The sequence below is a fragment of the Rana temporaria genome, chromosome 1 (assembly GCF_905171775.1).
Source record: "Rana temporaria chromosome 1, aRanTem1.1, whole genome shotgun sequence".
Lineage (NCBI taxonomy): Eukaryota > Metazoa > Chordata > Amphibia > Anura > Ranidae > Rana > Rana temporaria.
Genome location: NC_053489.1, coordinates 84,353,479 through 84,414,426, shown reverse-complemented (window position 1 = coordinate 84,414,426; position 60,948 = coordinate 84,353,479). Strand labels below are relative to the sequence as shown.

The window sequence follows — 60,948 nt, the reverse complement described above, 5'->3', positions numbered from 1 at the left end:
TGCAAAACCCTTGCACAAACCAGGTAAGTAGATCATGTTTGTTATTTTAAGAAAAAAAAACCTTTACAATCACTTCAAGTATGGCCAAAGCTCGTTTGGCAATATTTCTCCTTTGCACGGGAGTGCATTTAGTTCTGCATTTAGCTGACAGCGGGTGACCGACAGCTAACGTCACTCACCCAACCCAGGCTCTGGAGAGATCACGACTTTAATGTTTGGATCCACCCAGATGCCTGACCAGCAGCTGGCTCAGCCTGTCAGCTGCTCCAATGCTTTTACCAACCCGATCCTACTAGGTGATTATGTATGTTTGAGAAGCAGCCAGGAGGCCCATGTTAACTCTGGAGGAGCTGCAGAGATCCACAGCTCAGGTGGGAAAATCTGTCCACAGGACAACTATTAGTCATGCACTCCACAAATATGCCCTTTATGGAAGAGTGGCAAGAAGAAAGCCATTGTTGAAAGAAAGCCTTTGTTTGCGAGAAACCATGGGGGGACACAGTAAACATGTGGAAGAAGGTGCTCTGATCAGATGAGAGCAAAATTAAACTTTTTGGCCTAAAAACAAAACGCTATGTGTAGTAGAAAACTAACACTGCACATTACCCTGAACACACCATGTGAAGCATGGTGGTGGCAGCATCATGCTCTGGGAATGCTTTATTTTTTAGGATGGACAGGGAAGCTGGTCAGAGTTGATGGAAAGATGGATGGAGCCAAATACAGGGCAATCTTAGAAGAAAAAAGATGGATGGAGCCAAATATAGGGCAATCTTAGAAGAAAACCTGTTAAAGTGGTTGTACACCCTGTACAACAGGGGTGCCCAACCAGTGGCCCGGGGGCCACATGTGGCCCGCGGAGCCCTTGGATGTGGCCCACGATCTCTTGCTCCTGGATGGAATAGAATAGAATACTGTTATTAAAGGTACGTTTATTACTAAAATCACAGTATATATATGGGCATATCTGTTCTGCAGTGTTTACTGGGCTGCTTTCAAACTGATCCACAGGTGCAGAGAAGCGCTCGCCATCCAATCTGACAGAGCTTGAGCTATTTTGCAAAGAAAAATGGGCAAATCCCCAAAAAGCAAAAAAAAAAAAACCAACATGTAAATAAAAACTGTGTAAAATATCTTAAATATAAACCATATAAATACCACACTAAGTGCATGAGTGTGAATATAAACCGTATAGTTTTATAGGAGTTTTTAGGAGTCCAATTGCCAACAACTGAATGGCAGCAAAAAGGAAAAAAGTCCTGATATGTGTCAAACAAAAGTGAGTCCACAATAGAAGAGACGTAAAAAGAAGCCTATGATGACACCAATATCATACGTGCCCCTTCACCAGAAGTACAAGCCTGCTTACCAGAACACAGGCTATGTGGGCCTGGAAATCAAACACACTCTAGGCTGGAATAGGTCGTTCGACAGGGAGATGAACATGGGTAATCCAAACGGATGCAGACCGATCACTTCAATCTCAGCGGCTGGAGGGTGGATGGAAGTAATCCGAACGAGTGGAAACGATCACCTCACTCACAACAGATGTCTCGTACAGTACCGAGGGAAGAAATATTTGCATAGCATAATATTGTATGCACAGAGTTTAATGTAAAAAGAATCAGATATACTTACAAAAGCATCTGAGTAAAATGATTAAAAACAAAGAGCCGGCCGGCAAGCGGACACCCGTCCTATGGGCGAAGACTTCCCGACGATCGTTTCGTCTCACAAAGACGTCATCACAGGGGATCAGGTGACGCACTGATGCATCGCATATAAAGGAAACGATGGGAACCACGCCTCGATATGACTTTGAGACGACGGAACCACGACAATACGATCGAACAGAATCTCCAAATGGAAATAACCATAATGGAGAGCTGTAAGACATAAAATATATATAAAATATATAAATCAATTAAATGAGGACTAGAGAATTTGAAGTTACTAACTAAAATATGGTTACTGAGGCTGGGAATACACCAGCCTATGATACTTATAGAGAGAAAAATATTGCACCTCTACTGGTTAAATAGAAGAATGCAATTAGATGTTACTACAAAGTCTTGTAAAAAGATAGCAGATTATATGTGTACACCTAAAGATTATTAAGATGATATAATAATCTATAAGATGTAAAATATAGAAAACATGAAATATAAAAATAAAAAATATTTTCTAGATGAATAGAAAATAAAAATATGTGTAACAATGCATAAAGTCTAAGTTCATGCATGATATGTATGAAACAATGGGTAGCGGAGTCTCAAAGTCACACCAAGTGTACATCGATAAGAGGAAAGATGTAAGAATAAACAATAATAATAATAATTATTACATTATCAATAGATAATAAATAAAAGAGTGAATGAATGAACGTAGGGAGGGGTGGTGGCGCTGCCTTACCTACAACTGGACACAGCAAGGATTGTGAACAGTGACCCAAATGGGTATGAGGTAACGTGTAGTAGTCTAGTGGTCAATACAGTAAGTGAAAGCAGACCTGTGTTCCGACAAAATAATATGGTGATAGTAAAAGAACAATATTAAATAGAATGCCCCACCACATATATATATTATGGGGTAAAGGTAGGTAAGAATATCACTTATAAGCTATAAAAATAGCCTGTGAGGGCTCCACTGTGCTATAAATACAAATAAATAATACTAGTAAAATACGTGTGACAAGAAAGGGAAAGAATACATGTGACAAAAAGGATAAGCATGTGAAAAAAAGAAAAATTGTGGTACTTGTAAATAAATATATATATTGTAATAATCCAATAGTATGTATATATAGTACAGAAAAATATAGTCCAGCAATATATATGCAGTGAAAAAAACTTATTGCAACAAAAATATGAAAAAGGCCATCCAGGGAGTGATAAAGTCCGTGCTGTTAAAGGTGCACCTGTGAAGGTGAGTGCTCAGGTATGCAGTAGTGGAACTTGCACGCAGTGGTCACGGTGCTCCCCCTTATGGGTCCCCACTTACCAGAGGCACTAACCCCTGCAGGGGTAAAGTGCAAGTAGTCAGCCTCGGACGGCTCAGTGGTCTCCCGTAGTTCCGCAGTTATACTTGGGACCTCCTAGATGTAATAGTGGTGTTTTATCCGGATCCAAGGTGAGTAGTTGTTTTAAAAACCAGCAGCCCTCCGGAGAAAAAAACACACTGACATAGCGTGGTATGTTGGAAATAAGTGCTTGGTTTATTAGCACTCACAAAAGCATGCAGGGTACATCAAAAATATAATAAAAGAGTGAGCATAAAAATAAGCTAGAGCGGGGGTGGTTGCTCTATGAAATAAAAGTTTTAAAAGCAAAAAGATGTATGTGGAGCAGCTAACAGCCTGTTAGCATAGCTCCGTCGCTGCACTGGGTAAGTCAGGAAGTATCGGCTATCGCCTGGGACCGGCGTGCGTTCCACTGATACTCAAGCTAGAAACCGGAAGTCTAAGGAAGTCTAAGGAAGTCTAAGGAAGTCCTCTGAGTACCCCTTATCTAGGAAACGCTTGAACAATACATTGGCCTGATCTCGAAATTCTAAATCATTAGAACAGTTCCTTTTTAGTCTAATGAACTAGCTTTTGGGTACAGACCTCAGCCAAGATGTATGGTGGCAACTTCCAATAGGGATAAAAGAGTTCCTATCGGTACTTTTGAAAAAAGTAGACGTGGTAACGGCATTATTATTGATCTTAATTTTTAAATCCAAGAAATTGATCTCAGTTTGACCGGCCTCAAAACTCAAAATGATACCTCTGTTGTTATTGTTTAGATCTGAAAAAAAAGATCTAGTGCATCACGGTCGCCATCCCATAGGGGGAGGATGTCGTCGATGTATCTGCCCCACAACACCACCTCTGGTCGTCGCTGGGCATAGACGACATCCTCCTCCTATAGAGCCAGAAAAAGGTTCGCCAGACTGGGGGCATATTTAGCCCCCATTGCGACTCCTCTCGCCTGTCTGTAAAACTGGTTATTGAACCAAAAATAGCTCAGTGAAGCCGCAAAGGAAAGCAGCTCCATAATAAACATAATCTGCTCATCATAGAGGGCTGAATCCCGCCTTAAAAAGTATTCTACCGCAAACAGGCCTAAAGCATGCAGGATCACTGTGTATAAAGATGTGACATCCGCTGTCACTAGCCACATCCCCGCTGTAGGGGTAAGGCCTGCCAGTATGTTGATAACATAGCGAGAATCTTTTATATATGATGGCATCTTATTGATTAGCAGTTGTAAATGGAAATCAATATATTTGCCCACCCACGACGTGATGGAATCTATACCACTAATGATAGGGTGTCCCGGGGGGAAAGTAGGATGTTTATGTATTTTTGGAAGGTAATAAATTACTGGAGTGCGTGGTGCTATAGGTACCAAAAAATCATTTTCTTTCCTATTGAGAATGCCCTGTTGGAAACCTCTATGTACTAAATTCTCCAATTCAATTTTATATTTAGTTTTGGGATCCGAGGGAAGTGGGGTGTAAGTATCTCGATCACCTAGAATTTTATACATTTCTGATAGGTAGTCACTTTTATTGAGGATAATATCCTCGGGTCTGAAGACTAGCTCCTTATTTTTTCACAAGGAGTCAAGTCCATCTGAAAATTGTTTATTAGATTTGATGTGTTTGATAGGAACCAAATCAAGATTTCTAAGTTGGCATCAATAAAAACTTTAAGTGATGGTGCCAAAGCCCCTGGAGGGTTAAATAATGATGCATTCGAAAGCCCTGAATGGTTAAAGTCATTAGAAGCAACAGAGTTGGTCTGGATAGGATTGGATAACATGTGACGCTTGACACTCAATCTCCGTAGAAAACGGTGAACATCCATATAAGTTTGAAATTTGTTCAGCCTCCGAGGGGGAGCAAACTTCAAACCCCAATAAAGTACCAATTTTTCAGAATCTGTTAAGACCACTGAACTCAGATTAAAAATGCCTGTGCCGGTTATAGCTTTTTATTTTTTAGCTCGTAACCGTTTACCTCCTGTCGTTCCTCTCTTTGGTCGTTCGACCTTTTTATACCCTGATTGGGTTTGTGAAAACCCCAATATTGGTCCCCTGAATTAGAAGGGCCATAAAACCCATCACCAGTCTCAGGGGCGGAGTAATAGGGAGGGTTAGAAGGACCAACAGCTCCTCTTTCGTCATACTCATTGAGGGGCCTATCTCTATTACTAAGAGGGAAAAAATATTGGACGTGTTGATGTTATAATCATAATCAGTCCTGTGATCTCGAACCCCCAAAGGTTCGAAATGACTTGCAGCTATAATTGCAGGGAAAGGTGGTTCTAAAAAGTATTGATTCGGGGTGGGGGTAGGAAAAAATGCACGCCACACTTTTCAGATATTTATTTGTCCAAAAAATGTAAAACTATTTATCATTTTCCTTTCACTTCACAATTATGTAAAAAAAATTAATCCATGATCAAAGCTGTGCTTTTAAAATATTAATCCACGTTAATAAGATTATTTATTGTTCCCATTCCCATGCACAATTATGTTTTTAGAATAATGGAGACTATAGATTGCACATAGTATATCATTTAGTAAATTCAGTGATGTATGTTGAAGAAAATTAGCTAAGAAGAAAAACTGGGGCAGGTTGGTAGCTGAGATGTGATTAGACCAGACTAAGAAGTTTCAAGACAGGAAGGTGCATTGACTTCTTAGATCAAGCTCTGTCTTCAGAGACACATCTTAAAGAAAACTACAACTGAGATGAAAATGTTTTGCAGGTGCTCCGACACATTTAGAAAAGCTTGTCATCAGATAGAGGAATTGGCGTATGTTCCTCAAAACTGCCAGCCTGTTAGTTCAAAGTCTTGCTGCAGGATGTGGGGTCTTATTTAGGTTCTGAAGAAAACAAAAACAAGTTCTTTTGAGCTGCTGAACACAGAGATCAACCGCGGGGAGCTTTTACCTCTAGTGGCCACAGGAAAACCTTTAAACATCGCACATGTACTTACTCAGCTGTAATTATGGCACATCGAGCCCAGCGTCGGTATGATGTATGCTCATCTTTCGCACTGATGGAGTTTTGCTTTGAAAAGAATCTTTAGAAATAGCTTTCTCGACAAACCTGGTCCTAGCAATGGGCATCTGGGGAAATAGCCCAGGGCACTTAGAACACAAGGGGCCACTGTATATATATATAAAAAAAATAGCTGAAAGATGACAATATAGAGATAGGGCCAGCAAATAACTATATCAATTCTCCCTGGATTGCAGGTTACACTATGTGCTGTGGAAGGATTTGTCATGCTTATTTGTAATGTTCAACATTTGACAATTATTAACATTCATGGAAGAAATTATGGCACATCGGATTGTGTGGGGAACCTGACTTTATTAAACCACAACCTTACTTGTAGTAAGTAGTAAGACCTTTTAAGCTGATGTTAGTGTTGGCTAGTTCACATGTTTTTCTGCACTGCATGAATGCCAGTTACCACTAGAAAAAAATCGCTTTCTATGTGCCCCATTAGCTCTGCAATGCAGTCTGTAAGTGCAGTACAGTGGGCACTGTGCATCACGGTCTAGTAGAACAATGCACCATGCTGCTGGGCAGAAACATGAATAAAGTGTTACTTTGTCAGCGGCTTTGCACCCCTGCAGGGGGCATGCATGCGGCCAGTGCGCTGCTTGTGCTGTGATTATTCACAGCAGAAGCAGATCTGCGGGTGCTGGGCACTTGATGTCCGCTGGCACCCGGTGATCATCAGGTAGAGACTCAGAGCTCCCTTCTGACAGGGGGGAAGGGATGGAATTTGTGTTGCTGCAAAGTAGGGACTCAAATCCACCTCTTTTCCTAGTAAAAGCAGCACACATAGTAAACACAAACACTGGCCAAGCACACATTTGATTGCCCTAGATGTTTAACTCCTTTGATCGCCCTAGATGTTTAACTCCTTCCCAGCCAGTGTCATTAGTACAGTGACAGTGCATATGTTTAGCACTGATCACTGTATTTGTTTAACTGATTCCTGCAAAGTGTCAGTTAGTGTCCAATTGGCCGCTGCAATATCGTATTCCTGATATAAGTCACTGATCGCCGTCATTACTACTATAAAAAAAATATATCAAAAATTCCAGTATATATTTGATAGTTTGAAGATTCTATAACATTTGTGCAAACCAATCAATATGCGCTTATTGGGATTTTTTTAACCAAAAACATGTAGCAGAATTGTCAGAAATCCTTAATCAGACCGAGACAGAAGTACAGTTAAATCACAATTGTTTAATAATAAAAAGATAAACAGAGTAAGCGTAGTCAGAACATAGCCAGAGTTCAGGAACCAGATCGGATAGTCAGCCAAGCTAAACGTCAGGGAGCCAGGTATAAACGTAGTAGAATAGCAAGCAGGATCTGGAGCCAGAAGGAACGTCAGCCAAGCAAGTCTTCAACAGGAACGCAGGAGTCTCTGTGATGTTGACCAAGGCGAAGGCAGAGATCATCTGAGCTGGACAGCTTAAGTAGGCAGGACTAACGAACAGGATCATCAACACTGTGGAGACATGGGAGCTGGCAATTAGCCGACAGATTAGCAGCCAGCTTAGAGAAGAAAGGACTGAGCCCAGCCTTGTCAAGAATACATATTGGCCTAAATTTATGAAGAAATTATTATTATTTTTTTTTTTATTGGATATGTTTTTAAAAAATGTTTTTTTTTCAAAATTGCCGGTCCTTTTTTATTTATAGCACAAAAAAAAACAAAAGTAGTGGTGATCAAATACCACCAAAAGAAAGCTCTATTTGTGAAAAAAATTTACATAAATTGTATTTGGGTACAACGTTGCATGACTGCGCAATTGTCAGTTAAAGTAACATCGCAAAACGTGGCCTGATCATGAAGGGGGGATTATCCTCCAGAGGTCAATTGGTTAAAGCTGGATTCCAGGAATTCAGTCAATTTTGCAAAAAGAGAAGGTACACTGTGAGTTGCATTACATCTCCTGGGCTGATCTCTATCATTTATATCTTACAGGTTTATTGAACTGCCGATAATTACACTTGACTCAAGACACTTTGAGCTGTGAGAGAGGAGAAAGGCACACAGAGTGGCTATACCCACCCCTCCCCTCTGCTGCCCATTCAGAGAAGCCTTTGTATATTATGAATGTGTTCACAATGTATACAAAGGCTTATGTGATTGCACATGATGATAGGAGGGACAGCCATAGTAGCTGCAGTGACTCTACTGTTCAAGATCAGATTCACTCTCCTGGAACTACAGCGATGACTGTCTTCCAGGAGTACTATAAAGCGCTTAGATAAAAGAGCTAAGCCCAGGAGATTTCATGCACCTTACTGGACTTATCTCATAATGTGCCTTAATTTTTTTGTAAAACCACCCATCCACCTCCCCCGCTGCTTGCCGGTCGGTCTGGCACTTACCCCTTCAGCGGCGACAGGCGGCAGGCAGCAGGGTGCCGCGAGCTTCGGTGCTCTCCTTCAAGGTGGCGGCTTGCAGCTCCTCCCCTTCTCCTAGGTGTCCAATAGAATCGCCTGGGGGGCTAAGCCAATCGGGAGACCGGTGTCAAAACCCGAATATTCATTTATTGTTGTAACACACCTGGGTGGGATCGCAGCGCATGCTCTGCAACCTGAGCCCACCCTATATTGAAGCCTATTAGAGTCTCTTGCTCTAACTGGCGCTTCAAAAAAACAGCCCCTCTGCATTGGATTCCATGCGCCAGTGTCCTGAAAGGTGCTCGACGCATGGATAGGGAAGGCTGTGATGGACGGGGGGGGGGGGGGGGGGCGTGCACCATTAATGGACTGGTTGGAACAATAAATGATATGCAATAAGGGGATGTAAACACATATCTCCCGCCATTACAGAGTCACACGCAGACCTAAATTATATTTTTATTAGAATAATGCCTTGTACACACGATCGTTTTTTCCAATGAAAACCGATCGTGTGTGGGCCCCATCTGACTTTTTTCCATCGGTGTAAATAATTAGAACACGTTTTACATTTTTCAGATGAAAAAAAAAACGATAGTAAATTCCGACCGTCTGTGTGGAACTCCATAGGAGAAAAATCCATGCATGCTCAGAATCAAGTCGACGCATGCTCGGAAACATTTTTTTTGGCTTGTCATAGTGTTTTACGTCACCGCATTTTGGCACGGTCGGAATTTAGTCTGATAGTGTGTAGGCAAGACTAATGAAAGTCAGCTTCATCGGAATTCCGACGAAAAATTCCATTGGATTTTATTCCATCAGAAATCCGATCGTGTGTACAGGGCATAAAACGCTGCATGATCTGTCTAGCCAAACCTATATTTTGCATATGTATGTCAAATAACCAAACCCCCCTCCCACCACCACCACCACCACCTCCTGGGTCTAGGAAACAAGAGAGAAAGTATGTCAACAATCCATGTAGAATTAGGTGAGCTGCCCATTCAGAGAAGCCTTTGTATATTATGAATGTGTTCACAATGTATACAAAGGCTTATGTGATTGCACATGATGATAGGAGGGACAGCCATAGTAGCTGCAGTGACTCTACTGTTCAAGATCAGATTCACTCTCCTGGAACTACAGCGATGACTGTCTTCCAGGAGTACTATAAAGCGCTTAGATAAAAGAGCTAAGCCCAGGAGATTTCATGCACCTTACTGGACTTATCTCATAATGTGCCTTAATTTTTTTGTAAAACCACCCATCCACCTCCCCCGCTGCTTGCCGGTCGGTCTGGCACTTACCCCTTCAGCGGCGACAGGCGGCAGGCAGCAGGGTGCCGCGAGCTTCGGTGCTCTCCTTCAAGGTGGCGGCTTGCAGCTCCTCCCCTTCTCCTAGGTGTCCAATAGAATCGCCTGGGGGGCTAAGCCAATCGGGAGACCGGTGTCAAAACCCGAATATTCATTTATTGTTGTAACACACCTGGGTGGGATCGCAGCGCATGCTCTGCAACCTGAGCCCACCCTATATTGAAGCCTATTAGAGTCTCTTGCTCTAACTGGCGCTTCAAAAAAACAGCCCCTCTGCATTGGATTCCATGCGCCAGTGTCCTGAAAGGTGCTCGACGCATGGATAGGGAAGGCTGTGATGGACGGGGGGGGGGGGGGGGGCGTGCACCATTAATGGACTGGTTGGAACAATAAATGATATGCAATAAGGGGATGTAAACACATATCTCCCGCCATTACAGAGTCACACGCAGACCTAAATTATATTTTTATTAGAATAATGCCTTGTACACACGATCGTTTTTTCCAATGAAAACCGATCGTGTGTGGGCCCCATCTGACTTTTTTCCATCGGTGTAAATAATTAGAACACGTTTTACATTTTTCAGATGAAAAAAAAAACGATAGTAAATTCCGACCGTCTGTGTGGAACTCCATAGGAGAAAAATCCATGCATGCTCAGAATCAAGTCGACGCATGCTCGGAAACATTTTTTTTGGCTTGTCATAGTGTTTTACGTCACCGCATTTTGGCACGGTCGGAATTTAGTCTGATAGTGTGTAGGCAAGACTAATGAAAGTCAGCTTCATCGGAATTCCGACGAAAAATTCCATTGGATTTTATTCCATCAGAAATCCGATCGTGTGTACAGGGCATAAAACGCTGCATGATCTGTCTAGCCAAACCTATATTTTGCATATGTATGTCAAATAACCAAACCCCCCTCCCACCACCACCACCACCACCTCCTGGGTCTAGGAAACAAGAGAGAAAGTATGTCAACAATCCATGTAGAATTAGGTGAGCTGTGTTAAGACTGCCAAGCAATACCTAATAAATAGTTTTATGATGGTAAAAGTAAACTGACTGAAGTCTCTTTGCACTTGGCCTGTCTTACCCTGCTGTGTCAGGAGTGGTGCGGCTTGACAGTTATTATTATTATACCATTAGGTTTTAAAAATTGTGAGCTTTTTATGCCAGTCCAGTATACAGGAACAAAAATCATGGCACACGTATCTAAAAATTTCGACTGCTCTGTAAATCATTGTTACTGAATATCATGGAATTTGGGAAAGATGCAGGCACAAACTTCTCTGTAGAATTTACAGTATATATTGTAAAGAGGGGAGCCCTGACCCTGAGTAACAGGTAATTTACATATATAAGTCCTCTCATCAGTCATTATGCGGACACAGTGGCAAACAACTGCACCCCCCCCACCCAGGCGGCAGATAAGAACCTCAAAACCCCGCCCGATCGCTTGCTCGTTTGCTGTCTGCCAGTCGGCCGGGCACTTACCCCATCTAGGTGGCAGGAATCGGCAGTGGGCATCGGCTCCTGTGTCCTCTTCTCCATCACGACGGCTTCCGCCGTGCGTCTCCTCCCCTCCTCCTAGGCATCCAATAGGATCCATTCCCAGTCGATGCTTGTTACAGGGAAACGCGTCGGTTGGAGAGAATCTTGTGACGTCACCACGCACCAGCTGGCAGCCTGAAAGCTTGTGTGTTTGTATGTTTTTTTTCTTTGTTGTGCCTGAGAATAATTATTGGAATAAAATACGAATGATTTATTGAAGTTCCTCTCTTCTGTTTTTTAATTATCTTAAATTCTGCTGGAGGTGTATTGAGCGGAGCATTTCGGGAAGTGGTTTACCCATCCTATTAACTTTTCATGGAGGTGACTGACTAGTCATTTTGGAAGTGGTTTTTTACATCAGATTTTTATTTTTTTATGGTTTATATACCTTTTTTGGGGACTTTATTTAAAACATAATTAATCAAGTTTGGTTTTTAGTATATCGTGTTTTGCACTGTAATTTGCACCCTATTAATCAATTTAATTTGATTATCTTAATCACTTGACAATATTTTTATGTTTATATGATCACTGATTATTTTCAGTTTTTTTGCGCAATTATTTTTTGTGTATATCCAATAGGATCGCCTGTCCTTTCAGCCAATCGCTTGATGGGTCTCAAGACCCGCTGATTGATTTGCCGATTCGCTACTGTAACACACATGGGTGGGCTCAGTTCGCACTGCTTACGCCCCAAGCCCACCCTATTTTTTAGCCTATAAGAGCCTCTGGCTCTAATCAGGTGCTTCAAAAAAACACCCATCCTGCATTGGAATCCATGCATCCGGCGTCTTGCATGGGGGGCCGGACGCATGGATAGGGGGGGCGGCATCTGTCAGCCCTTAATGGATGGGCTCCCCTGTGAAGACAGCAGATGTCAGTGAAGTGGGCAGTGGGAGAGGTAAGCATTGCCTGCCTTACTTTGCATGGAAGCCCTGTTTAAAAATATTTTTTAAACCTAGCAACAAAGTCACTTTAAAAGAGAAGTATAGCCAAAGCAGGAGTGCAGTTCGTTTTGAACTCTTGTAACCCGTTTTCAGGAGAGCAGGTTTAAGTCACTTTAAAACGTAATTTATTTATTTTTGTATCTGTACAAGGGACAGTGCTTACATTAAATAAGAAGTGTCCCTTGTGCTGGTGGCCTTCTCTTAATTTAACCCCTTTGATGCCGAAACTGTTTTTATCTTTTTTTACACACATTTAAAAAAACGTTTTAGGCCTGAAGACTGAAAAAAAAAACATTATATATTTTCTAAAAGTAGACACCCCATACTCATATGTCTGCATTCATACGTGACTCTAAGGGTGTGGGAGGGATATACAGTATCTCACAACAGTGAGTACACCTCTCACATTTTTATAAATATTTTATTATATCTTTGATGTGCCATCCCATGCCTGACGAAGGGGCCCTGCGTGGCTCCGAAACGTTGCACTCTCTTTGTGTTGTGATCATGCAATAAATCATCCGCTTGAACGCTATTTTCATTGTTCCATGGTGTGCTGGTAAATATCTTAACTGTAACTTGCACCAGTATCCAGCTGGTTGTTGCTACAGCACCCAAATCCAAGAGCTTATCCAGGAAAGTGTGCAATGGGAATATGAAGTATAACACTGAAGAAAGGACACTTTTCTACAATGTAAAATAGTGAGTGTACATCTTGTATAACAGTGTAAATTTGCTGTCCCCTTAAATAACTTAAAGCAAAGTTCCACCCAAAAGTGGAACTTCCGCTTTAAGCACTCCTCGCCCCCTTACATGTCACATGTATGTAATTTAATTTTTTGGGGGGGGGAGTGGGTGCCTACTTTAGAGAGGGTCTTCCTGTCCTACCTCCTTGTTCCACTTCTCGGCCACCTAGGCAACTCCTCCTCTACCCCTAGGCAGCTCCTCCCTCTAGGCAATCTTCTGGGACACGTCACAGGTCCCAGAAGATTGCCTGTCCACACGTAAAGCGCAGCGCGACTTGGCATGCGCAGTGCGCGCCCAGCCATTAAGCCACAAGCTGTCACGACCGGGTGCCCACAGTTCCAATGACGGCGCCGCGGAGAAGAGGGGGGAGAGGAGCGGGGCTTTGGGAGCCCACATAGCTGTACCGTGGGATAGGCAATTGTCTGTTTATTAAAAGTCAGCAGCTACACTTTTTGTAGCTTCTGACTTTTAATAAAAGGAAAAAAGCCTGGAACTCCGCTTTAACACACAGCCATTAATGTCTACACTGCTGGCAACAAAAGTGAGTACACCCCAAAGTGAAAATGTCTAAATTGGGCTCAAACTGTCAGTATTTTGTGTGACCTCCATTATTTTCCAGCGTTGACTTAACTCTCTTGGGCATGGAGTTCACCAGAGCTTCACAGGTTGCCACTGGAGTTCTCTTCCACTCCTCCAGGATGACATCACAGAGCTGGTGGATGTTAGAGACTTTGTGCTCCTCCACCTTCCGTTTGAGGGTGTCCCACAAATGCTCAATAGGGTTTAGGTCTGGAGACACTTGGCCAGTCCATCACCTTTACCCTCAGCTTCTTTAGCAGCCAGGTGTGGAGGTGTGTTTGGGGTTATCATGTTGGAATACTGCCCTGCGGCCCAGTCCCTAAAGAGAGGGGATCATGCTCTGCTTCAGTATGTCACAGTTCATGTTGGCATTCATGGTTCCCTCAATGAACTGTAGCTCCCCAGCGCCGACAGCACTCATGCAGCCCTAGACCATGACACTCCCACCACCATGCTTGACTGTAGGCAAGACACACTTGTCTTTGTACTCTTTACCTGCTTGCCACCACACACGCCTGACACCATCTGAACCAAATACGTTTGTCTTTAGCAAACTGTTTGGTGACGTACAACAGGTACAACGGCACTATAAAGAGGAAGTTCGATTCAACTGGCGCCACCCTTGGGGCTGCTTTTGCTAATCTTGTGTTACAGCGTGTTAGTAAAAGTTTGGTGAGAAACGATTCGCGCTTATCAGTCTTCGTGCTTTCAGATCGTATTCTGCGGTTCAGTTTGTGCTTGTGGGTTCGTATCTTGTCTTTCAGGGCATGTAGTCAGGTCGTAATTGTTTTACAGTGCGTTCCTGTCCGCTCGTTTCTGATTTTCAGGTCGTTCTTCTGAAACTGTGGTGACAGATACTGACCTGTTGTGGGAATTTACACCACGTCCTCCACTTATCTTTCCTCCACTTCTCCTTCCTCCACCTCTCCTTCCTTCACCTCTCCTTCCTCCACATCCTGAGGTCTGGGTTCCTGGCGAGGTGGTTGGTGAGGTCTGGGTTCCTGACGAGGTGGTTGGTGAGGTCTGGGTTTCCTGGGCTCTGAGGAGTGGTGTCCTCTCTCCCCTATGAGAATGAAACAAAAGGTACACTTAGCACACACATATTTGAGGGCAAAATTAGGAATATTAAACATTGTTAGAAAGTGGGGTACAAGTGTCTGTTTGGGCAGTTACAAGCAGAAGACATGATTTTTGCAAACACAAATCTTGACTACTCACGTTTTTGGGACAAGTTTCACACATGTAGACACCCCAAAAATGCACAGGAGCACCTGTGTTGGTCACCCTAAAAAGATTGTTCTGGTGGCCCACACTAGTGCTCTTGAGTGCAGATGTGTAAACAGCTGCTGAGTGTCCTCTCCTTTAGACTGATGTTCTAGTTACAAACACATCAGCTAGACACCAATGTAAAAATATTTCTTGAATATAAACAGGCATATTAAAATATTTTTTACCCTGTATCTTCATAAAACATCGTATGTAGTGGCCGAACGATGTGTCTGAAATGACCGTTATTTTCTAAGGTCCTATATTCAAAAGTATCAACATGGAGCAACATGCAAGTTCTGAAAAACAATAATAAAATAGGGACACAGGAGAAGTACTTACTTTTTTCTTTCATTCTCTTAATGCTCCTTAACTGTTCCGGCTCCCTCAGTTTGAGGTCTGACCACCTCTTTCTGAGCTGCTCCTTCGATCTTTTCACCCCAAAATGTCTCTTCAGACTTTTTACCACTTTTTCCATAATTTTGGCCTTCCTTAAATTAGGGTGGTTATAGGGCCCATGCCTGGCATCATAATCAGACTTTAGCAATATGTCCGCCATTTCCGCGTAGGACATGTTAGATGCCTTAAATCTGCTCCTCGTTTGTGACGTTTCCTCATCAGGCTCTGGGCTTGTTGTGTCGTCGTTCGACGAATTTATAATTACAGACACCTGCTCATCAGACTCCTCCATGTTGTCATTTTTGGATGAACTAGGCCTAATTGGTGACACCCGCTCATCTGATTCTGCCATGTTTTTTGCTCGCCGAAAGAGAAGGGGTGGGGAAACATCGAGTAAGCACGTCATGGGCGGGCGGCATGTGCGGAGTGTCACGCATGTGTAGTGTATATAAAGCTTAACACACATGTGTCGTACCTACGTTCAGTGTGCGGAGGAAGTCGTAAAAATGACGAACGTGTGAATGAAGGTATGATTTGAACTTCTGACATTAGTGGCCTATACTGCATATAGATTTAAGGCCTATATGGGAATAAAGATTACTAGAGTTTATAGACTGTGATTGACATTAGTATATTTGTCCTTAGTGAATTCATAGATAGATTAAGGGAGTTGCCCGCTCTTTGGATGACAAAAGACCCCATCCATAGGCAAAAAGGGCTAAGGACAGCAGCACTGAAGAGCCTGCTCCCATTTGTGCACACAAGGATGCCCCATGTAACCGCTGGACACTAAAATTGGGACCTTGAGAGGCACATACAGGGGTGAGCATAACAAGGTCCTGGCTTCTCAGAGGTCTGGAGCAGCAGCAGGAAAGGTATATGTACCGTCGTTATGGTACTACAGCAGACTGCCCTTTCTTGACGACCACCTTGAAACAAGGCAGTCACTTTCCAGCCTTCCCCCCAGACTCTCCTCCAGAAAAACCTCCAGCCAACCCTCCAGCCCTCCCTCCAGCCAACCCTCCAGCCTTCCCTCCAGCCAACCCTCCAGCCTTCCCTGAAGCCAAGCTGAGCCTTCTCAGGAGAAGGATGAGCCTTCCATCTTGGAGCAAGACCCGGATGTGGCTGTCTGGAGCCAGGTATAGTATTTTAAATGTATTTATTGTGAAAAAAAAAATGCTGTAAAATAGATGTTAATATGTAAAAAATATATAATGTTTGATCTAAAAGTGTTTTCCATATCAATAGACAGTAGTGGCCCAAAAAGTTGGGAAGAAAAGAATGAAAACTGCTGAGATCAGAATGACTTTCTATTTATTTTCAACATTCATGAGCTGAAAATTGTGTGTGATTGTTGAACCCAAAACTCAAACTGTCCCTTTTTCATACACAGGAGGACATCAGTGTAACAGCTGCTCCTTGTGCTGGCTGTTTTCTGTATAACAAGCACTCGGCGTGGCTTCTTTTTGCTAGTAACAGGCACTTTCAGCGCCGTAATGCGTTCCATGCTGGAACGCATACGGCGCTCGCGCGATGATGTCATATCCCAGCGCCGTGGTGCGCTCCAGCGTGGAACCCGGAAGTGCGCTGCAAATCGTCGCTTCTCGTTTGAATCAGTGCTAATGCACTGCATCTGATACCAACCTATTAAGGAATTCAGGAAACAGATGAACAGTGTTCTATTATTGTCAGCCGTAGCTCGGCCACGCTACACATACCGCTGCCTTTGCTCCCAGCTGCAACACCGCTCCAGGAAACAACTACTACTTTGGTGCTAATGCACCTACTGCAACAGAGCATTGCTGGGGACAAACTTTGAGGCCTTGCTGAACACCCTACATCACGCAATCCCTATGTGCTGCATTGAAGCTTACTGTCAGGGCCAAAGCGCTGTACTTCCTCCTTTAACACACCAGCGTAGTAGATTGGCTTCCCGGCGGCTAACTGGGCACTTTAGGCGTGTGCGCATACGCATGTGACCTCTCGGGGCCAATCACCAGCGTGACTGCCCTATTTAAACCAGCTCCTGTCAGTAGACAGATTGCTGGTTTATCGTCAGCTACTTCCTGAACCTGTGTCTCTGGAAACCATTTCCTGTTGGAATTCCGTCCGACTCACCTCTCACCTGGAACCTGACTTCGGATTGCTTCACCACTCTATTGAACTCTTCTGACCCCGACCTTGGCTTGTGACCTGGACTCTGTTGTTGTTTCTCCTGCCCTTGAACCTCTTGGCTTGTGACCCGGATCTGCTGTCTTCTCTGCTCCCCGAACCTTGGCTTGCACCCCGGACTTTCCAGTTTGTTTCTTGGACTCTTTCAGTACCGGTTATCCGGCTTCAGTATCGTTTGTTCCTGTTTCCGTCTGCAGTCACCCAGAAGCACCTGTCATCTACAACCGTCACCGGTCAACGCTTCTCCACTGGCACCGGTACCGCCTCGTGCTTCCGCCACCTGTTCCAAAACTCAGTGGGCGGGCGCGCTTGGTCGTAAAGGTGAACCACCCTCGGCAGTTCGGTCTCGGTGAGTACTTGATTCCTGATAGTATAAACCAGCCGAAAACAAAAAATGTCCGAGACCGACAGGGTGCGTTCACCTTTCGAGACACTTTGCCAGCAGGTGTCCGCGCTTACCGAGGCGGTGCAGAAACTTCAGGAGGGATATGTCCAAGTCGATGGCCGTCTACAACAGTTAACTGGGTCTCCTGGGGTAGCACCCCCACCTGCTGCATCTGCTGTCGGGACTTCCTCATCACAGTCCATTCCCAGTTCAGCTGTCGGATTGATCCACCCGGAACCTCGGGTCCCTCCTCCGGAGCGTTTTTCTGGCGAACGCCGAAAATACCGGGCGTTCAAAAACGTGTGTACTTTATACTTAGACCTCCAGCCTAGAACTTTTTTCTCCGAGGCCGTGAAAGTTGGATTTGTTATTTCCCTCTTGTCCGAAGAACCCCAGGCTTGGGCGCACAGCCTAATGGAAAAACGAAGTCCGATCCTAGATTCACTGGACTCTTTCTTTGATCATATGGCTCAGTTATATGATGACCCGCAGCGTATGGCTTCTGCTGAGACCGTCCTCCATAATCTAACCCAGGGGAGGCGTCCGGTAGAGAATTATACCGCGGAATTCCGCAAATGGTCAGCTGACACCGGCTGGAATGATGCAGCACTAAAATACCAATTCCGCCAAGGACTCTCAGAAACTCTCAAGGATGAGTTGGCAAGAACCGAGGCTCCCGCTTCGTTAGAGGCCTTGATCCAGTCCGCCACCCAGCTGGACCGACGTTTACGAGAACGACGCACTGAGCGCTTCCAGACTTCACGCCCTGCTTGGGTTCCACCCAGGGTAGTTCCAGCTGCATCCCCTCCTGTGGCTCCTCAACACGGCAGTCTTCCAGACCCGGAACCCATGCAACTCGGACTGGTTCGAACCCCTCTCACCAGTGAGGAAAGACTGCGTAGACGCCAGAATAACTTGTGTCTGTATTGCGGTGCCACCGGTCATTTTCTTCGCACCTGCCCCATAAGACCGAGTAAGTTCCCGATTCAACCCGTTTTCAACCTTCATGTCTCAAATAGTTCTCAAACTCATCTTGTACTCTTCGTCTCTTTACAGCTACCGGAAAAGACCATCCGCCTCCCGGCCATCCTTGATTCAGGTGCATGCAGTAATTTTCTGGACTCCAATTTAGCCCTTAAACTCCACATACCCCTTCGCAATAAGGATCAACGCCTGCAAATACATTTGGCCGATGGCTCTCTTCCTAAATCGGGACTAGTCTCACAGGAAACTGTGCCTTTTCTAGCCATTACCGATTCAGGTCATCAGGAATTTCTACGACTAGATCTCATTCCTTCACCGCTTTTTCCTATTATTTTAGGACTTCCCTGGTTGCAAACACATCAACCTTGCATCGATTGGCTGAAGAAAGAGGTCAACTTTACATCTTCCTTTTGTGCCCAAAACTGCTGCGCACCCACGGTAGCCACCTGTTCAACTGTGGTAACCTCACCTGAACTTCCACCTCACGTCCCCTCTGTTTACCATGAATTTAAAGACGTTTTTGATAAACAGCAGGCTGACTCTCTCCCTCCCTATCGGCCTTATGATTGCCCGATTGATCTCTTACCTGGCTCTGAAATACCTTTCGGCCGCATCTTCCCGTTATCTGAAACCGAGCTTGCGGCTCTTAAGGAATACATCGACGAAAACTTACAAAAGAACTTTATCCGACCTTCTTCTTCTCCAGCGGGGGCAGGTATCTTTTTCGTTCAAAAGAAAGACGGCTCGTTACGACCCTGTATCGACTACAGAGAACTTAACCGGATCACCATCAAAAATAGGTACCCGTTGCCTCTCATACCAGAGCTTTTTCAGAGATTTCGAGATGCCCAGGTGTTTTCCAAATTGGATCTGAGGGGTGCCTACAATCTTGTTAGAATCCGAGTCGGGGATGAATGGAAGACCGCCTTCAGGTCACGGTTCGGTCATTTTGAATATCTCGTCATGCCATTCGGGCTCTGCAATGCCCCGGCCACCTTTCAACATCTGGTCAATGATATCTTTCGTGAGTATTTGGACGATTTTTTAGTTGTATACCTGGACGACATTCTCATTTTTTCCCCTTCTCTTGAGCTTCATAGGCACCACGTCAAGAAAGTTCTTACTATCCTCAGGAAACACAAATTATTTTTGAAAGCCGAAAAATGCGAATTTGAAAGAACGACGATACAGTTTCTAGGTTTTGTCATCTCCACCGGCGGGGTCGCCATGGATCCCCAGAAGATCAAAGCCATCTTAGACTGGCCGACACCAGTGGATAAGAAGGCAGTGCAGCGGTTTATTGGCTTCGCCAATTTCTACCGGCGATTTATCGTCGGGTTTTCTGCCATCGTGATTCCTATCACCAAACTTACCCACCAAGGCAGCCATTTTCACTGGTCGCAGGAGGCTCAGGAAGCTTTTGAGAAACTAAAAAAGATTTTTTCTTCAGCACCTGTCTTACGGCACCCTGATCCAAAGTTGCCCTTTACTTTGGAAGTGGATGCCTCTGAGACAGCCCTAGGAGCCATTCTTTCACAAAGGCAAGGGTTAAAGTCCCTACTCCATCCCGTGGCCTTTGCCTCCAGGAAACTAACAACTCCAGAGAAGAATTATGACGTAGGGGACAGAGAACTCCTCGCTATCAAATTTGCCCTCGAGGAGTGGAGGTACTTGTTAGAAGGAGCAATTCACCCGATTATAATTTTTACGGACCATAAAAATCTCGAGTACTTGCGCTCCGCAAAACGTTTGAGACCTAGACAAGCTCGATGGGCTCTTTTTTTTTTACGATTTAATTTCCATATTACTTATAGGCCTGGTTCGAAAAATGGAAAGGCGGACGCACTTTCCAGGATGTTCCCAGAGACTCCTTGCACAGCGGAACCAAGTACCATCCTGCCTTCCCGGAATTTTCTCTTGGTTTCTGAGACTGATCTGTTAAATTCCATCAAAATTGCATCCAGACAAATCTCGGACCCAGTATCATCGTCACTAAAGGAGCGCGATGGCTTATTTTGGCTTCAAGACAGGATCTACGTTCCCACCGAGATCAGGCAATCAGTTCTGAGCACCTTCCACGACCGTAAGTTAGCCGGTCATTTTGGGGCAAGGAAGACCTCTGAACTACTTTCCCGTTATTTTTGGTGGCCAAAATGGAAACAAGACTGTAAAACTTACATTTCTTCATGTGCAATCTGTCAACGCAACAAGGGTCCTAAAACCAAGACCTGGGGGTTACTTAAGCCTCTGCCAGTTCCAGAACGTCCGTGGGCTGATATTGCTCTAGATTTCATTGTAGATTTACCTCCATCGGAGGGCTTCACGACAATCCTGGTAGTCGTGGATCGCCTGTCTAAAATGGCACATTTTCTACCCATGGTTGGAACCCCTTCTGCTGCCGAAACGGCGAAAATTTTCTTCAAAGAAATCGTTAGGCTTCACGGGGTCCCCAAAACCATTGTCTCAGACAGAGGGGTCCAATTTACCTCTAAATTTTGGAGAGAGCTTTTCAGATCCCTGGAAGTCAAAACATGTTTGTCATCGGCCTACCACCCGCAAAGCAACGGGCAAACGGAAAGCACGAACCAAACTCTTGAACAATACCTCAGATGTTTTTGTTCTGCCTCCCAAGATGATTGGTCATCTCTATTGCCCACCGCAGAGTTTGCCTACAATAATTCTGTTCACACTACCACCAACCAAACACCCTTTTGGGCTAATTGCGGTTTTCACCCGGCCTTCCTGCCAGACCCTCTCCCGGAGATACCTGTCCCAGCTGCCCAGGAACGTATAACCACCTTACAGTCTAACTTTCGGAAACTCAGGGATGTAATGCAGCAAGCCCAAGAGGATTATAAGAAATTCTATGATAAGGGAAGGAAGGACTGTCCCTCTTTTGAAATTGGGGAAGAGGTCTGGCTCTCCGCGGCTAATTTGAAGTTGCCAGTTCCTGCCCGGAAGCTAGGTCCGAGATTCATTGGCCCGTTTAGAATCAAACGCAAGATCAACGAAGTAGCTTTTGAACTTTCATTACCCAACTCTTATAGAATCCACCCGGTTTTTCATGCCTCCCTCCTAAAACCTACCATCCCCGACCCTTTTCAGGGAAGGGCAGCTCTTCCTGCACCACCAGTGGAGATTGATGGAGAAGAGGAGTTTGAGGTCGAGGCCATTTTGAGCTGTAGAAAAAAGGGGAGACAACTCCAATACCTGATCAAATGGAGGGGCTACCCTCCAGAAGACAACTCATGGGAACCTTCAAGAAATGTGCATGCCCCTCGGCTAATTCGTGTTTTTCACCAGGAGCATCCGGAGTTGATGGCCAGTTTAGGCGTCCGGAGTCCGCCCCTTGGGGGGGGGCACTGTCAGGGCCAAAGCGCTGTACTTCCTCCTTTAACACACCAGCGTAGTAGATTGGCTTCCCGGCGGCTAACTGGGCACTTTAGGCGTGTGCGCATACGCATGTGACCTCTCGGGGCCAATCACCAGCGTGACTGCCCTATTTAAACCAGCTCCTGTCAGTAGACAGATTGCTGGTTTATCGTCAGCTACTTCCTGAACCTGTGTCTCTGGAAACCATTTCCTGTTGGAATTCCGTCCGACTCACCTCTCACCTGGAACCTGACTTCGGATTGCTTCACCACTCTATTGAACTCTTCTGACCCCGACCTTGGCTTGTGACCTGGACTCTGTTGTTGTTTCTCCTGCCCTTGAACCTCTTGGCTTGTGACCCGGATCTGCTGTCTTCTCTGCTCCCCGAACCTTGGCTTGCACCCCGGACTTTCCAGTTTGTTTCTTGGACTCTTTCAGTACCGGTTATCCGGCTTCAGTATCGTTTGTTCCTGTTTCCGTCTGCAGTCACCCAGAAGCACCTGTCATCTACAACCGTCACCGGTCAACGCTTCTCCACTGGCACCGGTACCGCCTCGTGCTTCCGCCACCTGTTCCAAAACTCAGTGGGCGGGCGCGCTTGGTCGTAAAGGTGAACCACCCTCGGCAGTTCGGTCTCGGTGAGTACTTGATTCCTGATACTTACAAACGGATAAGTAGCCATTCTATCACTTGTAGTCCTATCCTACTGCTAGTGTTCCATCTAATATATTTGTGTTACTAAATGTGCCGTGTGGATATCAACATACTATTTGGGAGATACTGCTGTGCTAAGGACTGTTTGCTAAGGAGTACCTTAAAGGGTCAGCTACCCTGAAATTACTAGAGCAATATTTATCTCATATATGCAACTATAACTACCTGAGCTATATTGCCTCTTTCATGCAACTACTATTACGTCTGCAATATTTACCTCATGTATGTAACTACAATTACCTGAGCTATATTGCCTCTCATATGCAACCACTGTTACCTGAGCTATATTGCCTCTCATATGCATCTACTATTACCTTAGCTATATTGCTCTCATACGCAACTACTACTTGTTACTATAACTCCTATTTACTACGAGCTTGACATACATACAAATCCTTATAGGCCTTGTCCTAATTGTTTGAACATGTTCGCTCTAACTTTTCTATACTAGGGGTTGATGCCATTTCCTAGCATCCCCCTTAGTGGCCTAATACATCCCTATATGCTCAAGGTGATATGATGTAGAGAACCCCCAAACTCCTGTTTGTGAGGAGTGATGCCTGGGGTCCCTTACTGATAATCACTTGCATGTAGAGGTGTATTGGAATATTGACCTTGAACTATATTTGTAAACGCTAAGCTCTGGTCGCATGTTGTAATGCGTCCATCCTTAGTAGCTCAACGCCTTTCTTTATGTGACACAGAGATGATGTATAGATCCCCCAAACTCCTGTTACGAGGATTATTTGTCACATAAAGAAGCGCATTGAAATCCTTGCTAACCGTAGTTGTGGTTCACTCCGTTCACCAGTGCTGTTACAATCAGCCAGGGCGAGGGTCTGGAAAGTGTCAGGCAGGAGGAGGCCAGGGTGAGTGGCAGAGAGGAGGTGGCAGGAGTGAGTGGCAGAGAGGAGGTGGCAGGAGTGAGAGGCACAGAATAGGTGGCAGGGCCAAGTGGCAGAACAAGGTGCCAGGTGCCTCCCATCCGCCTTCCAACAAGAAGGGCCAGGAGGGATAGGAGGGTGAGCGAGGCAGCACTAGCCCTGATTAAAGAGGCACAGGCCACACTCCAGCAGCCTACCACCACTGAAGAGGGCAATGGCACCCTCGTAATGGCCAAAATTAGCCAGATGTCCATGGACCAACGCCTCATATTTGAGCCCCTACTAATTAGTTTGCTCAATAAGGGGGTGAGGGGGACACAGTAATTTGTAGCCACGGCCATCCTCTTCCACCTGCTTCTTCTCAACCTCATCCTCCTCCACCTTCTTCTCCTCCACCTTCATCTCCTCCACCTTCTTCTCCTCTACCTTCATCTCCTTCACCTTCTTCTTCTCCACCTTCATCTCCTCCACCTCCTCCTCCTCCACCTACTTCTCCTCCACCTTCATCTCCTCCACCTTCTTCTCCTCCACCTTCTTCTCCTCCACCTTCATCTCCTCCACCTTCATCTCCTCCACCTTCATCTCCTCCACCTCCTCCTCCTCCACCTTCTTCTCCTCCTCCTGACATTAGTACACCTCCAGAGGCACAGGCTCCAGGCAAGTGAAGAAGGAAGGCTGCAGAGAAGACTGCAGGGGAGGCTGCAGAGAAAGCAGCAAAGAAGACTGCAGGGAAGGCAGCAAAGAAGACTGCATGGAAGGCTACCAGGAAGACCAGAAAGTGATGGCCTTGCTTCAAGGTGATCTGACAGAAGGCAGGCTGTTGTAGTACCACAAACTTGGTACATATATCTGACCTGCTGCTGTTCCTGACCTTTGGGAGTCCAGGACCAGATTGGACTCCCTCCTGTATGTGCTTCACAATGTCCCAATTTTAGTGTCCACACAGAGTTGCACAAATGGCGGCAGGTTCTCCAGTACTGCCTTCTATTTATTTTATTTATATTCTTTACCAGAATAAATGGTCATTTTTTTTACAGTTCATACTTGCCTATGTGTTTTTAATCAACCCAAAAATGTAGCTTGTGAGTAGGCAGGTTAACTTTAAAAAAAATACAATGGTCTAATTATAAAGGGACAGATCAGATAACACCAAACAATAATGTTAAAATTATGGTAACTTGACACAACAAAATTTAAAAATAAATCATGGAGATGACTAGAAATTAAATAATAATTAAAAATGCAGATCTGTATTTAAAAATAAAAAAATAAAATATATCTTGCTATATAAATGAATCAAAAATATTAATGAGATCAGCATGAAAAATGTTACAAAAAGTTAGTCAGAACTCTGTGTGAATATCAGCAGCAAAAGAAGTTCATTATTGTTTATTATCGTACCATTCTAAAGATGATTGAAATGCGCAGCATTTAAACGATGCAATGATCTTTACAGCGTGACGAATGTGCTATCTCCATTACGAACCCTATTTTTACCGAAGGTGCGCTCCCGTCTCATACTTTATTCTGAGCATGTGCGGGTTTCTAAGCATACACACGAACGTTGTTTCTCGTGGTAAACCAGTCCGACAAGAAACATGACATGGAAATTGAGACTCCCGACGAGAAAAAAGAGAGCAGGTTCTTTTTTTTTCTCGTCGAGATCCACGACAGTTTCTCAACTAAAAACATACACACGACCGTTTTTCTCTGCAAAAATGCTCTGCCAGTATTTTTCTTGAGAACCACCAAATTTAACACACCTGCTCTCCATTCACACCTGAGACCTTGTAACACTAACAAGTCACATGACACCAGGGAGGGAAAATGGCTAATTGGGCCCAATTTGGACATTTTCACTTAGGGGTGTACATGGGTGTACTCACCTTTGTAGCCGGCGGTATAGACATTATTGACTGTGTGCTGTGTGTTTGAGGGGACAGCAAATTTACACTGTCATACAAGCTGTACACTCACGACTTTACATTGTAGCAAAGTGTAATTTCTTCAGTGTTGTTACATAAAAAGATATAATAAAATATTTACAAAAACGTTAGGGGTGTACTCACTTTTGTGAGATACTGTAAGTGTTTGGGTTTAACTTTATTTTTATACACTTTTTTCCCTATAAACTTTTTATCACATAAGGGGGTGAGGTTGAATGTTCTGCTCTGAGGGTGTATGGAAGGGAGGTACAGTCGCCCAATCTCTTCCATCTCTTCCATCTGAAAGACAGTAGTTGGCATGTGAGATTTACACACATTCCTGTCTGTTGTAGGAGGACTGAAGATTCAAACAAAGAGCGCAGCCACCAACACAAGCGACACTTCTCATTCAATGTAATCACTGTTCCTGGTGCAGATTTCCAAAAATTTAGCAACCTTTCTCTTCTACTCCAATGTGTTAACAAGCCTGCGCTGGATGAGGATGATTCAGCACCAGTAAACACAGTAAGGCCCCGTACACACGACAGAGTTTCTCGGCAGAATTCACCGAGAAACTCGGTCAAAACCTGGATTCTGCCGAGAAACTCTGTCGTCTGTACAGTTTTGGCTCGATGGAGCCGCCGAGGAGCTCGACGAGAAAATAGAGAACATGTTCTCTATTTTCTCGTTGTTCTATGGGAGAAGGCGGCCCGCCGAGCTCCTCGGCGGCTTCATCCCAGAACTCGACGAGGAACTCGACGTGCTTGGCACGTCGAGTTCCTCGGCCGTGTGTACGGGGCCTAACCCTCATATTTTCACAGAGTCAGCCATTCAGAAGGACATAATACCACCAACTATAGGGGTTTACCTCGTGAGGCAGACAGCTGTACAAGATGAATGCTAGGAGTCATTTTAGAGTCTCTCAGAAGGTAGGCCGTGTCCCAGAAGTCAACTTTCATGTTTATGACCATCATCATATATCTTTACATGTGTTATGTCTATGAGCTTATTGTTGTGGTGTCTTCTCTTGTGCCGGCAATGTAGAATGTATTCTAGTCTCAAGAACTGCAAAACCTCCATGTTGTTTAGCAGCCACCTTGTTCTGGATATTCACTACTGAACAGCCCTTTTCACCAAAGCAATCATTGAATCATTTAGCCCTGGTTCACACTGGGTACGATTTGGAACGATTTGAGATGCGATTTGACATGTCAAATCGCATCTCAAATCGGCGGCAATTGTCGGCAATGGCACTGTCCTAATCGGTGCGACGCCGCATCTGCGATTTCAAAAAGTAGTTCCTGTACTACTTTTTGCGATTTCGGGCCGCGATTTTGCCGAAATCGCGGCAAAATCGCAGCCGCGAAATCGCGGTAAAATCGCGCATTTTACCGCGATTTTGAATTCGCAGCAGTGTGAACCTAGCCTAAATGCTAAGAAAAATTCCATCCTTTGCGGATAAAGCTGTCAAGCCTGTACTTTCATGCATACAGTAATATGTATATAAATCAGGGGTGTCCAAACTTTTTTCAAAGAGGGCCAGATATGATGAAGTTAACATGCGTGAGGGCCGACCATTTTGCCTGACATTCTTTGAACTATTAAAATTCGGTCTAAGTGTGTTTGCCAGAGCACTAATACACTGCCCAAAAATAATTCTCTTGCCTTTGTGGCTGTGTGTGGTGAAGAGATGAGCTTGGGAGTCTTATATACAGGGCTTTTTTTCAGGGGGAACTTGGGGGAACTCAGTTCCACCACCTTTGGCTCAGACCCTTTGGTGCCTGCTCACCACAATCACTTGTAAACACAGAAGTCTGGTTTCTGTGTTTACAAGTGACAGCTCTGCACTCTGTATTTAACCAACCTGAACTCTGCACCCTGTATGTAATGCAATCCTGGTATTTAAGGCCTTTCGACTGTTTGTGAAATCTGAACGGGGTCGTGGTTGAGTTCCTGCACATATTTTCTGAGAAAAAAAAGCTCTGGTTATATATATATATATATATATATATATATAGGCCCGGATTCTTAAAGCACTTACGCCAACGTATCTTTATATACGCCGCGTAAGTGCACAGATGCGCCGTCATATCTATGCGCCTGATTCCTAATGCTAGATACGCCTGAAATGTGGCTTCATTCGACCGACGTAAGTTTCCTACGCCGTCGGAGCCTGGGCGCATATATACGCTGGCCACAAGGGGCGCTTCCATTGACTTACACGTCGAATATGCCCGTTGCAGTAGTATACGCCGTTTACGTAAGGTTATTCCACCTATAGGAGGCGCATCCCATGCAAAGGTATGGATGTCGGAACAGCCGTCGTATTTTACGTGGTTTACATAAGTCGTACGTGAATGGGGCTGGGCGTAGGTTACGTTCACGTCATAGGCATTGAGCCGTCGTATCTTAGGGAGTAAATTCGACGTGATCCTGAGCATGCGCGCGCATGCGCCGTTCGTTCGGCCCATAATTTGAATGGGGTCAAGCTTCATTTTAATGGATCACGCCCACTTCCTTCCTACTTTGAATTAGGCGGGCTTACGCCGGACAATTTACGCTACGCCGGCGCAACGTTGGAAGCGAGTGCTTTGTGAATACTGTTCTTGCCTCTCAATGTTACGTCAGGATAGCGCATATGAGATGCGCTACGCCTGCACAAATATACGCCACTCTACGTGAATCCGGGCCATAATATCTATCTTTTGTGGCCCCATTGAATCCCTGAGCGCCGATCAGGAGTGTTATTTGGATATACTGTATTTATCGGCATAAGTAGTCTGTAGGGTTCAATATTGAGTTGGCTCACCCTTTGCAGCTATAACATTTTCAACTCTTCTGGGAAGGCTGTCCACAAGGTTTAGGAGTGTGTCTATGGAATGAATGAATGACTTGTATAGCGCTATTATTGCGAACTGAATCGCCTCTGGGCGCTTTTTCTAGCCAGTGTCTGCTTGGCTGGTGCGGTCATTTTACCCCGTAGGATTGTGACACACTTGGGACACACAGTCATACACACAGATATACATATATATACTGGGCCAATTTGGACAAGATCCAATTTACCTACCAGCATGTCTTTGGAGTGTGGGAGGAAACCGGAGTACCCGGAGGAAACCCACAGAGGCACAGGGAGAACATGCAAACTCCAGGCAGATGGTGTCGTGGTCGGGATACGAACCAGCGACCCTTTTGCTGCTAGGCGAAAGTTCTACTCACTACACCGCTGTGCTGACCTACTTTGTGAGGTCAGGCCTGGCTCACAGTCTCTGCTCTAATATATCCCAAAGGTGTTCTATCGGGTTGAGGTCAGGACTCACTCAATCATATCTTTAGTATTTGTGCACTGGTGCGCAGTCATGTTGGAACAGGAAGAGGCCATCCCAAACAGTTCCCACAAAGTTGGGAGCATGAAATTGTCCAAAATGTCTTGGTATGCTGACGCCTTAAAAGTTCAGTTCACTGGATCTCAGACCCCATTCACACCTGAGCATAGTGTTTTCAGGCAGAAATTCGCGCAATTTTACAGCGATTTTGGCGCAATTTTTGCAGCGTTTTTTACCGCGTTTTTGCTGCGATTTTGTACAGGTCAAAAGGTCACCAATGTAAAAAGCCGAAAAACGCCCAAATCTGCCTAATAAAAAGTCCCAGAACTTGTTTAAGCTTCAGGCGTTTTGGAGCTTCTGGCTTCAGGCATTTTAGAGTGGAGATGTGAACCATCTCCATAGAGAATAATAGATTTTTTCCCCTCCAGCGTTTTGTAGCTTAATTCCTCATGCTACAAAATGCTCAGGTGTGAATGGGGTCTAAGGGGCCAAGCCCAACCCCTGAAAAACAACCACACACCATAATATCCCCCTCCACCAAATGATTTGGACCAGTGCACAAAGCAAGGTCCTTAACCACTTGCCGACCGCCTCCTGTACTTATACGTCGGCAGAATGGCACGGCTGCGCAAAGTAACGCATATTTACGTTACTTTAAATTTCGCGCCGCGTGGGCCTGCGTGCGCCCCTGCCGCGAGCTCCGTGCCCGCGGGACCCGTGGACTCGATGTCCGCCAGTGTCCCGCGATCGGGTCACAGAGTGGCAGAACGTGGAGAGGCAAGTGTAAATAAGGCATCTCCCCGTTCTGCCTAGTGACAGGACACTGATTGTCTGCTCCCTCTCATCGGGAGCAGACGATCAGTGTCGTGTCACAGTATCACTGATCACTGTATAAATGTGAATGGTCCCAAAATAGCATCAAATGTGTCCAATGTGCCCACCATAATGTCGCAGCCACGATAAAAATCCCAGATCACTGCTATTACTAGTAAAAAAAAATATGAATAAAAATGCCACAAAACTATCCCCTATTTTGTAGACGCTATAACTTGCGCAAACCAATCAATAAACGCTTATTGTGATTTTTTTTTTTTTTTTTTACCAAAAATATGTAGAAGAAAAACAAACTGAAAAACAAAATTGACGTCCTTTTTTCCCACAAATAGAGCTTTCTTTTGGTGGTATTTGATCACCTCTGCAGGTTTTTATTTTTTGCGCTATAAACAAAAATAGAGCGACAATTTAAAAAAATAAGCATAATTTTTTACTTTTTGCTCTAATAAATATCCCCAAAAAATGTATATAAAAAAAATAAAATTCCTCAGTGTACTTGTACTTTTGTTTTTCAGTTTGTTTTTCAGTTAAAGCGACACAGTGCCGAATCGCAAAAAGTGACCTGGTCATTTGGCAGCCAAATCCTTTGGGGTAGAGGAACTTGATTGACCTGCACAGAGTTCTGACCTCAACCCGATAGAACACCTTTGGGGTGAATTAGAGTGGAGACTGCAAGCCAGGCCTTCTTGTCCAACATCAGTGCCTAACCTCACAAATGCGTTTCTGGAAGAATGGTCAAACCTTCCCATAGACACACTCCTAAACCTTGTGGACAGCCTTCCCAGAAGAGTTGAAGCTGTTATAGCAGCAAAGGGTGGGCCAACTCAATAATGAACTCTACGGACTAAGACTGGGATGCCATTAATGTTCATGTGCGTGTAAAGGCAGGCGTCCCAATACTTTTGGTAATATAGGGCCAGATCCTCAAAAGGGATACGCCGGCGTAACTGCTGTTACGCCGTCGTATCCCTGTTTCTAACTATGGAACTGATCCACAGAATCAGTTTTCCATAGTTAGGCAGAAGATCCGGCATGTGTAAGGGACTTACACTGCCGGATCTTAGGATGCAGTACCGCAGCCGCCGCTGGGGCATTTTGTGTCGAAATGCCGCCTCGGGTATGCAAATTAGCACTTACGGAGATCCACGAAGCTTTTCAGCTTCGTTTTTTCTCCGTAAGTTTTAGTTTGCAAACGCAAAATTAGGGCTGCTTTTACAAAGTGTAAACTGTTTACACCATGTAAAAGCAGACCCTTCTGTCCAGCGACGCAATTTTTTTTTTGTTTTGAATTTTTTTTTTCGCGCCGTATCTTTTTTTTTTCCCGACGCAACTTTATTGACCCAGCGCAATCCACAAAGCTCGGCGTAACGTAATTTCGCGATATGCACGTCGGGAAAATGACGTCACGAGCATGCGCAGTACGGACGGCGCGGGAGCGCGCCTAATTTAAATGGGAATCGCCCCCATGAAAAGAGGAACGCCTTGCGCCGGCGGAATTTAAGTTACACAGCCAAAAATTTCTAGGTAAGTGCTTTGTGGATCGGGCACTTAGGTAGAAATTTTAAGGCAGTGTAACTTAAATGGGAAAAATTAAGTTACGCCGGATCTTTGTGGATTACCCCCATAGTGTATATTAGATACTATAGATTGATAAGAGCCTTTTTAATACAGGAGACAATAGAACTACTATAAAATTAATGTTTTACTGTACTATGAAAAAAGAAAACCTATCACTTGCATTATTTTATATACAATAAACTTTAGTAACTAAATATGGTTAGACATTCTACAAATAATTACTGATAAGTAGACTGAAAATGTGCAAGGGCCCATTCACACCTATCTGCTCTGGTGCGCTACATTAACACATACTCGTTAACGCGTGTTATGTCGCATCTCGTTTACGAGTGTTGTGTTAAGGCAGCCCATAAGGCAGAAAAACACACCTGTAACTTTCTTTTAGTGAAGTGCAGCATAAGGTGAATGGTGTGAATCCAGACTAACTTTTACATCTTATATAAATAAACCTGAAACCTAAGCATATCATTAAATATAAAAGTAGGAAATAAGAAAAAAAGCTTGTTTGGTTTCTTAGGACCTGTTAAGTTGCAAAAATGAAAGTATTACTAAACCCAGGACCCTGCATTCACTGTATCTGATCTCCCATTGCACACAGAACATGTAAATTCAATTATGTTAGCAAATATAAACTGCCTTTTCTCATCAGCAGTATATACAGTAGCAGTCTTGTGACTTCTATCAGTGTCTGGTTAAAGCTTCTAGGAGGATTTTTAATTCTCGGCTGACTGTCCTATGAGGCTGCAGGACCCCTGACCCTCTGTCTGGACAGTGCTGATTGATCACATGCACCCTCCTAAGAAAAATAAAACGCTCTAACAATACACACCAAACTGAGCATGTGCAGAGTGTCTCCCAGGGCTCTGTTCTATCAGCAGATGGATTGGGGACTGTGGAAGAAGGGGAGGATCCAAGATGACAGGATCAAACAGCCTTTTTACACAATGCGCAGGATTAACCCCTTATGCTTTACTGCATATACATGTAGCGATATGGACTACCAGCAGAAAGCACCGTACCTATCAGTGTTTCTAGACATCGCTTGTCCTTTTGGTAATCAGTGTAGCCAGTGACCTCATATTTGTGTGCCCAACTTCAGATAGTTGCTTTGCACCCATGTACTCTAAGACTACACATCCCAGGGATCTTTGCTGTGACATGAAGATTGCTGGGAGTAGCTATAAAAGGAGTGGAAGGCCCGCGCAGAGTCTCTTCCTCCCTGGCCTGACCCAAGACAGACCTCTCTGTGCAACAGGGAGAGAGGTCGCGGCCAACCACAAAAAAATCTTACTTCCAACCCGAGGTCTAAGGGGCCTAGCTCTGTTATTTGCTGTTGGACATCCTGTCGTTAACATCACTCAGATTTCCTGCCTGTCTGTGTGGTTGCGTGTGGCAGGCTTCACTTTGGAAGATCAAGACAGCGGATCCGTTGCACGAGTTCCTGTACAGAAGACATCAAGGCGACACTTTACTGCATTGCTTGAACATTGTACTGAGACAACTTTAGATCTTCACCACTAGGAATCATCAAACCCAAATGGATTACAGTTAATGAGCTCCAACTAGCTAGCGAAGAACATCAGATCTGCAACGTGGAAATCTTTTGCCATTACTTATAGGAAGGCCTCTATACTGCTTTTTGTAGACCCGCTCCTTTCATTAGGATAGCATAGGCTGACCAGCTTACATCTTTACTAGCGTGGCCGCATAAGTAGTTAACTGAACCATCCACTAGGAAGTGAGATGGAGTACACATACATTTTTATACATATATATATATATATATATATATATATATATATATATATATATATATATATATATATATATATATATATATATATATATATATATATATATATATATATATAATAGTTGTAGCTGAATCATTGTTTGTGTCTTTGGGAGGAATTTGTTTGCTGAGTTGATGCTGTTATCTTGAGCAGATTTATTACCTCTCTCTCTTTGAAGTAACCTTCCCTTATTGGATCCAAGTAAAGTATTACCGAACCTAATTACACTCAGTTGTTTGGTTATTGCAATATTGTGCTACAAGGATGTCTGAACACAGAATGTCAGGTGGGTTTGAAGGTTCACTTGGTCACGGCCATGCAGATGAGCAGGTCATTCTCAGAAGTCCCCAGGGGGGACTGTGCCCATCTGCAGCCTCACTGTGCCCATTTTAAGCTTCACTGTGCCCATTTGCAGCGTCACAGTGCCCATCTGAAGCCTCACTGTGCCCATCTGCATGCCTCATTGTACCCATCTGCATACCTCACTGTGCCCATCTGCATGCCTCATGTACCTTGATCTCCCGCTGTGTCCGCTGTAAAATGTATGTTACATTTTATAAAGAGGATCGGGTCCAAGGTAAGATTTTCTTTAGATCCTCCTTAGAGCAGGGTCCCCATAGATCCCATTTAGAGCAGGGTCCCCATAGATCCCCCTTTAGAGCAGGGTCCCCCATAGATCCCCCTTTAGAGCAGGGTCCCAATAGATCCCCTTTAGAGCAGACCAGGGTCCCCATTGATCCCCTTTAGAGCAGGCCAGGGTCCGCATAGATCCCCCTTTATAGCAGGGTCCCCCATAGATCCCCCTTACATTACAATCCGATTTGTCTAGTGAAGCTATAGGAACCGGACACATACACGATTCACGATGAGGAATCTGGGGGCCGGGGCACTTAGACCGGGCACGGGCAGTTTCAGAGGAGGAAGTTCTATTCTCCTCCTCTTAAGGTCAGGGCCTGGGGGCAAGGCAAGCACCTGATTGGTTGATAGGACGCTGGCGGTCCTACCAACCAGCGGGCAGCAGCGGGCAGTAGCGGGAAGGTGGATCAGTAGATGCTGTGACTGTCAGACAGCATATTCATCTGTCCTGCTCCTCTGACCAACTCCCCACAGTCCAACGCAGAACGGGACCGCTCACAGACACCAGTGTCCATGTACGTACACCTTGCTGATCCCTGACTTCTCCAATGGCTCACAGGAGTGTAGTTATGTTGACATCACACAGATCCAGTCTAGGTTCTGAAAAGATGCATATGGTTGGGATCCGTCCAGAAGCCTGAAACGGCAACTGGCTCAGCCTCTCAACTAACAACTAAGAGCCTGAGTCACTTGCTCCCACCCCCTGCACAGCCCAGAGCTCCAGCGAGCGATGGAGGGCCAGAGCGGAGAGCCAGTGATTTACAGTCACTTGCACTCTGCAGGTTGAAGACAGAGAGCTGAGCAATCAGCTGTGTTTGATCACTCAGTTCTTGGTCTTAGAGGCGGTGGGGGGCAGCTACAGCTGGGATTGATGCTTCAGCCTTCACTTTTATTTATTTTTCTTAATTTGCTATGTATGTTTTTTTTTTCATGTGAGCATATTTTCCTGCGAAATTGTCATCCCAATTTTTACTTCAGTGAGGATGATGAAATATCGTGCTTTTGCTGGTTTTTAAAAGTGCAATGTACATTAAATGGCTTATGGAAGCTTAAATCAACTAACTTGGACCTGATCTTGAGCCATTTAATAGCTTGATTATTTTATATTTTTATTGCAGAAAGAAAAAAAACACAGAGAGGAAGAAAAATTATCTAAAAAAATGTAACAGTGCACAAACAACAATCAAATACACCAAAAAGGAAAATGTACACACACAAAGAACAGTGAGTGGCAAGAATGGTATGGCTGTTTTAAAAATACAAAACTTCACATATTTATAAAGCACATTGATGTGATAACACTGTACACATCTATAAAGTGCAGCAATGCGATTTATAAAGGTGCTTCGGGCTCCAGAGACTTCGGGACTCTGAAGTTGGTGGAGCGCAATAAAAAAAATTAAAAATAAAAAGTTATTTACATGGCAAAAAAGCCAGGAATTTGGAGATATTGCATCTCAGTGAATACTATTACCATTGTCTTGGTCATGGTGGAGAGAGGTGGTATTTTCCCCCAATTCCCAACCCTTCCCCTAGAATATTTTTCTATTAAACATCCTACCTGGCCCATAATTCTTATATTCCTTTACACAAAACTACTGGTAGCTATCTTTTACAGCTTTCATACCCTGTCCCCTTCTTCTCCTTTTTACTGGTTGAACAAATGTTTATTTCTGACACTGGTGATTTTCTTTTTGAGATCGATAGGATTTTCATCGACCCTTGGTCAGATATTTTGATAAGAACACAAGACTTATGCCACGTACACACGATAATTTTTCGGCATGAAAAAACATTTTTTTTCGAACATGTTGCATTTTTTTTACGTCGTTTAAAAAAAAATTGTTTTTTAGGTTGTAAAAAATGATCGTGTGTGGGCTAAAACAACGTTTTAAACCCGCGCATGCTCAGAAGCAAGTTATCAGACGGGAGCGCTCGTTCTGGTAAAACTACCGTTCATAATGGAGTAAGCACATTCATCACGCTGTAACAGACAGAAAAGCGCGAATCGTCTTTTACTAACACGGAATCAGCGAAAGCAGCCCAAAGGCGAATAGAACTTCCCCTTTAGAGTGCCGTCGTACGTGTTGTACGTCACCGCGCTTTTTTCATCATTTTTTAAAAACGATGGTGTGTGGGCAACGTCGTTTTTAATGATGAAGTTGGAAAAACTTCGTTTTTTGGACATGCTGAAAAACAACGTTTTTTTTCATGCCGAAAAATTATCGCGTGTACGCGGCATTACAGATACTAAATGAAGACAATGAGTATTTTAGATACTGTTGGTGTTCATGTCCCTTTATACTTTCCATTCTTATTTGTCTGTAGACAAGTTCCGGGCCTCTCCAGGCCTAATGGTGACCTCCAGAGTGGGTTATGAGGCCTGGTGGGTGCAATGCAAGGTAGTTTAATGGGTGCCAGACACTTCTTGAATGCAAAGAGATTGATTGTCTCTTAAACAGAACTGTGGGAGAGAGGTTTAGGGCCAGGACACCCTTTAGTAGTTAAAATGTTAATTTAGCAGACTCTGAGACTTCTATAGGCAGAACGCCATGCAGGGAAAGGCATCCAGCAAAATACCACATCTGCATGAGTAGGACCGCTGTCTCCTACGACAACAATCCTGAAACAGTTTCTAACAAAGATTGTAATGAACTTATTTACTTCTTCTACAATCTCCTATTGTAGATCTTCACTCAACTGAGCTCCCAGTCTTTCACTAGACTTGCTGATTCACTGCCACTGGATGCTCTGAGCTCTTACAATCTTCTCATTCAGTATCTTCCTCAAGCGTCACCCCTGTCTCCCTGCTGGGTGCCTAGCTTGGCACTCACAGATACTCCTCAAGCGTCACTGCACTAGCATGCATGGTCCCTGGCTTGGCATACTATATTGATCTGCAAGCGTCACCTCCACTGGCTGGGTCCCTGGCTTGACATCTGCTGAAGTTTCCCAATAGGCCTCAGGCTCTGGCCTAGCAGCCCGGAGCAGCACAACACCTCCACCCAGGAAGCCATCAAGGTGGCACATAACCCCGATCACCTGACCTCACCCAAATAAATAGGTTCTCCCAGCAGGCCAAGGGACTTAAGAAAATCCCTGCCCATTGGCTGAGACACCCATTCATTCATAATCTGTCCTTGCAATGCCCTTATCCCTGCAATGTCTTATCTAATGCCACCAGATACCCAGCCAACTAGTGACAGAAGAGAGAAGTGCAGCAATTCCAGAATTAGGGTGAAATCAATTGACCTCCTATCAATTGGCCAAGGATCACTTGGCAAATAAATTTACTAGCAACCCTGCCTAAATATCAGGGTGCTACATGTGTCATTGAGAATTGCGAATGATAATCTTTAGTCCAAAAAAAAATCAATTAGTGCAATCAAATAAAATAGTGTAAATGTGAAAAAATTATATAAGTAGCCACTATCACGAAAAAAAAAAAACAATACAGACATGATATATATCAATATATATGCACACATGTGATCCAGTGCTTAACCATAACTCACCATCATCACCATGCACAAACAATCCATAAATCTTTTAAGTCCATAAAAAAAAAAATAGGTCACTGGAGTAACTAATTAAAGTGGATCCAAAATATAACAATTCAACAACAAGTGCAAAGAAGGTGATGCTCTAAAAAGTGCTCCTGCTCGCCTCCACCAGTATCATAGGCTGCTCACCTCACATTTTGACCCCTGGATTTGAACAAAAAGCAGAATTTCCTCTTTTTGGCAAAATGTATTGTGGTCAATGTGAATTGCTTCCATTAATTACATTTAAAATACATTAATATTTAATTGTTATTCCCTTTAAAGAGGAAGTAACCCCCCCCCCCCCGAAAAACGGGGAAAAAAACAAATCCTGCAAGAAAAAGGCATAATGAGCTAGTATGCATAGCATACTAGCTCATTATGTGGCACCTACCTGAAATCAAAGCCCCCGAAGTGCTCCTCGTTCCCCTCCGCCACCGCCGCCATGTCCCCTCGAGGCTTCTTCCTGTTATCGCTACTCTGGTGCTGTGATTGGCCGCAGCGGCGATGACATCACTCCCGTGCACGGGACCAGCAGATCCCTGCGCATGCGCAGGAATAGTAAGGAAAAAAAATATTGCGCTTATTTAAATGTAAGAAAGCAGCGATCAAAAATAACAATATAACAATATAACAATACCACACCAACAATATGCAAAAAAAAGAGAAAAGATTGCGCTAAAGTGTAAAAATATTGAGTGGAAAAAACACATGAATGTTCAGAATAATAAAAATCATAAATTGATAAGTCCGCCAAAAAAGGCAAATTCTGTGTAAACAGTCTCCCAAGTGTATACAGCAAATCCACACGAGAAAGTGCTTGAAAGGAAAGAACCTCCACCACAGTCAAATAAAGCCTCTTACCGAATGGAGATGATCTCAAAATTATAAGAGATCAAAAACAGCCTGGTAAGAGACAAAGTCCTGTCGTGACGAAACGTAGGGAGGCGGCGTTCTGACGTCACTGCGCATTTTCTCTACCCGAATACGGGCTGTGTGTTCCTAAGCTGGCCGGCTTTTATATGCTCTGCATACTTAAAACTAATTGTAAGTGCAATTTCACTTATTTTTACTGAATAAATTAAGGTTTTACACTATGTGAGCCCCTTTTATTCTTACATACCCTCGGATGGCACATCGGGAGTCTCTTTATCCATACCAAGGATACGGGTTACCAGGTTTCCATCATCTGGCTTTCATATTGGACACCATCGATCCATGTCTCTTACCAGGCTGTTTTTGATCTCTTATAATTTTGAGATCATCTCCATTCGGTAAGAGGCTTTGACTGTGGTGGAGGTTCTTTCCTTTCAAGCACTTTCTCTTGTGGATTTGCTGTATACACTTGGGAGACTGTTTACACAGAATTTGCCTTTTTTTGGCGGACTTATCAATTTATGCTTTTTATTATTCTGAACATTCATGTGTTTTTACCACTCAATATTTTTACACTTTAGCACGATCTTTTCTCTTTTTTTTGCATGCGCAGGAATATGGCATTAACCCCAATTATGCCATTAACAAAAACGGCACGCTTAGTGCACCTGCGCCGTTGTCTACGGCATGCCTGTGCCGTAGACATCGGCACCTGTCATTATTGTTAATATCTCCTTAACCATGTAGGTTTAGGAGATATTTCTTGCACCTACAGGTAAGCCTTAACCTAGGCATATCTGTAGGTGCAAGTTGGTTGTGTGGTTGGGTTTACAACCACTTTAATCACTGTAATATAATTTGTGATTATAAATGCACCTAGTTATCCATAGGTATCTATGTGTGACAACAGGATCAGGACGGTTCCATAGCTCCCAACTGTCCCCGATTTGAAGCAATGTCCCTCTACCTCCTCATTTGTCCCTTATTTTGGTCTGATCTATATAGATGTATGTAAAATGCACTTTTTATATATCAAAAAGTGTTTCTCAGCACTAAACCTTTCATCTGATTTATAAATTGCTGCAGTTGTAAAGTCTAAAAGCCAATATAAAGGAATAGTAGTGGTAAAAAAAAGCACTTGTTTTTTGTACAATTCTCCTTTAAGGGGGCGTGGCAAGGGGTGTGTCCTATGCCTGCATACTTTTGCTGATAGGTGTCCCTCATTCCCATCTTAAAAAGTTGGGAGGTATGCGGTTCCAATCCCCTGTGTGTTCCTTAGATGGTGGATACTCGAGGGAGACTTGGACCCACAAAACTAGACACCAGGTAGGTTGATGTGACACCATGGAGCAGCCTGGCCATTTCTACTTTCTGGTGGAGAGAGCAGGAAAAAGAGGACAAAAACATATAAGGTTTTCCTTTTCTTTTCCAAGGACTGCTGCATTTATAGGTTGTGTTTGGTAAAGCACTTCTCTATTACTGCTACCTAATCTCTAGGGATAGAAGCGTTATTCTCTGATATGGTTTTAATTCACTGACTGGGTCAAAAGAAGGTTACAGGTTTCCCTGGAACATTTATTTATACAGGAATAGATATTTACACATTTATTTTGCCGCTCGCGCTATCTCTATTATAAAGCAACAATTTCCTGCATTACTCAGATTTGTATGCAGTCGATGCCATATATTTGTCAGATGGAGCATCTCATTTCTTTCCTAGTGGACTCCATAATGACACAGTGTTTGTTCTATTAGAGCGCTATTGGTGATATGCGGGCTAAATTGCCTGCATTAAAGAACAAGAAAAATGCATTGTATTATACCAGGTACATCAGTGCACTTTCAACCTCCCATGCCACATCTTTTTCTGAGGTTATTTCCCAATAAAATGATATTAGCTTCCAAGCAGATACAAGCAATCCTGACACCAGTAATGTGAGATTTTTTTTTTTTTTTTTTTTTTTTTTTTTTTTTTTTTTTTTCTTGCCACTTCAGACTTCACCGCAGCGAGAGACTTGCTCATGATTTTATTCATAATTCCGTCTCTACATCTGGTTTAGCATCATTTGTGGTGTATTTCTTATACAAGTTTTTATACTTGTTATTATTTTTATTATATATTTATTTATTTATTTATATTTATTTATTTATTTATTTATTTTTTCTCCGTTTGGGAGACTCTCTTTTGTATTAAGTACGGAATTTTAACAGGTTTTATCCGCGTGACAAAGAGATACCCAGCACCCCTTCTCCCCCCTCCCCGACTAATTCCCCCCTCCTACCCTCCCGCCCTTCCCACACCCCACCCTTGACCATCCCACGACTCCCCTATAAGAATTCATTCCCATTAATTGACAATGTGTTCCTATTCCTCTCTCAGGTTTTCTGCGAACCTCCAGGTCTTTTTAAATTCCAACCAGGGAACCCATATGTCCTTTTCCTCTACCTCGTGTTTAAAACTTCCGTATTTTAATTTCTCTCTCCTATAGGTGTCCTCTACGGAGTCGATCCACTCCCACATTTGCGGGCTTTTCGCGTCTCTCCATTTAAGGGGGATCAATCTTTTCGCTGCGTTCAACAAATGAGGGGTCAGGGAACCCTTATACTCCTTCTCTGGAACCTCCCCTCCATGAAAAAGAACTACCCATGGGTTATCTTCCACTTCTTTTTTTGTTATTACCTTTATCAGGGCCAAGATTTTTTTCCAATAGGCTTTAATTTTCAGGCAGTCCCACCAAAGGTGTGCCATCGTTCCTCTTAACTCACAGCCTCTCCAGCATTTCTCTGACTCACCCCCTCTGAATTTGGCCATTTTATCTGGGGTAGCGTACCACCTCGTCAAACATTTGAAGTTCATCTCGGCAGTTCTTACATCTACTGCCGAGGTGTGAGTCATATTCAAGATTCTTCCTATGGTCGTTTTCCCCCTTGGGACCCCTAAGTCTGTTTCCCAATTTTGGATGTATTTTAGCGTGTCCAACTCTTCCGTTTTCTGCAAGTAATTATAGATTTTAGATATATTTCCTTTTGAGCTTTCGATGCTACACAATTGTTCCAATATAGTGTACTCCTCCTGTGACCTCAAAGGGTGTGATAGGCGTTTGACGAATGACACTAACTGCAAATATCTCCACTCGTCGAGCGCCCTAATTCCAATCCTATATTTAATATCGTGAAGTGTCCTAATTTTACCATCTAGTGTTATATCTTTTAGCTGTGTTCTATTTGTGATCCAATTTCCCCCTACTTCTTTTGTCCCTGGGGTGAAATATTCGTTTTCTTTTAAATCTATAAAGGGTGAATTGAATTCTGTTTTTAATTGTTTGTGAAGTCTATCCCAGATCCTCCATGCATTATGTGTAATTGTGTGTGTTGAAGTGTGTAAAGATCTATATTGTGGTGGATTCCAAATTAATCTCCCTAACTGTGCCCTCGCTAATGTGCATTCAATGTTTATCCATCTTTTGTCCTGGGACTCTTTAGCCCATTCTATAACCCGTGAGAGAACCGAAGCGTTATAATACAATCTGATGTCGGGTACAGCTAATCCTCCCTTTTTCTTGGCCCGTTTTAGAGTTTGAGCAGACACCCTGTGTTTTTTATTATTCCAAATATAGTTCATTATGAGGGAGTTAATTATTTTGATGAATGACGGTGGTAGGTAAATTGGGACCATTTGAAACTTGTATAGAATTTTTGGGATGAGAACCATTTTTACCACATTTATCCTCCCGAACCACGAAATTGGTCTATTATATATGTTTTTAATTTCACTTTTTATTTCGTTGAGTAGGGGGATAAAATTTATTCTATATATTTTCTTGATGGTATTTGCCAGTTTTATTCCCAGGTATTTTATTTCTTTTTGCCATTTGAAATTATATTTCTTCCGCAGATATTGTTCTTCTTCTTTAAGAATGTTAATATTCAGGATCTCCGTCTTTTCTGTATTCATTTTGAAGTTTGATACCTCACCATATTGTTTTAAGGTAGCTATTAACTTCGGGAGGGTGACTCTTGGGCTACTTATATAGAATAGAATATCGTCTGCGAAGGCGGATAATTTGTGCTCATCTTCTCCAACTTCTATTCCATATATTTCTGGATTTTGTCGAACCATTGCAAGCAGGGGCTCCAATGATAAGACAAAAAGAAGGGGGGACAGGGGACAGCCCTGTCTGGTTCCATTTCGCATCTCAAAGGGTGCGGATAAAGATCCGTTGATCTTGATCCTAGCACATGGGTGGAAATAGAGCGTTTTGATCCATTTGATCATCCTTGGGCCTATTCCTATAAATTCTAGTGTTTGTATCAAGAACCCCCAGTCTACCCTGTCAAACGCTTTCTCGGCGTCTACTGACAGGAGTAGACCGGGGGTCCCTCTTTCTTTGATCTGCTCCATGAGAAGAAGTGCCCTAACTCCATTGTCCTTTCCCTCCCTACCAGGTATGAAACCAACCTGGTCCGGGTGGACAATGGCTGTCATTACCCCCTTCATTCGTTCGGCCAGAATTTTTGCATACAGTTTGGTATCTGCATTCAGGAGTGAAATAGGTCGGAACCCTGAACAATTCGTATTGTCCTTTCCCTCTTTTTTAATGACAGTGATCGTAGCTGTTAATGCCTCTCTACTCATCTCATAGTCTAGCCCCAACCCATTGAAATATTGACATAGTCTAGGGACTAAGATGGTACTAAACCTTTGTATGTAGGCAGACGTGAAGCCGTCTGGTCCAGGACTTTTCCCATTGGGAGCATTCCTTAAGACCTCCCTTATTTCCTGCTCGGTTATACTTTCCTCCATTCTTTCTATCTCATGCTCTTCTATCTTCGGTAGATTGGTTTGCTGTAATACTTCCCTGATCTTATCCTTTTTTTCGGCTGGGTCCCTGATCTTCTGTTGGACGTCGTATAGTTTTTCATAATAGCTTCTAAAGGATTCTGCTATTTTGTTTGTCGCATACACTAAGTCCCCATTCCCATTCCTAATTTTTTCGATAAAATTCCTGGTTTTCTTTTTTCTTACCATTCTGGCCAAATTTTTACTAGGTTTATTTCCCCAGACGTATCTTTCTCTCTCTACCCTGTCTATGAAATTCTTGGTTTCTTGCCCGGCAAGGGCTTTGTATTCATCCCTTGTTATAGTTAACTTACGGAGTGTTTCCCTCTTATGGCCCTGTAATTTATGTTCCTGTTCCAGCCTATATATCTCCTCTTTTAATGTTTTTAGTTTACTCATTCTTGTTTTATTTTTCTTTGCCCCCTCAGCAATAAAAATCCCTCTTATATACGCTTTATGGGCGTCCCACAGGGTTGCTCCTGTGATTCCCTCCTTGTCATTCTCCTGGAAATACCATTCCAGTTCTTTCTGTACTCTCTCGACCACATCCTCGTCCCTCAACAGACCTTCATCCAATCTCCATTCAGGAGGTATGCATTTTTGTATGGATGTACTTATTTTCATGGTTATAGGGGCGTGGTCTGATAGCGTTATGATCTCACAACTTGCTTCGACCACCCTCTCCAAAAGTCTATGATCTACGAGGATGTAGTCGATCCTCGAGTACGTCCCATGCACATGGGAAAAAAACGTATAGTCTCTTGTCTTGGGGTTGAGGATTCGCCAGACATCCACCATTTGGTTTTGTATCATTTGTTTTTTCAGTAGCTTAAGGTGCTCACCGTTATTCCCCTGAGCATGGGACGTACTGTCGAGGCTCGGGCACATGCAAAAGTTAAAGTCCCCCATTAACACCACATGTCCCTTTTCAAAATCTTTTAATTTTCTGAGTATTTTACTAATATATTTAGCCGAGTTCACATTGGGTGCGTATACATTTGCCAGAGTGTAGTCCTCCTCTCCTAGTTTTATTTTCAAGAACAAGAACCTCCCTTCCGGATCGTTCAATCTGTCCACCACTGTGTATCTAACTCCTCTTGCAAATCCTATGGCGACCCCCCGAGATCTCGATGAGACTGTGTCTCCATAATACCAGACGGGATAATCAGATGAATATAGCTTGATATTAGACTCTAAGGTAATATGGGTCTCTTGTAGGTAGACTATGTCTACTTTATACTGCGTAAGTTCGGCAAGAATTTTATATCTCTTAATATGGGAGTTTAATCCTTTTACATTATATGATAAGAACTTAATATCTGCCATTTATCTCTCTTTTTTTTTTTTTTTTTTTTTTTTGCGTTTGGGAAGAATTCCTGTGGAGTCGTGCAGATGGTCCCCCTCCCGTTACCCCCCCTTCCCCCACCTCCCATTTCCCTCCCCCCCTTCCCCCCCTCCCCAACCCCCCCTCCCTCCCTCCCCCTCCCTGGCCCACTCTTGGCCTGGGAGCCGCTGGTAGAAGACTCCTCGCCTTCATCCTTGGCTCCTCTTTCGTGGTGGTGTTCGGGGCTCTCCCTTGGCTCCCCACTCCCTCCCCACCCCCCCCCCCCCCTCACCGTCCCGCCTCTCAAAGTTCCATGCTAGTAGAGCCCATCTATTCCACCCAATCAGGGAGTTCAGGAATTGTTAATTCCATTTTAAGGCAGAATACGTTCAGTTCCTCCGGGTACCTAAGTCGTGCTGTTTTGCCCCCCTTTATACCTATGAGGCACGCCGGGAATCCCCATTGGTACTTAATATTTTGTGACCGCATCAGCTCCAAGAGGGGTTTCAAGCATCTCCTCCTTGCCAGTGTTTCTTTTGCCAGATCGGAAAATATTTGTAAGTCAGTGTCTCTAAATCTCAGGGGGGGTTTTCCCCTAAGCCTGCTCCATATTTCTGCTTTATCGATGTAATTCCTGAACCTCACGACCACATCCCTTGGGCCGTATCTTTCCATCTGTTGGGGGTTCCCCACTCGGTGCACTCTCTCAATCTTAAGGGGCTTAGATTCTACCGATCTCTCTAGCAGAGGGTTAAAAATTGTGTTCATGATGCTTCTAAGGTCTTCATCCTTTTGTTCTGTCAACCCTCTGATTCTAAGGTTCTGTCGCCTATTGCGATTCTCCTGGTCCTCAATCCTATATGCCGCCAATCTCTGATTTTCAGTCAGAGCCTTTACTTGCTTTTTCAGGGAGTTTATTTCCTGATCCTGCTCCTCTATTCTCTTTTCCGTCTCTTCCACTCTTTCACGAAGCCCTCCAAGGTCTATTCTTACCTTGTTAATTTCTGTCCTTATGATATTTTCCATGACATTTTCCATCCTCAACAGCATTGCGTTCATCTCTGCCTTTGTGGGGGGCTGTGTATCTTGGGTTAATTCCTCTGCATTATTTTGCTCTTGCTCTTGCTCACCTTCTAATGTCGTTTCACCTCTAGAGCTCTCCTCACTGCCTGTTCCTACCCCTTTTTTTTTTTCAGTTTTCTTCTTGTCAGTTTTTTTTTTTACGAGTCCTGGGCTTTTAAGGCTCCCTTCCTGCGTCATGTATTGCTGTATGGAGCTGTTCCCCGAATTATTCTTAGTTGGTTTTGTAGTGCCACCCCTCGTTGATCTATTCATTTTATTGAGGGGTCGAATTCTCTTCCCCAGTTTGAAAATGTTTTTTTTTTTTTTTTTTTTATTTTGTTTTTATGTAATTAGCGCCCTTATCGGTTCCAAATTTTTCTTCACCGATGGATACTTCTATCCTCCCTTAACTACTTCTTGTGCCCTGAAAGAATATTTTATTAAAGAGAGGGCCACGGGCAGACGAGAGCCCCGAACTAAAGAAAAGAGGTAAGGGGCTGATCGACACAAGAGAAGACGTTTGCTGCTGTAAGCAGAGTTACTTGGGCTACCAGCTTTCCTTCTTATAAGGTGAGAACTTTCAGTATTTTTGCTGAATTATCTCTTGTGTTTCATCAGCCCAAAACGTCCTAATTGTTCCAGCGAACAAGGTAAACACTTTATGTCAGGAAGGGTCTAAGTGATCTTTCCCCTATTCCTCAATCATCAAAACTGGGATTTTACCAGCTTCACGCATTCACATATGCGTTTTATACCGATGACAGTTCTGATAAATTAATATATTTTTGACCGCTTCATTAACACCACAAACCGGCCGGGGCCGGACAGAGCAGTTCAGTAGAGGCTATAATGGCAGTAAAGGCAGCAACAACAGGAGCCAAATTCATAGATAAATCCCAGGCTAATCAAGCAGTGTAGAGATATTTCAACAGGTGGGGGGCTCAAATAAACCGGCTATCATTCCCCTCAAATTTTCCTTCAATAACTTCACCTTGTCCCGGTGCGAATTATGAATTAAGATATGTTTTCAATAACGTTTTATATTCATATTCCCTTCATATGCCGCAAACAGAGACTTCTTAGCCAGTAAAAAAGATAGTTCTTTACCATCTTTACACAGAAGAGTGCCTTATTGTGTAAAGATATCAGAACTTCATAAGAGCAGTGTCATAGCAAAACGGGAGGGGGGGGATCACGGGGGGGGGGGGACCCGCTCAGACTCGGCTCTACGGAGCGCCTCACCAGTCCCTTTGGTTTTCCTCCTGGGACGCTGCCCGGTGGCGTCTCTCTGATGAGCTTCTGCAGACCCAGCACTGCATATTTCCTCTCAGGCTGCTGACCCCCAGTGCTAGGCATACGGTGGCTTCAGTCCTCCGGCGCAGCGTGTCCAGCTGGAGCCCGTTCACCGGCGCCTCTCAGGTAAAGATCCCCTGAGTATGTCTGCGCTCGGGCAGGGATGGGGCACCCGCTCGCTCCTCGCAGGTCCCGGCCTCTCACGCTGTAGACTGCGGGGCCACGAGCGGTGCTGACGGAGACTTGGAGCGGCGTGTATCTCCTGCCGCCATGGAGCCGTCCGGCACCTCCCACCTCACTCACGTCACGTCCTCCGCATTACGTGTCCGTCCTGTGTAGTAATGTGAGATTTAACGTTTGCACATTTACCTCCACCAGCTACACCATTGAAGTGGACTTATCAAGTGATGGAGCACTTAACCACTTGAATCCCCGAGCTTCTTTCTCCCTGAAGCCCCTTGAATCCCAGATTGTTTTTTTAGTCTCGGATCTGTACATTATAATTTATAGTCTACCCTAATGTACTTTTTTAGACAGATAGGGCTTTAATTTGTTAGAACATGTGGACACATACATTTTTATGTCCTTGGTTTTTATTGCAAATGAATGGTAAAAGATTAGTAAAAAAAAAAAACTTTTCCTGTAGTTTTACCCAACCCATAGCTGTGCACAGCCTATTGCTTTAGTGTGCACCTCAAAGCTCAAACACATGTATGTGTGTGCATATGTATAGATACTGATGGTGTCAGTAGTTTTTATTTTTATTTTATCCTTTATTATTTTTTACAATTACATTTTTTTTTACTTTTCTTTTTTACAATTTTTTCAGGAGCTCCGTTAGAGGGCTTTGGTGAAATATCATAGGTACGCCGGTGTAGGAAAGTTACGTCGGTCGGAGGAAGCCTATTTTCAGGCGTATCTAGTTCTATGAGCACGGCGCATAGATACAATGGCGCACATTTACACTTGCGCGGCGTATCTGTAGATACGTCGGCGTAAGTGCTACGTGAATCCGGGCCAACATGTTTGTTATTTTTATTAAAAAAAATGCGAACCTTTACAACCACTTTAAGAGAGTTTTATTCCATTTTCGACACTACATTGTGATGCACACAAGGGTAAAAAAAAAAAGATTGTGTAAATTGTTACTGTAACATTGATATAAGATCAAGTCGGAGTGAAAGGTACACAAATTAGCACAATGGCCACTCTTTGGTCTGGGATTGCAAAAAAATTTAATTACATTTTGTTCAGTAGAAATGCTTTATTTATCTAAAGGCTTAGTGGTTAGCACTTCTGACTAGCAGCACTAGGATCATTGATTCAAATCCCAACCATGACACTACCTGCCTGGAGTTTGCATGTTCTCCCTGTACCTGCATAGGTTTCCTCTAGGTACTCCGGTTTCCTCCCACACTCCAAAGACATGGCTCCTATCTAAATTGTCCCTAGTATATGTATGAATAGGAGTTAGGGATCTTAGACTGTAAACTCCTTGAGGGCAGGGACTGATGTGAATGTACAATATATATGTAAAGCACTGCATAAATTAATGTTGCTATATAAGTACCTGTAATAAATAAATCTTTAAGATATATAATATGGGGTCTATCAACGTACCTGTATGTGGCCCTTTAAGCCCAGCCGTGGGGTCACACGCGTGCCACCGGCACGTGCACGCGACCCGGTCTGAAGCTCCGTGGCCGCGGGACCCGCGGACCCGATCGCCATTGGTGTCCCGCGATCGGTCCTCCGGAGCTGGAGAACGGGGAGAGGTATGTGTAAACACACCTTCCCTGTTCTTCGTTGTGGCAGTGTCATTGATAGTGTGTTCCCTGTTATAGGGATCATGACAATGACGTCACATGTCCAGCCCGGCCCCCCTACAGTTAGAAACACATATGAGGTCACACTTAACTCCCAAACTGCAATTGTCATTTTCACAATAAACAATGCATTTTTATAGAATTTTTTTGCTGTGAAAATGACAATGGTCCCAAAAATGTGTCAAAATTGTCCGATGTGTCCGTCATAATGTCGCGTTCACGGAAAAAATCCATACATATGGGTTGCACTGATGGGTGGCACAGATGGTCACTGATAGGTGGGCACTGGGCATGGATGGGCACTAAGAGGTGGCACTGATGGACACTGAGGGGTGGCACTGATGGACACTGAGGGGTGGCACTTGTTTATTTACTATTTTGCCAATCAGTGCCCATATTGCCAGTCAGTGCCCATTTGTGGTCACTGATTGGCATCTATTGTGCCTATTTTTTTACATGTGGATGGCCATGGGGGATGTACCTGGCCATCCACATGTTGCCCCCTTCCCAGGTGGTCCTGGCGGCTTCCCTGTGGTCTAGTGTGGGCATCCGAGGGGGGACTGTGCTGATAAACAATCAGCGCAAACCCCCCCTGTCAGGAGAGCCGCCGATCGGCTCTCCTCTACTCGCCTCTATCAGACGTGAGTGAGGAAAAGCCGATCAACAGCTCTTCCTGTTTACATCGTAATCAGCTGTGATTGGACATGGCTGATCACGTGGTAAAGAGCCTCCGCTGGAGGCTCTTTACTGAGATCGGAGATGCAGAGTGTCAGATTGACACCCAGCATCACCGATCGCCGCGCTGCGTGCCCCCACGGGTACGCGCCAGCATGTTATCCTGCTGGACGTCAATAGACGTCCAGTCAGGATTACGCAACCACTTCCCGGACGTCAATTGTCTATTGACCGGACGGGAAGTGGTTAAGGGAAACAAATTTTTCAATGTCATTGTCACCAATACCATCACATTTTCCAACAGTAACACTTTTGTCAGCATAACCATCAGAATTTATATTACGTGTAGACATAACTGCTACTTTTGCAGATTGTCCATTACCCACTACAGCCCGTGAGTCTCTCCTCACAGCACCCTCTATATTTAAAGTGGAACTCTTAGCTCCTTGGGCAGCTCCATAGCTGACCTGGGAAACGCTCTGCTTCGTCACTGCGAGCTCCTTGGATGTTTCCCTGGCCAACTCTGCAGCACCTGTCACTAGGGAACATGGCACAAGGACAGTTTTGGTTACCCCTAGTTAAACTTTCCCAGCACTCCACTTCTCGGCCTTTTGGCTAAGATCAAGTGTAGTATCTGTTCTTATCAGTCGCCAGAGGAGGCGCTGTAGCTTATCCCAAGTGTGGGGAGGGCGCAGACAAATCCAATGGCGTAATTGCATTTGGAAGGACGGTCTCGACAGTGTCAGTGTCTGGACGACCATAGTCGACGTCATCGTGGCCGAGTCGGAGCTGACCTGAAGGGTGTTCCTGGTGAGGATGGGTGGCTGCACTGGGTCTGGTCTTTTTGCCGAGTCTAAGTCCGACCTTTTGGCTGGCCGCTGTAAGTGCTGTCCCTGTCAGCGATCTGGTAGGAGGAGCTGGTACTGCCCTGGAAGGTGGGACGGGGTAAGACCATGCAAATCCGCCGGGTTGATGGGGGCCTGGAAGGGTTAGTACTGGTGGAGGCTGCTATCCGAAGGGCAGCTCTCCCTAAGAAAACCGTGAAGGGCTCTCGATCTGGCAGGGGTGGAGGGCTGCACTGGCCGGTCGGGGGGTTGGATTTGGGACTTTGAAAGCCTATGGAGCATGAGTGGCAGTCCAGGGGTACCGGAATAATCACTGTGAGTGAGGGTCACTTTGATTTGACGGTACCACGGTCACTGCGCCATTACACGCTTTTTTAAGCACCTGCCTCCTGGGCTGGGCCTTTTGGCTGGAACCGGAGGAATTTTTTGTTCCTGGCCGGAGGGCCTGGCCATTTTATTGCACAATGGCCACTTATTCACTCTCCTCTCCACTGTCCCTTTCCCCCACTTTATTTAATTTATTGCCTTTGTTTGTCACGTTTTTGTATTTTTATATTTGGTACATGTTTTTGCACGGTGTGATGAGTAGGGTACTGGTCCCAGGGCCTGTCCTGGAAGTCTTGGGAGGGGGTGGACATGGCCTTCTGGCTTAGTTCGCCCTCTCTCATGGGGTCTTCCTTTGGGGAGCCTCACCGAGTACTTGGGCGGGTCTGTTTCGGCAGACTCTCCAGAGAAAGGGGTCTGTCTGGCTTCGGCTGGACAGACCATAGTGTAAGTACCTTGTTCCCTGTCAGGAGCCTAATGCCCCGGGGGATTCAGGGCAGGGCCCTCTGATTTTAGAGGGCCAAGTGTACCTGCTGCCCGTTTTTGTGTCACTCCTTTATGTTGTGCACATTTTTTTTGCATCGGGTGAAGTTTTTTGAGCGTGTTACACACACCATGGGCTTTCAATAAAAGCACTCTGCTGGATTATAGCAGGCACATGCATAGTCCCCATGTCCATTTGAGTCTTTAACCTTGCCGTCAGCTGGGCTTCACCATATGCCTCCCCACTGCTCTGGGTAGCACACTGCAGCAAGTCTATGTCCATTTGTACTGCAGATCTCTCTGCTGGACATACTCCCACTTCACTAGGTTCAGTCCCACAAACTGAAACAGTCTTACCATTTTCAGTGGCTGGCATCATCGTGTAGCGCTCACCCCCGAAGGAGCCGCTGGTTGATTTGGGATCGGCGTATTAAGTTACTAAGTTCTTCTGTCTAGTGGTGATACTTGTGAGTGTGGATGAAAGAACAAGTGTCCAGCCGGTAGCGTGAGTTTCCAATGCTTTATTCCCAGGCCAACAAGGCCAACATCAACAGTACACACAGTAGAGAAAGAGGTTGATGAGTAGGAAGAACTTGTAGCATCAGAACTTGGATATCAGAAGTATAGAGAGCAAGCCTGCTCTCGGCACAGATTATTCAAACGTCGCCACCCTCGCCAGGGTGGGTAGGTGCCCTTTGGACTGGCAGCCGAAGGGTCACTCGCAATAATCAGATCACTGGGAGGAAACAATGCCTCTGCCACAGGCGTAGTAAATTTTCTTAGTATAATCGGAGTATCCTCCCAGTAAGTCTCACTCTGTAGGATCACCTACTGACAGCAAATATTAGGTACCTGTCATGTAGCGTGGTGATCGGATCCCCGGTGGTTCGTCCAGGCCTCACAGACAACCTCTGCACTCAGGTTCTCACGAGTCAACCCCCCACCGTTCAGCCTCCAGCTTAGGATCTGGAATCCAGCAAGCCGCTGGGGTCCCTTTCTTCATCGAAAGAAGGCTCCGCAAGGTGCACAGCCTCAACCTGGCAGGCTATGAGGATGGGGCCCGCGGATGCGTGCACCCTGAAGGTGGATGCCGCACCTGGAACTCGGGCCCCACAGACTAACTCAGCAAAATGTCCGGTGCCCCAGATATTTCTCCCCGTCAGCATGCCCAAAGAGGTGAACTCCTCTGATTGGCTGCTGGGGAAGGATGGTTATGTCAGAACCCCTGTAGCGCCAACTGTCGCCCAGGGGTGGCAGCGCACCCCTGGACACACAGACTGACCCAAGAGGCAGTTCTGAACTGGCAACAGCACAAACTAACAATTAGTGAATGCTGAAATCTCCCATTCCCCACTAACTTTAGCGTAACGCCCCACTAATTTTAAGGGGGGGCGCTACAATAGCCTTCACTTGAGTGCGCTGTCTCTCAGCTGCACCCCAGAATTTAGGGCAAGAAAATATGCCGTGCCCCAGATGGCCACATTCCAGGCATGGAACTGGATAACTTTTCTCCAGTGCGTTTCTCTCCTGAACACACAGGCCTCTTTGTGGGGATGTTGAGCGAAATCTCTCCTGCAGCTCCTCCCTCCAGGCACAACTTCCACTCTTGTTGCCATGAGAGATCGCACTCTCCCAGCAGAGCCTTGTTGGCTCTCTCCAACATGCTGTATTGGCTCCTTCAGAAGCCACTTGTCATGCCGCTTGGCAGGCCCACCCCATGGTCCACAGACAGCCCGACTGGCCTCCTCTTTGTCCTGGCCTTTGGTCAGCCTCTCTTTTGGCACATAACACAGGCTTCCCTCCGCTGGACCCTGTCTTAAGCCGTGTCACTTTCACACTTTTCGCAACAGCTGCTGCAGCATTGCCAGGGGCAACAACACCTCTCTACCAGGTATGAACATCTGGCAGCTCTCTCTTTGTAGCGAAGGTTGGCTTGCCTTCCACTTTAGCTTGGTCCATTCCTGCCAGGTGCCGCTTGCACCAATCCACTGCAGATTCAAACGCTGTTGGACTTTCCACTCTAGCAGTCACATGTGCACTCATTGCAGCAGTGTTGTTAGGGACAACAGCAGCCCTCTTTTCCCTTGGAAAACTCTGTTCAGGCATGTATGGGGTTCTATCAGGCCGTAACAACCCCTCCAGCCACAGAGCTCTATCTCTGGCTTCAGCAAGGATCGCCTCCTTTTTCTGTTTTGACCACTCCATCCTTGCGGTGTTGCACACAGCAACCGGTAACACAGTTCACAGCAGAGAGGGAAAAAAATGTGATTCTCCTTTCACAGGTACACAAGTCCATCAAACTTATATGCAATGCTGTTTGCCTGGCTGCCACACACAGCTAGCAGTAGTTCCTGATGCGACTCACCACTGGAGCAAGGACCCGGATTGCAGTGTATAGATGCCCGCTGAATCCACCACTGTGATATTGGGGGTTGTTAGCTCTCGTAGTAGATGCGTTTTCGTGTAGTGAGTCGACACCAAACAGGCATATATCGTTAAGGGCCTGGTAACCCACATTTATTAAATCAGGAAAAACAAAACAAAAGTCCACTTAGGAATCCCACGCAGGGGTTTAAACGATGTTCAGAAAAAACTGAAAATACCAACCCACCGGGCTACTCTTCGACAGCACTGCTGCCATAGGTACTGGTCCCTTAAACCAGCAGCTCCTCCAGACCCCCAGGCTTGGGTGCACACGGCTTTGAAGCCCTTTAATGCCCACAGCGTCTGTCCGCACACAGCGTCTGTCCCAACACAGAGACACTAGCAGCCACTGTTCCAACTCCACATTCCTCTCACCTCTGCTCTCTCCAGCCTTCATTATATGAGCTGTGTGCACCTGGGCACAGGGTTGGAGATCCCGTCCCACCCATATCTCTGAAGGATCTCCAAGCCACAGAGCCCCATGTAGAGATAGAAAAATCAGAGAAAACTGCCAGAGCAGTTTTCTCTGATCTTAAATTTAAGCTCTGCAGCTCTGCACTCAGCCGATATGCAGACTCTATGTCCACTTCAACACCATTTTCATTGGGACAGAGCCTCGATCTGCCACAGCTGCTAGCGGGGGTTGACAGCACCCCACTAGTGGCCGAATAGCGCCGCAAAATTGACAGTAAAGCACCGGTAAAAATAGCAAAGTTTTACCGCCGACGCACCCACTGCCCCAGTGTGAAAGGGGCCTTATTAGGATAGGCATCCACCCATCAAGTTGATATTTGGATAACTCCCCTATAATCCAGTTCACTGATTGAATTGGGAGAAGTATGGAGGCGGGGTGCTGTCATGTTTTATCCACTTCCCGACGGCCGTACGACTATATGCGGCCGCAGGGTGGTTCTACTTCTCTGGGGCGCCGTGTTTTTACGGCCGCCCCTTTCCGCGTTCCCCGCGCGCGCAGCGGGGAACTTCTGTGCTGCCCGTGTCCCTTGGACACAGCCAATCACAGATCGCCGTGAACGGCCAATTGGAGTGGCCGTTTGCTAGGCGATCTGTGCGGCCAATGAGAGATGATCTCATATGTAAACATATAAGATCATTTCTCATTGCCGGCTCTCACACTGACAGCGTGCTGTCAGGGAGAGAGGAGACCGATCTGTGTCTCTTGTACATAGGGACACAGATCGGTCACCTCCCCCAGTCACCCCCCTTCCTCACCAGCTAGTGTTAACCCCTTCCCTGCCAGTCACATTTATACAGTAATTAGTGCATATTTATAGCACTGATTGCAGTATAAATGTGAATGGTGCCAAAAATGTGTCAAAAGTGTCCGATGTGTCCGCCATAATGTCGCAGTCGCAATAAAAATCGGAGATCGCCGCCATTACTAGTAAAAAAAAAATAATAAAAAATAATAATTCTGTCCCTTATTTTGTAGGCGCTATAAACTTTTGCGCAAACCAGTCGCTTATTGCGATTTTTTTTTTTTTTAAATAAAAATATGTAGAATATGTATCGGCCTAGACTGAGGAAAATTATTTTTTTATTAAAAAAATTGAGCTATTTATTATAGCAACAAGTAAAAAATATATATATTTTTTTTCAAAATTGTCGCTCTATTTTTGTTTATAGCGCAAAAAATAAAAACCGCAGAGGTGAACAAATACCACCGAAATAAAGCTCTATTTGTGGGAAAAAAAAGGACGTCAATTTTGTTTGGGAGCCACGTCGCACGACCGCGCAATTGTCAGTTAAAGCGACGCAGTGCCAAATCGCAAAAAGTCCTCTGGGCAGGAAGGGGGTTTAAGTGCCCAGTAAGGAAGTGGTTAAGGAAGCTATGTATAGCACCCTACTGGCCCCTCTCACCAGCCATAATCTGCCTGCATTGCAAAAAAAAGCATGTAGCACTACCTCCGTAATAGTTGCTGAAGTTAGGGTTCCCCACTGCTGCACAGCCATTTACACAGCATTTCCTTCTTGCATAAGACACAGAAATTTGTGCTTTGGCTTGTTATTGTTGTTTTATTAGGGGATGATAAATTGGAGAGTGTAAGGGGATCATGGGATGCCCAACTTCAAAATGTCCAAAACACAGAACAAGGGACAACTTTCTACCTATTTACAAACTTCTCTTCTTCCTTTCTTCTGCACAAACTTGGTTCAATTATGTACAGCACCTGCTGGTCACTCCTGGTGGAACTAACAGTCACTTGGTTAATTCAGCAATAGCCCATTAAGCCTCGTACACACGATCGGATATCTGATGGTATCTTACTAGATGGATTTTTTCGTCGGATATCCGATGAAGCTGACTTTCATTAATCTTGCCTACACACCATCAGTCAAAAATCCGACCGTGCCAAAACGTGGTGACGTAAAACACTACGACGTGCTGAGAAATTTCTTCAATGCTTCCGAGCATGTGTCGACTTAATTCTGAGCATGCATGGATTTTTGACCGATTGACTACCACACAGACGATCGTTTTTTTCTATCGTTTTTTTATCTATAGGAAAAATGTAAAACACCGATGGAAAAACAAACCGATGGGGCCCACACGTGGTCAGTTTGTCCGATGAAAACAGTCCATCTGTTTGTTTTCATCGGACAAACCTGTGGTGTCCCAGTACAGGTATTTGCTGTAGGCCCTGTCAGATTGAGGCCCTCGGCTTGTGGGGTCTCCCCTGCAGGGACTCAGCTAGTTATGATGTGATTTATACTGTTATGGTTGATAATACGTTTATTAGGTGTGTATAGCTTTAAGAGGTTTTAGTCAGCCATCTCATGTTCAGTCAGAGTGTATTACCATCTCATGTTCAGTCAGAGTGTATTAGAGTCGGGAGGACTAAATGCTAGACAATACCTTATTGTGTTGTGTTATACTACAGGTCAGTCTCTATGATCCACAGCTCTCAACCAATAGGCTTCAGTCTAAACAGGCCCTTATAAGGGATTGTACTTCCTGTTTAAGCCAGTCTAGACGACACACAGTTCCTGGCAGAGCAGAGAAAAACACATTCAGAGAAGAAGTGCAGGCCAGAAGCCTCCAGTTCAGGAGAAAATACGGCAAAGAGTGGAGTATCCCTAAACATTACAGAACCAGTACTTCAGCTCATTTATCGGATCAATCCGTTATTCCGGCGAAAAGCCTCAAGTCTACAGACACTTCAGTAAGTGTATCTATTTTTCAGCCTAGTTAAGCATAGGCCCTGAATTACTAATCCGGCTTTTGCAGCCAAGTATATATATATATGAGCAGCCAAGCTTAAGCATTATTAGCTGTGTGGTCCTCTAGAGACTGTCTGCAGAACCCTTGTGACACTCTGTTTAAACGCTGTGAAGATTTTGACACCTGCCTTCATGCCAGTAAAGCCTTCGTTGTTTTAACCCCTGTTGTGGACTGTGTTATTACCATCCTAACTAGTGGGGATACGGAGGCCCCCGGAGCTGTAGTTTCCCGGGGTATTCCAAGACTACAGTGGCGTCACGTGACAGAGAGGGTTAATACCATCTGGCCCTCACTAAGGGTTAATACCACCTGACCCTGGGCTCCTAGCCCCAAGAACCAAGTAGCTAACCATCAAGCGCATGTGTGTGGCCGTGGGGCTCACCCTCCCCGGTCACCACATCGTTTTCTGGCGTCACGAACAGGATACGGGTGTATGCCTTAACCATTCAGCCACTAAAGCAAGTCCTCCCCCCCCCCCAGAATCTGAACTGTGTCATTGAAAGTAATTTACTCAGCGAGGCGCATATACAAGTGGTGGGGGAGGTGAAGGAAAGACTGTTAGCTGCCATTATTAAGTGGAGAAAGTCTGTACCTGAAGGGGTTAAATTGTTTCCAGCATTTCCCGCGCGCGGGAGCGGTCGCAGCTCCGCCCAGTCAAGCCCCGGCGGTGACGCCTCTTCAGTGTGCAAGCCGGAACTAGAGAATCCACTCTGTGTTGCACGGAGGAAACAATTGCTGACCGGACCAAAAAAAAAGGAAGTTGCCGGGCGCAGCCATAGCAACGTGTCCGGCAATAAAAGACAGCGCACTCAAAGACAGCGCACTCAAAGACGTCGCACTCAAAGACAGCGCACTCAACGACAGCGCACTCAAAGACAGCGCTCTCAAAGACAGCGCTCTCAAAGTTTCTTAAAGTGACAGCGCCCTCAAAGTTTCTTAAAGTGACAGCGCACTCAAAGACATCGCACTCAAAGACAGCGCTCTCAAAGTTTCTTAAAGTGACAGCGCACTCAAAGTTTCTTAAAGTGACAGCGCACTCAAAGACAGCGCTCTCAAAGTTTCTTAAAGTGACAGCGCACTTAAACAGGGCTACAACATGTCAGCCCCAAGATCACCAGATGCAGGTGATGTACCAGATCCTCTTGCGGCTCCTGCACAAGCTACCCCTCCGGGATCACCTCCAGTACAACGTCATGACAGTGGGGCCCCCCCATTCTACCTGGGGAAGCCTGTGTTGCCTAACTACAGAGGGGATCCCTTTTCCCTCAAGGATTTCCAGGAGAGCTTCCAAAGCATTTTCTCTCTCTACTCTCTCCCCCCTAACCAACAGGTGCTGTTGCTCATGGGACAGTTGCAGGGACCTGCACGTGAGGAAGTTCGTACCTGGCCCACTTCTGAGAAGACTACAGTAGATCAGATCTTCGAGGGATTACATCAGGTATTTGAGTCCCACTCACCCTCAGAGGTCCGCCTCAGGCTGTACGAGAGGCGACAAAAGCCGGGGGAAACACTAAGGGCATATGCAGTAGCCTTGCAGAATGTGCTGGAGGCAGTTCAGAAACTGGACAATATCACCCCTGACCAGGGTAACAAACTATTGATGGATAGATTCATAGAAGGGGTCCAAAATAAATGGGACAAGGCGCAATTAAAGATGTTAGCTATACAGAACCCCAATATGTCTTTTTCTGCCTTTAAGCGCCTAGCCCTTCAAGTTATAGAGCAGGGGGCAAGCCCCGAGGAGCATCCTGACCCTAAAACGGAACCCATGGGTGCGGCGGCGTGCCCTGCACCACTGTTACCACCAGCCCCCGCACCCGTGGCTGTCACCCTGGCCTCCACTACAATTACTGAGATTCAAGAGGTTAGACAAGATATTGCCCAGCTTACCCAAGCGGTAAAGGAGTTGGCTAATCACACCACTCGGGTACTTAGAGAGCCTCCAGAGACTAGGAGACCTACTCCTGCCCCTCCTCCCCGTTCTAGCGGGCCTCGCTCGGGACCCTCTAGTAGGCCTTACTGTGATTTCTGTGACAAACCCGGTCATTGGAAGATGCAATGCTGGGCTTTAAACGGGCGTCCCCTGAGGTCGAGGACCGGCCCTCAGGAAAACGAATCACAGGTCCAGCAGAAGAGCCAATATACTCAGGACAGTCCTTATACATTGCATCCTGCCCCTATGTAAATGTTACCATAGATGGTGTCCAACTGCAGGCCCTGATTGATACAGGCTCGCAGGTGTCTACCATCTCTAAGGGCCTATTCTATAGGTACTGGAATGTCGATTCATTGTGTGAACCAGATGATATGGATTTTAGTGTCCTGGCAGGGGACGGGAAATCAATTCCCAGACATGGGTACTGGGAGCCCACTATTCAGCTGAGAGGTCACACACTTAGAGGTCAAGGTATAATTGTCACTAATGTCACGGTACCAGGGGCCACAGAGTTTATATTGGGGATGAATATAATGAGACATTGCTTCAGTGATATTTTGGATGCCTTGCATGCCTGGTGTAAGGAATCAGGACTATCAGGCCTTACTGGAGCCCATACAATCTGAAGATTTTCCTTTGGTCCGAGCTGCAAGGAGCCTAGTGACGGTGGTGAATGGACGGGTCCCAGTCCGCCTAGTTAATTTGTCCGGTGTAGCCACCACCCTACCAAAGTACACTCCAGTGGCCCAACTTGTTTTCTTGGACTCCAGTGACATACTCTCTTCACGGAAGGCGGCCCAACAGCTGAGTGCCCAAACCGTGTCAGGGGCTACCGAAAATTCTCCAGAACCTTGGTGGCGCCAACTGCAAATAGGAGGATCTCTCACCCCACCAGAACAAGTCGAAGGGGTCATCGAGGTGGTGAAGGAGTGCCAGAGTGCCTTCAGCAAACACCCAACCGATTTTGGAAAAACCTCCATGATTAAGCATCGAATCCTGACCGGCGATAAACCCCCATCAAGGAAAGGCATCGGCCTGTGGCACCAGGCATGTACCAAACCGTCAAGAAACTGTTAACTGACATGAAGGAGGCGGATGTAATACAAGAGAGCCAGAGTCCCTGGGCAGCACCCGTGGTGTTAGTTAAGAAGAAGGATGGGACCATCCGTTACTGTGTTGATTACAGGAAATTGAACGACATCACCCATAAAGACGCATACCCTCTCCCCCGGATTGAGGAGTCACTCACCGCGCTGGGTTCTGCGGCCTACTTCTCTACATTGGATCTGACCAGCGGATACTGGCAGGTGCCCATGGCCGTCGAAGACAGGGAGAAAACAGCCTTTGTCACCCCCATGGGTCTTTTTGAATTTAAAAGTATGCCCTTTGGGCTGTGCAATGCCCCAGCTACCTTTCAACGGCTGATGGAGAGATGTCTGGGACACCTTAACTTCCAGAGTGTCCTACTCTACCTGGATGACGTGATTGTGTATTCCAAATCCTATCAGGAACATTTGACTCACCTGTCCGACGTCTTCCAAGTACTGATCCAGCATGGTCTGAAAGTCAAACCCTCCAAGTGCCACCTACTCAAGCCACAAGTACATTACCTGGGCCACGTCGTCAGTGCCGAAGGGGTCCAACCTGATCCAGCTAAATTCGAAGTTGTCAAGAATTGGCCTATCCCACGCACCGTTAAGGATATTCGGAGCTTCTTAGGATTTTCAGGATATTACCGCCGCTTTATTCCTCATTTTGCACAAATTGCAGAGCCATTGACCTCTCTCCTGCGAGGCACAGCGAAGGGGAACTATAATGGCAAGCTGCCTGTGGAATGGGCCAAAGAGCAAGAGGTGGCCTTCCAGGCTCTAAAACATCTATTGACAGAGCCTCCCATCCTGGCCTATCCGGATTATACTCAGCCTTTCCGACTGTATACAGATGCCAGCTTCGAAGGACTCGGAGCAGTGTTGTCCCAGATGCAGGGAAAACAAGAGAGGGTGATAGCTTACGCCAGCCGGAATCTGCGAGGGGCTGAGAAGAATGATTCTAACTACAGTTCCTTCAAGTTAGAACTCCTGGCCCTCGTGTGGGTGGTCACCGAAAAGTTTAAGGACTATTTGTCAGCCACCTCATTCACGGTCTACACTGATAACAACCCCCTGGCTCATCTGAACACCGCTAAACTAGGTGCCCTTGAACAAAGATGGGCCTCCAGACTGGCCAACTATGACTTCTCTATCAAGTACCGAAGTGGCAAGTCTAATATTAATGCGGATGTGCTATCACGCATGGCTCCTGGCGAAGATCCCCCAGTGGAGGACAAGTGGGAAGATGTGGAGATGCCTCCCTTCTATCAAAGATTCGTGAATCAGGATGTGGTCATCACCCGCGAGGGGAGTGAATCTGGGTCTAA

At 45.0% G+C, this 60,948-nt stretch overlaps 1 long non-coding RNA gene and 1 pseudogene across 1 annotated transcript; one reads left to right on the top strand and one right to left on the bottom strand.

The window, feature by feature from the left end:
* Nucleotides 1-5,545: 5,545 nt before the first annotated feature.
* On the bottom strand, nt 5,546-37,854 carry LOC120928746. The gene is made up of 3 exons (XR_005747309.1): nt 37,778-37,854; nt 5,987-6,159; nt 5,546-5,873 (listed from the first exon to the last, which is right to left on the bottom strand). It is a non-coding gene; the product is annotated as an uncharacterized LOC120928746 (long non-coding RNA).
* Nucleotides 37,855-49,874: 12,020 nt separating this feature from the next.
* Nucleotides 49,875-49,985, top strand: LOC120925201 (annotated as a pseudogene).
* The last annotated feature ends 10,963 nt before the right edge of the window (nt 49,986-60,948 follow it).